Source organism: Vipera berus (genome assembly GCF_964194415.1).
Source record: "Vipera berus genome assembly, chromosome: Z".
In the NCBI taxonomy this organism is placed as follows: domain Eukaryota; kingdom Metazoa; phylum Chordata; class Lepidosauria; order Squamata; family Viperidae; genus Vipera; species Vipera berus.
In genome coordinates, this window is record NC_138205.1 from 18,299,459 (window position 1) to 18,370,916 (window position 71,458).

The 71,458-nt window shown below is 43.0% G+C and overlaps 4 protein-coding genes across 4 annotated transcripts; 2 read left to right on the forward strand and 2 right to left on the reverse strand.

Annotated features, from left to right (window-relative positions):
* Positions 1-7,349: 7,349 nt before the first annotated feature.
* LOC308677578 (uncharacterized protein) lies at positions 7,350-16,237 on the forward strand. The gene is made up of 3 exons (XM_081344114.1): positions 7,350-7,393; positions 11,655-14,433; positions 15,945-16,237. Exons 2-3 carry the CDS (start codon positions 11,660-11,662, stop codon positions 16,102-16,104), a joined length of 2,934 nt encoding a protein of 977 aa, XP_081200240.1. The 5' UTR covers positions 7,350-7,393; positions 11,655-11,659; the 3' UTR covers positions 16,105-16,237.
* A 2,025-nt stretch (positions 16,238-18,262) lies between these two features.
* LOC308677580 (neuronal pentraxin-2-like) lies at positions 18,263-24,924 on the forward strand. The gene is made up of 5 exons (XM_081344119.1): positions 18,263-19,798; positions 21,303-21,483; positions 22,991-23,232; positions 23,368-23,547; positions 23,626-24,924. The coding sequence occupies exons 1-5, from the start codon at positions 19,088-19,090 to the stop codon at positions 23,833-23,835; spliced, it is 1,524 nt and encodes a 507-aa protein (XP_081200245.1). The 5' UTR covers positions 18,263-19,087; the 3' UTR covers positions 23,836-24,924.
* Positions 24,925-27,941: 3,017 nt separating this feature from the next.
* On the reverse strand, positions 27,942-53,103 carry LOC308677582 (cytohesin-2). The gene is made up of 12 exons (XM_081344121.1): positions 52,971-53,103; positions 48,844-48,991; positions 46,038-46,104; positions 45,400-45,518; positions 44,984-45,064; positions 42,363-42,475; positions 41,669-41,817; positions 40,607-40,718; positions 35,937-36,013; positions 33,641-33,712; positions 32,893-33,047; positions 27,942-31,520 (listed from the first exon to the last, which is right to left on the reverse strand). Exons 1-12 carry the CDS (start codon positions 52,987-52,989, stop codon positions 31,433-31,435), a joined length of 1,200 nt encoding a protein of 399 aa, XP_081200247.1. The 5' UTR covers positions 52,990-53,103; the 3' UTR covers positions 27,942-31,432.
* A 13,470-nt stretch (positions 53,104-66,573) lies between these two features.
* On the reverse strand, positions 66,574-68,575 carry LOC308678674 (ATP-sensitive inward rectifier potassium channel 14-like; the record flags this gene model as incomplete). Its single annotated transcript, XM_081345904.1, has 2 exons — positions 66,574-67,128; positions 67,877-68,575. The coding sequence occupies 2 exons, from the start codon at positions 68,573-68,575 to the stop codon at positions 66,574-66,576; spliced, it is 1,254 nt and encodes a 417-aa protein (XP_081202030.1).
* Positions 68,576-71,458: the final 2,883 nt, after the last annotated feature.

Below are 71,458 nucleotides of genomic sequence, written 5' to 3' on the forward strand. Positions count from 1 at the left end.
GCATCTATAATTATTCCCAACAAAAAAAGTTGCGGACAAAACTTTATCCTCTGTTTAAAAATCTTCTGCATGTTCCACCAGACTTTTATCCAAAAGGCCTTAACCTTTTTACAAGTCCACCATATATGAAAATATGTTGCGTCTTCATCACCGCACCTCCAACATTTAGGCTGATAATTCGGATACATACTTGCAAGCTTTTTAGGATCTAAATGCCATCTATAAAACATTTTGTAAAAATTCTCTCTTAGATTTTGAGCTTGTGTAAATTTTACATTCCTCACCCAGATCTTTTCCCACGTGTCCATTGTGATAACTTCCTGGATATTTTGGGCCCATTTTATCATACAATCCTTAACAAGTTCTGTTTCTGAATCAATCTCTATCAACGCAAGATATATCCGTTTAATATGTGCTTGTCCCTGATTTCTGATTTGCTTTATCAAATTTTCATCAGTCATTGTAAAACCATTTTTCTGGTCTTCTTTCCACCTGGCCCGTAACTGAGTATATTGAAACCAATTTTGAACAACCTTCTCTTCTCGCAAGAGGCTGTATGATTTCAAACACCAAACATTTCTTTCCAAGCTTAGGATCTCCTTGTACGTAGTCACATCATGTTTGAAACCAGCATGTATATTTTCTATTGCGTGTTTTGGAATTGCCCACAGTGGTATCTTGCAATCTAACTTATGTCTATACTTCTTCCAAACTCTCAACAATGCCTGTCTTAAAATATGCACTTTAAACACATTGTCTACCTTCTTGTCATACAACAGATATGCATGCCAGCCAAACAACAAATCGTGGCCCTCAAGATTTAATAATCTCTCTTGTGTCAAATTAATCCAATCACTTATTCCTGCTAATGCAGCAGCTTCATAATATAGTTTAAAATTAGGCATTTTAAGACCACCTCTCTCACGAGTATCCTGCATAATCTTAAGTTTAACTCGTGGCCTTTTCCCTGCCCAGACAAATTTATTGATACCTCGCTGCCATTCCTCCAAATTAGAATCTTTCTTAAGAATCGGTATCATTTGAAATAAAAATAAAAATTTAGGCAGGACATTCATTTTCACTGCTGCAATCCGTCCCAACAAAGACAATTGCAATTTTTCCCAACTCTCCAATTCTTTTTGAATTTTCCCCCATAATTTTTCATAATTATTTTTATATAACTTTGTATTAGAGGGCGACAAAAGCACCCCCAAATATTTAACCCTTTTAACAATCTCAAATCCAGTTAATCCTTCTAAGAGAGCCTTTTGCGAAACTGTCATATTTTTGGCCAAAATTTTGGTTTTCTGTATATTAACTTTAAATCCAGAAACCTTCCCATATTGTGTTATTATCTCCATCAGGTCCACAACAGAGTTCTCTGGCTGGGTCACTGTAACAACCAGATCATCTGCAAATGCTCTCAATCTATAATCCTGATCTCTAATTTGTATCCCCTTAATTTTTTCCGAATTCCGTATTTTAGCCAATAATATCTCTAATGTTAACACAAATAACAAGGGCGATAACGGACACCCTTGCCTTGTGCCCTTCTCAATATTACATGCTTCTGTCAGACTATTATTAACTATAATTCGGGCAGTTTGTTTTTGATATAATGCCCTAATCGGTTGTAAAAAATTTTCCCCAAAATCCATTTTATCTAAAACTTTCATCAAAAATTGCCAATTCAATTGATCAAAAGCTTTTTCAGCATCTAAAAAAATTAGCACCGCAGGGATCTGGTTGTTCCTTTCCAAAAACTCTAACACATAGAGTTTAGAGATAAACTACATTTAAACACCATTCAAAAGAGGTAATAAATACCTTAGGTCAGGAAGAAAATAAAAAGACACTAGACGCATCTCCTCCAGCAATCCACATTCAGAGAAGCAGGGGTTAAGAGCAGACAGTCAGGCAGCAAATAATACAGTACAGGTAGTCCTCAGTTTACAATGGTTCCTTTAGTGACTCTTCAAAGTTACGACGGCACTGAAAAAAGTGACTTATGACCGTTTTTCACACTTACGGCCGTTGCAGCATCCCCATGATCACTTGATCAAAATTGAAATGCTTGACAATTGGTTCATATTTATGACGGTTGCAGTGTCCCGGGATCGTGTGATCACCGTTTGCAACCTTCTGACAAGCAAAGTCGATGGGGAAACCAGATTCACTTTACAACCGTGTTGCTAACTTAACAACTGCAATGATTCACTTAACAGCTGTTGCAAGAAAGGTCGTAAAATGGAGCAAAACTCACTTAACAAATGTTTCACGTAGAAACATACATTTTGGGCTCAGTTGTGGTCATAACTCAAAGACTACCTGTACTCTAATCCCGAAGGAAACCATGCCTCCACGAAAACAACTGAGCAAACTACTGGATATAAAACCAGCAGCAAATCCCACACTCCCTCACACTGATGAGGTTACTTAGTGGGGTAATTAAATGTCTGCAAACAAACAACTAAGCTCAGAGAGCACCAAGGACTCCACAAATCCCAGCTGGGTCAGAAGAACAGGCAGAGAGGCAAATGTGGTGGCCCCACAATACAGGCAGCCAACCAAAATTGGGAGCAAAATTTCTGTTGCTAAGCAAGGTGGTTGTTACAACCCGATTTTACAACCGTTTTTGCCATGGTTGTTAAACTAATCCCTGCAGTTGTTAAATGAATCACGTGAATGTTAAGCAAATTCAGCTTCCCTCCCCCTCTCCCCCCAGGCTTTGCTTGTCAGAAGCCAGCAAGGAAGGTTGCAAACGTGACAGAGACACTGCAACCATTGCAGACCCATGCCAGTTGCCAAACACCTGGATTTTAACCATATGTCCGTGGGAATGCTATGACAGTCTTAAGTGAAAGGATCTTTCACTTAAAAGTCATTTTTTCAGTGCCATTGTAACTTCAAATGGTTACTAAATGAATGGTTGTAAAGTTGAGGATTACTTACACTGCTTCCAGATTAAAAAAAAACAACACCACTCAATGGTTATATTCCGACAACAAGCTACATTCACGTCCCAAAGATGCTTGTTCACAAGGCAACTGGACTTTTATTTTCCTTTGAAGACGTTTCACTTCTCATCCATTCATCTCTGACTGGATGGTGGGGAATGGAAAGATTTATACTCCTTGTAGACAGACAGCTGGTCATTTGCATTCTTTGAGGACACAGCTAAACCTTCCAAGTGGCCTCAACGACTCTCTAAATGTCACCTGAGTGGTGCAAATGGGTGTGGAGCCTTCTTGAAGCTGCTGAAAGGACTGTGTTGTAGACTGGAGATAGATGATGTTGTATCCCTCCCCCTCTGTTGACTCTCTAAAACACAGGTGTCAAACCTGATTGTGTCACGTGACTTGTCATGACGTATTGTGACTTTTTTTTGTCTTTGCAAAGCTGGGGTGGGCGTGGCCTGAAAGTGACGCATCCGGCCCGTGCGCCACCAGTTTGACAATCCTGCTCTAAAAGAATGCAAATGACCAGCTGTCTGCCAGGATTATAAATCCTTCCATTCCCCACCATCCAGTCAGAGCTGAAGAAGCTTCTTGGATGAGAACCGAAATGTCTTCAAACAAAAACAAGAAAGTACAGTTGCCTCGTGAACAAGCATCTCTGGGACAACCATGACCTGAATGATTGAGAATCTCCATAGACATCGAGCTACATCTGAACCTGCTGGCCTGGATTCTCACTGTATGCTGAATCCCAAATGCCCAATCTTTTTTAGCCAAGCTGAACATGTTGTGTGAATGGAACACGCCAGTTTCCTCAAACCTGCTGAAGGGAATCGCTTTCCACTTCTGTGAGCTGTCTGTTGCTTTCCTACATTTTCCTTCCCTGCCTCCAGCATTGATTTAAGAGCCAAAGAAGGTTGCTTGTATTCCTCATTCAATCTGAGAAACTGTGACTTTCCCACACCGTCGCCCTTCCTCTCAATAGAGGAACTGAGGGAGTTTGTCATGTTTTCGCAAGACCTCACTTTCCATGATCTTTTGCAAGACCTCGCTTTGTAAGATCGAAAGTCCAGTGGCCTTGCAACTTCTGAGATGTTTGGATAGCTGGGAGATAGTTACCATACTTGACGGTGAAGATGCTGCAATGGTTGTAAGGGCAAGGAGCGGCAATAGGTCACTTTTCTCAGTGCTGTTAGAATTTAAAATGTTCACTAAACAAATGCTTGAATTTGAGGACTGTCTGTGCAGAGAGCTTTCTTCTGCCACTAAACTACATTTGGATTTTTCACCCAAACCCTTTCCCCTTTTGTCTCTCCCACATATGCACTAAACGCATTCTAAAAAACCAACAGATTGCCATCAATTTTCCCCCCAAAGAGTACTTATCAATGTTAGAAATAAAAGCATTGTTAGAAGAAAATTCTGGTCTGTTCCATGGCCAGGTAAATGAGCAGAGGATGCCTGCTTGAAGTGGAGGCAAATTTATTTGACAGCAAAAATGAAAACACAATTCAGCTGTGAAAGGTAGGCTAGAAGGTTAGGAAGCGAAGGAGGCTACTAAAGGTAATCCTTGACTTGCAACAATTTATTTAGTGACCATTCAAAGTTGCAACGGCATTGGAAAAAGTGACTTATGACCGTTTTTCACATTTACAACCATTTCAGCATCCGGGTGGTCATGTGATCAAAATTCAGATGCTTGACAACTAACTCATATTTATGACGGTTGCAGGCTCCCAGGGTCATGTGATCACCTTTTTCTACCTTCTGACAAGCAAACCCAAAGGGGAACCACATTCACTTAACAATCGTGTTGCCAACAACTGCAGTGATTCACTTAATAAGAAAGTGTCCAGAAAGGTCGTAAAATGGGGCAAAACTCACTTAACAAATGTCTTACTTAGCAGCAGAAAGTTTGGGCTCAATTGTGGTCGTAAGTCGAAGACTGCCTGTACTTATAGGAACAATGGGCTTTGATCATGGAGTAAGATCCGTTCCTTGTCCTGGGTGTTTGACCTTAGATATATAAATCTCTTCCTTGGTGTGGAATTTTAAGAGGGATCTTAAAATTCAGGGTGCAGTCTTAAGTTCTCTTATCTTGAGTGGAATTCTCTTTTAGTTATGTTTGCTGGGGTTGGCTGATTCCTAGAGAGATGCATTTGATCAATTGCAGCCCGAGGGTCAAATGGAGGCAGAAAGAGCTTAAAGGTTTCTCATATCTTTTATTTGTAGTTTGTCAGTGAATCAGATGACTGGGGCTGATGTGTGACATTGCTGGGGAGGAGTGTCATTGGGGTTCTTATCTTCCAACAGCATAAAGAAATAAAGTGGGGGGGGGGCCCTGATGTAGAACAGATACAACATTAATGTAATAAAGTTTATTTGTTTATTTATTCATCATATTTGTACAGCTGGCCATCTCACTGTTGGTGACTTACATTATGATCAGTCTGGCTTTCTGCATCTAGAGCATGCCATTCTATTTTTTAGTTTATTTATAAAAGCACAAAATTTGCATTAATGAACATATATTTTCTGCTCAGAAAGTTGACTTTTAGAAACTCTGGTGAGATCAACTTTTAATCCTAAAGAATAGCAGCAAATCCAGTGGTTTACAGTAAGAAAGAATTCTTAAAAGATCAAAAATATGAACAAAGTACCATTGGAGACTGGGGATCTAAAAAAAAATAAGACTGTCCCTGGTTGAAGTTTTTTTTTTTAAACAACAAACTGTAAAAACATTTTACGGTAAAAAGCCACATAAGTTGGGAAAATTGGAGCGTTTGACATGCAAAGAAATAATTTGTAGTATATTCTTAAGAGTTTGTATTATGTCGTGGGCTCTGATGAGCAGGAATGAAGACGTGCAGCTGAGTACAGAGAAACTCATTCTTTTATTAAGCTGGAACTGTACTGAGAACTTGGGTGCACCCCGCCACAATATATAGCCAGACCCTCTGGTAGCAACCAATCAGATTAAACCCATGCTTGCCGCCCAAAGTTGACCAATTGCAGGACCGGAGACGTCATGTCTGGGTTGCTGGAGAACTGTTAGTTCTCCAGCAACGCACGTGGTGGGATACCACAAGCCCAGTACATAACAGTTTGAGTGGCAATGTAGAGAGAAGCCCCATGCTTAACAGGATCTCTAAACAAGCTAGGAAATTTTGGGTTCAAATACATACAAAAATAAAGAAATTTAAAGGCTGATATTCAGCTGAAACCAGAACTTTTCTTGTTGGGATTAATGGACAGACAGTTTAGAAAAGAGACATGGAAGATTATTTTTTATAAATGATCTCTGCCGTGAGATTGCTGTGTGCACCAAAATGGGAAGATTTTGAAATAACCACAGTATAGAAATGGTTGGTGAAGATGACGGAACTAGCAGAGATGGCAAAATTAGAGAAGGGTCAGTTCCTGAATTTATTAGTGACTGGAAACTCCTCCTGGAATTTTTTATTAAAATAAAGAAAGAACAAGCCAAACTTGCGATTTATGGATTTGATTATCAGGGTAGATTATGGAAAGAAGGAAGTTATGATGCAATTTCAGAGAGAGAGAGAGAGAGAGAGAGAGAGAGAGAGAGAGAGAGAGAGAGAGAGAGAGAGAGAGAGAGAGAGAGAGAGAGAGAGAGAGAGTAATAAGTATGCAAATAAGTATGATTTTCAAGATCAGCTTTATTATTCGGGCATTCTAGCAAGATGTGCAGCTTGGCTGTAAGTCACCAAATAATCAGTAACTTGGATTATCTGGGAGGAACTAGAGAAGGAGAAAAAAGAAAGAAAAGAAAGCAACTCAGGGGTATTCCCGACAATAAGAAAAAAAGTATGTGCCATTTCCTTCTACCCCGATCAACAACAGAACGGTACTTTTTTGTGCGTGATTGTGCTTTCACTTTCCAAGGGCACTCAACCGAAACTATTTCTGAGGCTGAAAGACCTTCACCCTGAATGACAGGAGACATACAGAAGAGGAGAGGAGAAAATGTTTTACTACCACGGCAAAAAAAGATCAAAGAAGATCTGGGTCTAAGGATTGACAGATCCAGTTTGCCAATCATTCTGCAGAGCCTGACTTACACCCAAGGTTTGGTGTTACACAGGCTGTTGGTTAGGAGGAAGTGGGGAGACGAAATCAATTTTTTTTTGGGTTGCTTTTTGTTTTCATCCTGCCTGCAGTTTGTACAGCCGCTACTGGAAAAGCCCAACAAAGACAGGGTTGCTATCAGAGAATCCTTACCAGGCTGTTATTTCCGGAATCTATGGGATAAATCAACAATCTGCAGACCGTTCGTTCTGAGTTGGCTGAAGGCACCAACTGCAGGCCTTATGTCAGTCGCTGGTATGTGCCTCTTCTGAATTCACCCAACCACAGTGCCTGGAAGTCCTCTTCTAGTCCTGCTTATCAATCAATGGGGCGATTGCCCTGCTAAGGTGAGGTTCTACATTCTCCAAAGCAATGCCTTGTAGAGCAGAGAAGCGAATGCCCTTAAAAGGGATGGTTATTTAGTTATGTATTGCTTCTACCTTTCTTTTAAGTTGAAAGAAAGGGGAGGGGAGGGACTGTACCAGGGCTGCTGTCTCCAGAGAGACTTACATGCCATCTACATTACTCTATAGTGAGTCCTTTCAGCACAAGCAGTAACCCTGATTATGCATCCAGCTGTTTTGAAAACAATGTTAGTGTTTTTAGAACTTCACTTTTATTCTGGTTTTTTTTAAATCGAACGGAATTTTGCACTTTTTTTTGTTCCTGCTTCTGGTTTTTGCTTTGGCTGATGTTGTGGGGTCTTTCCCCCCCCACCCTTGGTTTCTATTATTAAGGTTGGTTGCTTAGTCACTTAGAGATTTAGACTGGATTTGGCATTTTTATCCACCTAGCGAGTCTTTCCCAAGGACCTGGGATAAGCAGATGTTGTTTGATGGGGTTAAAGGTCACAGGATGTAAGCTGTTCCAAGGAAAGCTGCCTTTTTGCAATTGACTGTTAATGATTTTGTCAATGCCAGTGATGTTCAAGTGATGCTTCAGATGTTTTGGGATTGCACCCAAGGTGCCTATTATTATTGATGGTACCTTTGCTTTCTTTTGCCACAGTCATTCTAACCTCCAATTGTAGGTATTATTATTTTAAATTTAAAACATAAATTTTCAGTGATTTGTATACAGGTAATCCTTGACTAACCATTCGTTTAGTGAGTGTTCAAAGTGACAACTTATGACCATTTTTTACCCTTATGACCATTACATCTCCATGGCCCTATGGTCAAAATTCAGACACTTGGCAAACTGGTGTGTATTTACGACACTTGCAGTGTCGCGGGGATCATATGATCACCATTTGTAACCTTTCCAGCCAGCTTCCGACAATTAAAATCAGTGTGGGGTGGGGGTGGATTTTCTTAACGACCACATGGTTCACTTAACTGCAGTAATCTGTTTAACAATTGTGGTGAAAAAGATCGTAAAATGAAACTAATTCACTTAACAACTGCCTTGTTTAGCAACAAATGTTTGGGGCTCAATTGTGTTCGTAAGTCAAGGACTATCTGTACTGCCCCTGAGGCGCCGCAGTGATACTTAAACAAAAGGTGGAGAACCATTTAGCGAACAACGATCCGAGGCAAGTATGGCAGGGACTGCAGCACTTAACCAACTATAAGGGCAGCGCGAGGAGCATGGCAAACACCGATGCCTCGTTGGCTGAGGAGCTGAATATCTTCTTCGCCTGCTACGAGGTTAAAAGACCAGACCCCGTAGCCTCTGCTGGCCGGCCTTCTGACTCTCAGCCACTCACCCTGTGTGAACACCAAGTGAGAGCTGTATTGAAGGCTGTGAATCCCAGCAAAGCCGCAGGCCCAGATGGGGTGCTGGGGATAGTGGTCAGGAATTGTGCCGATCAATTAGCAGGGGTCCTGACAAGGATTTTTAACATCTCCTTGCAAACGGCATGTGTACCATCATGCTTGAAGGCAGCTACCATTGTCCCAGTCCCCAAGAAAACTGCAGTTGAGTGCCTGAATGACTACAGACCTATCGCATTAACGTCTGTAGTCATGAAATGCTTCGAAAGATTGGTTCTCCAACATCTTAGGACATGCCTCCCACTGGACTTTGATAAACATCAATTTGCCTACAGGGGAAATAGGTCGACAGACGATGCCATAGCTACTGCTTTACACTCTGTAGCAAGTCATCTCGAGAAACCTGGAAGTTACGTCAGAATGCTTTTTGTTGACTACAGCTCGGCTTTCAACACCATTTTGCCGAGCATTCTCATCGAGAAGCTGACTGACTTGAAATTCTCCCCCGCTATCTGCGATTGGATTCAAGACTTTCTTAGGGATCGGGTACAAACAGTGAGGGTTGGGTCTGCTTTGTCCACCCCCCTGAAGCTTTGCACCGGCACGCCACAGGGCTGTGTGCTTAGCCCCTACCTGTACTCTTTATACACTTATGATTGTGTATCATCTGACCCATCCACTGCGATAATCAAGTTCGCAGATGATACAACTGTGGTGGGTCTTATTACAGGTGGGGATGAGACAGCATATAGGGCGGAGGTACAAAAACTATCCATATGGTGTAGTAACAACAACTTGCACCTAAACATCGGCAACACGAAAGAGATGGTGAGGAACCTGCCTCACTTTACATCGGGGAGGACTGTGTAGAGAGAGTTTCCTCCTTTAAATTTCTGGGAGTCTACCTCTGTGAAGATCTGACCTGGAAAGTTAACACAACCCAGGTGGCTAGAAAGGCCCAACAGAGGCTTCACTTTCTTAGGATCTTGCGGAAGAACAGGGTAGAACAACAGCTAATGACCCTCTTTTACCGGTCTACCATAGAGAGCGTCCTCTCGTATGGTATTGTGGTTTGGTATGCTGGTCTGACAGCCGCGGATAGGAAAGTATTACAGAGGGTAGTGAGCACAGCACAAGACATTGTGGGCTGTTCCCTGACACCACTGGATGACATCGCCAGGGCTCGTTGCCTTGGAAGAGTGAGGAAAATTCTCAGGAATGACTCACACCCTGGACGGTATCTCTTTACTCTCCTACCATCCGGTAGGAGATATAGGAATATAGCCAGCCGTACCAACAGGCTGAAAAATAGCTTTTATCCGTGGGCTGTTAGGCTTTTAAATGGGACATAATCTTATGCAGAATTGACTTGGGAGGCCGGTGTGTGGTGTAGTTGGTTCACATAGTGTGGTGGGATGGAGGGTTTGTTGTCACTGTGTGTTGGGGGGAGAGAGCACGGGGGGGGGGAGGCTCAGCTAATCTCAATGTACACATGTTGTACTTTGACAATAAAGGTTTATTATTATTTATTATTATTTATAGCTGTGATGATCAGATGGCTGTACAATTAGACATACTAGAAAAATACATCATTTAAGCAGAGGCCAAGAATGACGTTTCTGAAGAAGGCTAAACTTTTTGTGCCTAGCTGGTAAGAAGTATCTGGAGTGACATTTCCCAGGCTTAGCCCTTAATGTAAAAGATTATCAGATTATCAGACATTTTTTCCCCAATTTGAACGTCCTTTAGAAATGTACTACTACTGTCCTTGACTTACATCCACAACTGAACCCCAAATTTCTGTTGCTAAGTGAGACTGTTAGGTGAGTTTGCCCCATTTTACGACTTACCTTGCCACAGTTGCTAAGTGAATGGATGCATTTGTTAAGTTAGTAAAATGGTGGTTAAGTGAATCTGGATTCCCCATTGACTTTGCTTATCAGAAGGTCGCAGAAGCTGATCAGTTGAACCCGGGACACTGCAACTGTCATAAATATGAGCCAGTTGCCAAGTGTCTGAATTTTGATCACGTGACCATGGAGATGCTGCAATGGATGTAAGTATGAAAAACAGTCATAGGTCACTATTTTCAGTGCTGTTGTAACTTTGAATGGTCACTCAACGAACTGTTATTAAGTCAAGGGCAACTTAGAAAGAGCTAGGATTCTAAGAAGTTATCTGTTCTACAATCTCCTATCAGACACTTAGGCTAGAATGACTATAATATTTCCTGTGTCTTTATCTAACTCTTTTCCACTTCCAATATGCAATCGGGTATTTTCCACAATGCAAGTTTCCATCAGGTCACCTTCTTTAGTTGGTTAAGTCTCTAATCCCTGCAGTCCCTAATCACAAGACATCAATCAGCCAAACATCAGGAACTATTACTTAAGCAAATAATATTTGGCCAGAAAGTGACTTATTTTGGAAATGCAGCAAAAAAAAAAAAAGATTTCCCAGTGACTGCGACGTCGGTATGAATGGCACACGACTTTTTATGACACTGTTGCACTCAGATTCAGTCATACTTAGGCAGCCATTGAAATCAATGAGAGTTAAATCAACCTTGACTTAGTTTTAAGTCCCATTGACTTCAGTGGGACAATAGGGATCTAGCTGGTTTTAAAGAAGAGATTAGACAGCCATTGGTCTGAAATGGTGTAGGATTCCCTGCTTGAGCAAGGGGCTGGACTAGAAGGCCTCCAAGGTCCCTTCCAACTCTGTTATTCTGTTACTCTGCTGGAACAATCATCTGGAAGAAAGTGGGAGTTAAACTGTATCTAATAAAAGTTATACCTAAAGTGGTTGAATTCGGATCACCGATTAAGCACCAGCATGTCCATGCTCCACTTTCTTTTTAGCTAACCGGAAGTATTTTATGTTCTAATTTTAGGACCTATGAAGTTGTTTTGTGATCAAGAGATGAAGCCCACAGTAAACCTAGAGGCACCACATAAGCCAAATGCTTTTACCATTATGCCTGCTTTGAACCAGATTCCCTTGAAACTTTGCATGCTGCTATTCCTCTTCCCATGGACACACTGGGGCGCGGATTGCTTTGGTTTCAAGAGTTGTGTCCTTTCCCCTAACAGACCTGGCCTCGCTGTTTGTACTGGCCATGCCATCGTTAATCTGAACTCTGCCATTGCTCCTCTGCCAAATGTGACGTACTGGCTCAATGCCTCCCACAACTTAGTGGAAATGCTGAATTCTAACACCTTTTCCCACCTCCCTGGTTTATTGGGACTTTACCTGGACCATAACAACATATCACACGTTGAACCCAACACCTTTCAAAGTCTGGAAGACCTTGAAGTTCTAGATTTGAGTTGGAACCAACTGACTGCTCTAGGCCCCGCTTGGCTAGCCAACTTGACACGTCTCCGTGTGTTGCACTTGGAGAATAACAAAATTGCCACCGTGCACCCGAGTTCCTTCATGTTCCAGTTGGCTCTTCAGGAACTTATTCTTTCCTCGAATAAACTCTCTAGTTTTCAAGAGATGGCTATAGCTGTAAAACACTTGTCCCAACTTACCATTCTGGATCTGAGCAACAACAGCATCTCTGCCCCATGCGTTGGTCCTTCCTTGCACAGTTTCCCCTCCCTGAGGAATCTCAGTTTGAATAGAAATGTCATTCACAGACTGGACCTGTCCAATTGTTCCTTCCCTAACTTGCGACAACTGGACTTAAGTATTAACAACATGTCAGAACTGGAAGCTGGAGTCTTTCAAGCCACTCCTGCTTTGATGGAGCTCTCGTTAGACTCAAATCTTCTAAAGGTCTCTGAGCTTATCAACATATCCCTTCCGAACCTGACTATGTTGCATTTATCCAGTATGCATCCATCATTAAGCACAAATTTATCAGTAGCTTGCTCTGTCTTCCAAAATCTGCCATCCTTAATTTCTTTGGACGTCAAACGTTCCAAGTTTACTAATGCTCAGTTGAGACAGTTGGGTTCTTGCACTAACCTCACCTGGTTGACTCTGGATACCTCACAGTTTAGGTATCTAGAAAATAAGACATTCGAAACATTTCAGAACTTGAAGTATCTCTCTATGGATAAATGCAAGATATTGAAACTCCGTTCTAATATTTGGGGGAAAGGGTTACCATTGCAAACCCTGATCCTGAGTAGAAATGACATCGATGTATTATATGATGCTGTTTTCTCTGCTTTGAAGAATCTAAGCTATTTGGACTTATCAAGGAACCGCCTGACCAATCTACGAAAAAACTCTTTTTTGGGCATGGCAGCGTTAAAGACACTTATTCTTCAGAACTGCCAGATCACAGCTGTCACCCGTGACACTTTCACCTTTGCTCGTAAAATGGACTTTTTGGATTTGAGTTTTAACAGCATTACACGAATCAAGGATTATGCCTTTACACGCCTGCGTCTGAAGACTCTCCTGCTTTCAGGAAACAGAATTTTGACGGTTCAGAGATCTGCTTTTCGGAACCTCAATTCTTTAAAATACCTTGCCTTGGATCAAAATCTCATATATAAGTTTACTGAGTCAGTCTTTAAACCCCTGAAGCAGCTGCAAACATTAGATCTCAGTTACAACCGTCTCTTTACTTACAACAAATACGATACTCCAAGCCCTTTTCAGGGTCTCCACTCCCTTGTGAAACTGGATATTAGCTTTCAGACACCTAAATTACCAATCCAACCTCCAGACAAGCTTTTCCAAGGGCTGGAGAATCTAAAGTTCCTGTCTTTGAAAGGAAACCCAAGCAGTCTGTTTTCCCGCCTTTCCTTTATCAATCTCACCGCTCTTGAATCCCTAGACCTCTCTGAAATTGAGCCAGGGAAACGTGGCTCTTGGGAACTCCATCCGTTTTTTTTTCAAGGACTAAGTAACCTACATAATCTCTCTTTAGAAGGTAGTGCCATTCCAGATCTACCCAAAGAAATCTTTTCTGGTTTCACCTCTTTGGAACAGCTGGACCTAAGCAACAATGATTTGAAGAACATCAGTAAAGAACTGCTTAGTGGACTTTCCTCCTTGAACTATTTGGATGTTTCTGAAAATCCACTGATATGCTCTTGTGAGAATGCATGGTTCCAAAACTGGTCCATATCTGTGCCAAACGTTCAAGTGGCCTTGCTAAATAGCTATTATTGCTTTAGTCCTGGATTGGCGAATCGTCTTTTTGCTGATGAAGACTTATCCTTCTGCTTTGAGAACTGGGAGATGTATTTATTTATTGCCACCACAGTTACCACCCTCTTGTTCCTGCTTCCATCTTTGGTTTATGCCAAGTTAGGCTGGACTTTCCGACATGCTTTTTATCTCCTCAGAGGTTGGGGCTACAACCAGCTGCGCCCCAAAGGACAGGACTACCAATATGATGCTTACATCTCCTGCTGTAGTCATGACTACAAATGGGTGATTGATAATATTCTGGAAAAGCTGGAAAAACAACATGAACCCTGCTTCCGGTTTTGTTTTGGGCCTAGAGATTTTGCCCCTGGACAATACTATATAGATAACGTGCAGAATGGAATAAGCCAAAGCCGTAAGACCTTGTGTGTGGTGAGCAGAAATTACTTGGAGAGTGAATGGTGTGCTTTAGAAATTCAACTTGCCTGTTCCAATATCTACTATCATGGACGTGACCCTTTGGTGGTGGTCTTTAAGGAAGAAATCCCGAACTACAGGTGAGTAGGGACAGTTGATCCACATGAAGGCGGTCTTAAAAAGATTGTCATATAAAGCATGAGTTTCATTTGCTTATATTTTAGTGGGAAGAAAAGATTTGTGATAGGAGGAGTGCTGTTAGGATGCAGAAGGTTGGAATAAGGAAGAATGAACAGGAAATATCTTAACTCTTTCCATAATGATACAAAAGAGAGCCACATGGCTCCTGCCTCGGGCAGGAAGTTGGACTAGAAAACCTCCAAGTACCGTTCTAGCCTTATGCCTCTATGATAAAGCTTTCCCCAACCACCTGTCCTGCTGGGCCATCTGGAGGGCATCTGGTGTAGCCCTCATTGTTTTGCCTAAAGATGGAAAGAGGATATAGCAGAGAAACTAGAGATTTCCTCTTACTTCATGCTAGGTCAGATTTTTCACCTGGTACTCTCCAGGTACATAGTGTCTAAGGAGTTTGTCAGTTGTCCAGGTTATGGCTGTCCCAAAGGTCTTTTTTCAAAAGGTAACTAGACTTTGTTTTTCCTTGAAGATGTTTCACTTCTCATCCAAGAAGCTTCTTCAGTTCTGACTGATGGTGGAGGATGAAAGGATTTATATTCCTTGCAGTCATCTGGTCATTAGCACTCTTTCTCTCTGAGGCTACTTGGAGGTTTACCTGTGCCCTCAGGGTCCCCTGAATAGTACAAAGGGGTGTGGAGCTTTCTTGCAACGGCTGAAAGGACAATCCATTCAGTGCTAACGATCAGATGAAACGTCTTCAAGGAAAAATAAAGTCAGTTGCTTTTTGAAAAAGCATCTTTGGGACAAGAATTCTGGGAATTACAGCCCAAGTTCCTCGGGAAAGTGTTTACTTGAGAGACTAGGCTACAACTTGAGGTCACCCAGTGACTGGACATGAATGATGACAACAATAAAAATCTTTACCCAAGTGATCATTAATTTATGGAATTTTTTCCCCTGCCACCTGATGTGGGGATTATAATAACCAGCTTAGATATGGTTTTAGAAGAGAGAGAAATGTGCCTATTTGTGGTGGAGGAAAAAATCTATTCGATGTTTTTCAAACTCTACAACTTTAAGAAAAGTGGACTTCAATTCCCAGAATACTCTAGCCTAGGGGTAGGCAACCTCGGCTCTTTTATGACTCGTGGACTTCAACTGCCATGGCTGGCTCCGGAATTCTGGGAGTTGAAGTCCATGAGTCATAAAAGAGCCAAGGTTGCCTACTCCTGCCCTAGCCAGCATGCTGGCTGGGGTATTCTGGGAGTTGAAGTCCACATTTCTTAAAGTTGCAGTTTGAGAAATACTGGTTTACAATATCTATTCAAGATGGCATCCCACTCATTACCAGAACAGCAGAAGAGAGCAGTTGCTTTCCTGTTAAGTTTAGAAGTCTCCCCCACAGTTGGCTTGGGTGTGGACCAGGATGTCTTTTCCTTACACATTTCTTTGTGTCTGTTCTTGTGACTGAGATGGGGAAAATAAAAGAAATCCCAATCCTTTGGTTATTTTCTAGGTTGTCTCCATATCATCGCCTAAGGAAACTAATTAAACAAGAGAGCTACCTTACTTGGCCCGAAGATCCTGAGGCTGAAGATATGTTTTGGACCAAACTATGTGGAGCCTTAGGATCTGAGAGACAAGAAAATGTCAAACCATTCGCTGTAATTGAGTAGGCAAAACCAAGAAGAACATGACTATAATTATTTTTTAGCATTATTTTTTTTACCTAGAATAATTTGAAGACAATAAGTTGATAGGTAACTGCTGAGGTTGGATGCTGTATTTTCCAAACCTGGATGTCTAGATTATATATATATATATATCACCATATATATATATGGTGATTTGTGAGATGCATATTAATTGTCTCAACTGGAGGCAAAAATACATTGAGGGAACAAAATATAAAAGATTACACCAGGGGTGTCAAACTCAATTTCATTGAGGGCCGCATCAGCATTGTGGTTGCCCTCAGGGGGCCGGGTGGGTATGGCCTGGGTGGGAGCAGCCTACTGGGTGGGCGTGGCTAGAGTGCGTATGGCCTACTGGGTGGGCATGGCCAACTCTACATCGTTCGCATCAAGGGTGCCTATGGGGGCCTGGGCAGGAGTGGGACAGATCTGAGGGTCTCTGGCAGAAGGAGGGTCTCTGGGCCAGGGCCAAGGCAGTGGGGGCTGTTCCCTCACTGTTTCCAGGATGGCTTTGTGGGCCACATGAAACCACTTTGCTGGCCGGATCTGGCCCCCGGGCCTTGTGTTTGACATGTCTGGATTACACTTTTCATGAAAAAGCATTAGGTTTCTTTTAAAAAGTCCCTCAAAAGTAAATTTGTATTCATAGTAATACAATAAGGTCATGGCTTGTCACAAGTTCAAAATTCTGAATAGTTGTTGGATTTCACTAAAAGATTCCACTTTAAATGGCCTGGTAGCATGCATTTTAAAAGAGAAATATCTCTGCACTTCATGATTCCTGTTTCTGGACTATATTTAATCTTAGATGTTAAATTGATCCTAAGAGGGTACTTGTATGTTAAAAGTGGATTATGATTAAACCCGGATTAGGTTAGTGACAATTGAATCACATTACATTCAATGAAAACAAATTACTATGATTTAATTTACGCTGCTCTGCTGGGCGCAGGTCCCAGAAAGAGACAATTAAGATTCCTAGATATTCCTTCATACCATTATACTCTTCAGTCATTTCTTTGCAGTCAAAACAAAGATTAAACTAAAGAACCACACATTAAGTGTTGTCCCATTCCAATCTGTATTTTTCATTTTCTTTATTATAAATGCCCAATGGCCTAATCTAGATTGGGAGTCTTTTCATTTTAAATTGGGAGGCTGGTTGAAGGACTATATTTTCCATCGCTCATGGATGGGGATTCCACATTGGATTACTTTGCTCTACAATCAGATAAGTAACATTGCAAACAAGCCAGCATATGGCCTAGCTTACATCTAGATTTAGAATGGATGAAACTCGGGGTTTAATAGTCCTTCAACCTTAAATTAATTCTAGCGTTCAATGGTTTAATCTACCAGTTAGGAAATGTAGAGGGGAAAATGCAGTGCTTTTTTTGTAAAAGAAAAAGGTGCCAGAACTCACACATGTCATACAACCCGCCTTGCCTACACTACAAGGTTCCATCCAAAAAAGGTGCCGGAACTCCGTTCTGAGCGTTCTATGACAAAAAAAGCCCTGGGAAAATGCAAACTATCAATATGGGTGAATAAATTGTCTCTTATAGGAGAAATCAAAACTTGGTAGAAGAGCTTCTAAGACATGGGGGTCAATACGTGTTGTGACATAGTGTGACTTTTTTTGCATTGCCGTAACTGGGGCAGGTGCAGTCTCTGTATGATGCAACCGGCCCACGGGCCGGCACTTTGGCACCCCTGTTCTAAGACCTACAGTTTCTAAGCCTACATTGAAATGGTCATCAGGACTATTGTCAAGCACAGACTCACCTGTGGGCCAGGTTCCCTATTCTCAGACTGCTGAAATATAGATTTCCCCCCCTCCTTTTTAACAAAAACACTATAAAAACTCTTGCTTTCAAAGGAAATACCATGTTGTAGGTGTCCTGAACTTCCCAAGGCTTGGGACACTGGAATACATTGTGATAAATGTACCACTAATTTAATATTGGGAATGTAATGTTTATATTTTGGCTCAGATTGCTTTGCGTTTTTCATATAGTTAAAATTATCTGATGGAAAGGCACGGTCTATCTGTAGATCATCTAGCTATGCATTACAAGTGTGTGTGTGTGTGTGTGTGTGTGTGTGTGTGTGTGTGTGTGTTTTACCTACTTGGCACAATTGTCCTTCCTATTATTGTTGAAGTTCTATGTACTCTAAATCCAGCTGGAAATGATACCCTCTGGATAAATAATTGCCATAAGAAGAGAAAAATAGGAATAACTTCATAGCTTGGATTTAGCTTATTTCTTCTTGGCTGATACCTTAATTCTTTTGAGTGAAGCTTTAGCTTCTCAGGAGGGGTTATATATAGGCTGCCAGGCTAGAAGCCTTAGCAACAGAGAGGAGAGGGAGGCAGTGGTGAAGGCAAAAGCTTTGCTGTAACACTTTAAGCCCATTAATTTCTCAGTCGCCAAGGGAAACGACGCTTTGCTCCTCATCACCAGTGGATTTGGCAAATTAGACAGGAAGGAAAGGCAGGAAAAGTACAAAACCCACCTGATCATAGTGCCTGGATGTCTGCTGGCAGTTTGGCTCTGCTGAGAAGGAAGAAATTGATATTTGGGAAGGAGGAAAAGCTTCAGTTTCTGAGACAATGGAACCAACCATTCTGGGTATTGAAGGCTTGGTGACCTGGTGAACCAAACATGACTTGAAGAGCGTCATCTAGAGTATCTTCTCTCCTGTCAAAGACCTTTCCTTTGTGATAGAGGGTTGGATTTCTTCTGGTGGAATTTTATTGGCTATCTAAGAGAAGATCTGGATGATGGATGCAGGATTGAAATCTGTTGTACAATAGGATTCTTCAAGCTCTCAAGACTTTGCCTTTCTGGAAGTTATCATCTGCTTCTGTGGCTATCTAATCTATCCTGAATTGCCCAGCCCATTTCCATCTCCACTCCTACCCTTTTCCCATCCACTAAACATCCCACCTTTGGTGATCGCAATGCACTGGACCTGGCTGTGTCTCGTCTTTCCCCCACTACTGATAGCCTCTGAACATGGCTTACCTAAATTTATCTGCAGTCCTATGCCATTGGATATGGATAGTGGTTGCCAGTCAAATGGCCATCAACGACATGGAGGCGCAGCTAATGGTGCAGGCAACGGCCATTGGGTGGGGACTCTAGAAGAAGCTAAGGAAACCATCCTGCATCTGAGGGAGACAGTGGTACATCAAAAGGAAATGATCCTTGACCAGAGAGAGACCATGAGAGAACTGACAGCCAAGCTGAGCCGCTGTGAAACTCATTCCCGGAGGCATAGTGAACATCATGGAAATCATCAGGAAGAGAATCATAACCATAAGCACGGCCATCATGAAGGTGGACATCGGGGCCATCATGATAATGGCCAAAGGGGACATCATGAGGATGCCCACCAGTCTCACCATGAAGATGGCCATAGGGGACACCGTGATGCTGGCCATCGAGCTCTCCATGAAGGCCACCATGCCCAAGAGAATGAGCATCATCAGACTGCAGAACCAGGGAATCATGAGCCACAGATCGAGCACAACACTCATGATTCTTCTCACAAGGGATCTACATCTATTCAGGCTAATGCTATGGAAGATCCACCCAATGAGGCATCTGCTGCCATACATCAGATGGAGAGAATGTTGAAATCCCTGAGGGAGAGACTGGAGCACTTACAGGTATTAGCTTTTAACTTATCCTTCTCAATGCGTCTATCTTCTCAGATCTATCTATTCTTTAATTACTTGTTCATTATCCGTCAATCCTAATACTCATCTTCACGTTTACAACCCTTATCCCCTTTATTTCAAAATTTGTCCAAAGTGCTGATCAGCCAGCAATTATTGTAAGCATTTTTATTCTTGCTCCATCAATTTTCATCTATGATCCTTCATTTCATCATCTCTTCTCCCTTGTTCTGCTTTATATGATCAAAGCAAATAACTCTAAGGAATGCTGTTACCTTCCCTTTAAAAGCTAAATACCTCCCCAGACACTCAGATTTCTACCAGAGTTAACTCCTCACAACCAATCATCCTGCTTCTTCTAATCTTTTCAATGTGTCTACCTACCACAGTGTTAGTCTGGAAAATGTATGGGGTGAAGGGGATATTTTAAACATAATTACTTAAGCTCTCTTGCACAACTGATAGCAACATTTGGACAAGAAAATCACCATCCAAAGAATGAAAGGCAGCGACGAAGAAAATGGCGGGAGTTGCTTTGCAGAGGGAGATGGGCAGCAGAGGAATAAAATGAAATAAAATTAAAATTAATTAAACAAAAATAAAATACAGATGTGGGGTGGGGTGGAAGGAGGGATAGCTTTCAAGAAGAAAAGGTACCGAGAAGTATAGTGAATGGTGTTTGTATAAACTAGGCTTTACTATATTTCCTTTCTTTTCCTTAAGTCATCTAGTTTTTTTAATTATTATTATTTTAATTCTTTGCTTTGCAATTGGCATAACTATGCTTAGCCAAAAATGAAGGAACATGATGGATGCACACACACACACACACACACACACACACACACACAAGGACACACACATTCTTTCTCTCTCACACATACCTACTGTATGCACACCCACAGAGAAAGTATAAGGAGCCCGGGTTCAATTCTGATTCCGTTGAAGCTTCAGATGGAGCAAAGTTATTCAAGGCGATCTTTTTGCGCGTGGAGTGGCTATTGCAAAACTAGCAAAAGCCCTTCCTTTTAGCAGAGCTTGTTTCTGGAGCTCCAGGAGTTTCTTTGCTGTGTGACAGGGTTAGTGCAGGAAGGCGGCTCAATTTAGCATCCTCTGTATACATGCAATGGAAGGAAGACCCATTGGGCTGAAGAAGACTAAACAGACCCGCATAGGGTTGCATTGCAAATGGGTTAAATGGGGGGTAATAGCGAGGCACAGAACAGGAAGAGATGATGTATATGGTACCATTAGTGGGAATCTCATTTCAGGCAAGAAGAAAACATGCCATTATTTGCAAATGCAATCTAAAATTCGGCTTGGCCAACATATAGGCAGGAACTCGGGAATTGGACCAAATGCTTAATACCGATAATGGCTTTCAGGTGGACTTTTAAGGAAGGGAGAGAGGCAGCACAATAGAGGTGGTCTAGGAGAAAGGTCCAGAGAAATGGCAGAATATTGTTAACATGAGCACTTGCCCTGACTTCTCCAGCACAATTGGAATAGCTCAACCTTCCCCACTTCCATGTGGGATACTCTTCAGGAAAAGATCAGCATGTTGGAGCATCAGATCCATGAGAAATCCAACACTTCAGAACATCAGACGCACAGTGTACCGAAAGCAACGGGGATGAGACAAAGGCATGCTCCACATGGACGCACGGTGGAGAAAGGTGAGTGACTAAACGTGAGTTTTCAGGTGGGTAGTGTTGCAACTCTCTTGTGAGTCAAAACAGTCTTGGGATAATTTCCAAAGCTCTGTAGCAATAAAAATTAATTTTTAAGATATCAAAAAAAGAAATTGTGGTGTTGCCAAAAGGAGAAAGGAGAGTTTGGTCCACATTCATGGGGTAAAAATGGATGGATAAGCTGCTACGTAAAAAGAATTAATAATAAAAGGTGGGTTTAATGACAAGTAAATGGACAATTAAGAAGCCAAATGTTTAGGTGGCTGTTGCCACGTTTGTAGAGAAATGGAGAAATGAGAAATATTTTTTTTCCTAGTGATGCCCTCCTGATATCAGAGACTATAATTCCCAAATATTAGATTTTGGATCATACTGCCTGATTAGTAGGATAGAGTGCTGGGTTGGAGAAGGCTGACAGGAGGGTATAATTAGATCTGAGACAAATGGAGAAGTTCAGTGATTTAACATTTGCATACTGCTTTTTCTATCTCATTTTCTCTCAAAAAGCTCTCCTTGTCTTCACAACTGGTTTTATGAGATAGCTAAAGCTGAGAGACAGTGACTGGCTCAAAGCATTTTCCTAGTCATGCTGAAATTTGAATATGAATAGTCCCACTCTAACCCATTTTAGATTTTAATTCTCCTCAGACCCAATTATCATTAACAGTGACAAAGGATTACGATAAATGTTAAGCCCAGAACTTCAAGAGGTATGATGGTTATATTCATTTAACCCTGATTTTTTTTTAAAAAAGCCCTATTAAATAAGTTTAGGTAACTATGTTAATGAACATTTCAGGGGATGAGAAACATAGGTTTAAATACTTGGTGGATTATTTTATTTATTTTATTTACTTCTGCATCTCTGGAGAATCTGACTAGCATACAATCATATAATCAGCAGGAATAGAGATGGACCCCAAGATGTATAAAAGAGAATGGTAGTTTGAGAAATATTTCAAATATCTCATTATTCTACAGGAGAGAAAGAGACGAATAGACAGAATGAAAAAAAGGGGGGGAATGAACATTGTCTGAAAATATATCTCATAAAACCAGCTATGTGTGATTGATGTGGAGCAGAGATGATCTTGAATAGTGATAGAAATTGTATGACAGTGTTTTGACAGCTCAAAATGAGATGAGTGAATGTTACCATTTTTTATGTAGTGTCAATAGTGTTTTATAGAGAATAAGACAGGAGACCGCTCCTTTAAGATCCTTACATCACCAAATCTAAGTCAAGAAAGGTGTCAGAGAAAATGAAAAGGAGGCAAGGTAACCAAAGTAAGAAAATTTTGGTAAAGTTCATGAACTTTGGCCTGGTTGACAGTGGTCATAGGATTCCATTAATGGAAAGAGCGTGGCAATCCTGGAGAATCAATTCTTAATAGGTCAGCAGATCAGTTGGCAGTATATGGCTAATCCACTTCCCCTCCATTTCCCTGTGTTGCAGCACACTGCCATGTTTCTGCTTTCTTCTGTCCTCCAGGGAACGATAAGCATTCCGAACATTTTCATGTGGATTTCCCCCTTCGCACCAACTACATGTATATCAAGATCAAGCGCACTCTGCAACGTGAAATCTTTGCCTTTTCCATCTGTCTCTGGCTCAAGTCAACGTTATCACCAGGGATAGGCACACCTTTCTCCTACTCAGTGCCCAACCAAGCCAATGAAGTGGTGCTTATTCAATGGGGAAATAACCCCATGGAGTTGCTCATCAATGATAAGGTAGGAGAAATATCTCTAGTTGTTCATTTATGCAGCGTATTTGAAGGTGTTAGGTTTGGTACCTTGCCATGTTCATAACTCCCAGGTTTGCTCATTCCCATTTTTAATTGAATTTTTCTGTCCTTTGCTTTGCAGGTGGCCGCTTTGCCATTGGCCGTTAATGATGCCAAATGGCACCATATCTGTGTGACGTGGTCAACTCGGCATGGCATCTGGAAAACGTACCAGGACGGTGTCCAAAGAGGGAGCGGGGAGAACCTGGCTCCTTGGCATCCTGTGAAACCTGGAGGTGTTTTCATACTAGGCCAGGAGCAGGTAAATAGCCTTCGCACGTTCCGTCACTGTCGTGGGTGGTTCTTCTGAACACATATTTATTGCACTCTTCTTCCACAGGACACTCTTGGTGGGCGCTTTGATGCCACTCAAGCTTTCATTGGGGAAATGTCAGATTTCAACATGTGGAGCTATGTTGTGACACCTGCTGAAATTTACAAGATGGCAACTTGCAGTAGCTCCATTGGTGGTGATCTTATCAACTGGACTGAAAACTCTATAGAACTTCATAGAGGAGTGATCAAACTACCGTATAATGCCTGCCACTAAAAATCAACCAAAGAAACACGGACATAATATTCTCTGGAAGAGAAAGATACCAAATGGTTAAAGGCAAAGCATGGGAGGACCTCAAGATTTATTTCATACAGTGGTGGAAAGGGTTGGGAAGTCAAAATTTCCGGGTTCCTTGACAAAAGAATGGGGGCCTTTATGTTCGGGATGCATGCAACAAAAAGAAAACGGATATGTATGCAGCATCTTACGGCAGGAAAACCTTAAGATCCAGAAATACAGTAAAGTATAATTTGGAATGTCTGTTTTATGAACTTGAGCAATTTTCAAAATAAGAAACGTTCCCACCCATGATAAACCTATACTGCGTATTGGGATCTTCTTAATGTAGGAGCAGGAACAAAACGACAATATGGCTAATAGGACACTTCATTCTCAAGGCCTTGATGTGTAACATTGGTCCATTAGGAAGATATTTATGATAGGTCAAAATCCTATTTTTGACTAGTAGTTTTCTACAGTAACATTTGAAAATATGCAAGGGAGGAATGGGAAGAAGAATTTGCTGTTTTTTTCCCCCCAGAATCTTTAGAGAAGCAGACGAACACCTTACCAGGTAAACTGGTTGGATGATGCCCGACTGTTATGTTTTATTTTTTATATTGTGTATTTTATTTCTTGTAGGCTTCCTAGAGTCATGTAGATGAGATGAGCGCTATATCAATCAATCCATCAAATTCTCAAAGACTCATTCATTAATTAGAATTAAGGTCTACACACCAAAATGGCTCACGAAGACAATAAAAATGTCAAAGGATGTTGTATGGCTTTCTTACAGATTAGAGATATGACCAAACAAATCTCAACATTTCTGTTCAGACATTTTCTACCAGCTTAGTGGAGCTTTACCTTCTTCTCAGGAAATCATTGCCAAAACCCGTCAGGTCTAGAGGAAGAGTTGTATAGTGTATGAAAGACATATTTCTATATTAATCTTAGTATTTAACTTTTTCTGAATTCACCATTTTTCTGCCTCTCTTTCCATTCCCCTCATCCTCCATTAATTTAAATAGTATTTATGTACTGTACATATCTCTTCTAAACTTGAATAAAGCTATGCTTGAAAAAAAATGTTCCAACTGTGACTGAACTAATATAACCTGGATGTAGATCTGGACATGGACTGAACCAAAATTAGAGGCCGTGTTAACCAGCTCTAGAAGGCCTATGTCAGACTTTGCGAATATCATAAAATACTGTTATGCTTCACTGCAAAAACCATGACCGGCATTTTGCTATATCACAGCAAAAACAGTTGTATACCATTGTGTTAGATGTTTAACCCAATCTATCTTAAAGGTGACTGGAGGTCTGTGAAAATGGAAAGGTTGGCTTGGGGTCAATATAGCATAATTCATATTTATTTATTTTATTTTAATTCCATTTATATCCCGCCCTTCTCCGAAGACTCAGGGCGGCTTATGTAACATCATTCGTGCAAATTGATGGCAAGGCTCAAGATTTTTGGAAAAGTCATCACCCAGTAGAAATCTGTCCTAAATACATAGAGCATGCTTGATATGCAAGGAGAAATTTCTGTGTTGTTCTGTTTTCAGCAATATAGAGAGGAGACAAAGACAAAGGTTCATTGAGGACTATCTAAACCACAGGTCTGCAACCTGCGGCTCCGGAGCCACATGCGGCTCTTTCAGCCGTCTCCTGCGGCTCCCTGTCCTCTGCCATGTGCAGTCCAAAAAATAAAAATAAAGTGGGACTAAAAAAGTTCAACCAATCAATTCAAATATGCAGGGTAGGTGCATATCTCGCCTTGGCTCCACTCTTCAGTCAAACCCTGTTCTGCGCATGTGCGCATGTACGCGCATGCGCACACATTTTTTGCGGCTCCCAGTTTTTCCTTTTGTGAGGGAACCGGTTCCGAGTGGCTCTTTCACTGTTTCAGGTTGCTGACCCGTGATCTAAACCCTCAAAAAGAAAAACAAATATATCCAGTGTTCAGTGTGGATAGTCATAAGTGATGTCTGAATTCTCCTTGTACTGCAATTTTGATCAGTACTGCTATGCCTGAACCTGCTTAGAAAAATGCTCTAAAATTTTACTGTTATACGATTATCTGTTAGTTTTACAGCAGCAACAGTAAGGATGCCAGAGCACAATTTTAGTTTTAAAAATAAAAGCAATAAAGCATCCAAATGTTACAGAACTAGCTTCTCTTGAGGCAGGTTATTTTAATAAAGATGACCATTTAAGGTAGGGGAAATGAAGAATGTAAACCATTAAATCCAAAGTCTAAATTAATTGCACTGCTGAGCAACTGATCATAGCAATCCTCCATATTACATCTGTTTTGGCTCAAAAGGGAGGAGACCTAAAAAAGCTTGGTTTTAGGGAGGAGCAGACAAAAACTAGACACTGCTTTCTGAATACAACACTAATTTTCTTCTATTGCGTATGCATACAGATGTGCAGAAGCAAACAATCTTTTTAGCCTAGAACTCCAGTGTAGATTTTGCTTACAAATAACAGGTGCCCTGCCTCACTTTGAGAGAATGTAGTTATTTTATTCAAGGACAGGGATGCATAATTTTAATTGTCTTGAATTTTCTTATAGCAACCAGATGCAATAAACTTGCCAAACAAACTACAATACTTCTCCATGTGTCTTTGTTCTATTTATAACTACCCTAGTATTCCTTCAAAAGCACATTCCACATGCCCGCAAAACAGAGCCTATTTTTAGGAGAATAAGCTCATGGTCTAGTAGTTAAAGATGATGTGGATTTACGATTGTGATCCTCAGAGCATTGTCTACTTGGAATTCTGGGAGTTGTAGTTCCATTCCCAGGTTTTCTGGAGGGCACCAAATTGGAGATTGGATAGTGAGAAACCTAAGATGCCACCTTTCCTTAATGATCCACTGTGAATTTAGAACAAAAGCAGTAATAAAAAAAATTAACCATTTTACCATACACATTTTTAATCTTGATCTGGAGACCATTCTTTTAGATTTCAGATATGAAGTCTGATTTAATCAATGGCTGGATTGTGTAAACTTTTATATGTAACTTCATGCTATTGACTGCTAACAAATAAATCAATTAAATATGTTTAATTTACATTCAACTAAGTAGGAGATAGGTTTAAGTTTTTAAATCCTTTTAAAAAAAACCCTCCAAGTATCATTTTAAAAGGAACTTGTTCTAACATGATTTATCTCAGCTACGCAGATGTCTCTTACAGCACATGGGTGTCTCATCTAGAAATAGTTTTTACTTAAGAAAGTCTGTTTCTTCCCTATGCAAGATCAATAAAACCACAGCCGTAATCTCATCAGAGCTACTGATATTAAATAACATGCTTTATCTCCCATCAGGTGAGACCACTGAACGAAGGTGAATATACCCAATGAAATATTTGCTGACACAACGCATAAAACTTCAGATTTCCTGTAATCAAGTCTCCCGGGCATAGAGCAGAGTAAGATATAGGCTATTAATAGTATTAACTGCTATTAATAGGAAAATTGGAGGAGGGAAGAGTATATTCGCCACCTGGAGTTATTTATAAAAATAATAAAGGTGGGGTATAAATAAAAGTAAAATAAATTAGCAGCCCTCATAGCCGCATTTGCCGAATGCCAGGAAATGTTCAATGTCAGAAGAAGAAAAGTCAGCATTTATTTAGGGAGAAAAGGGGGTTTGTTCCTCAGGTAGGTCACTCGCCTGTTTAAATCTTATTAGCAATGGTATTTACTGTATTACATCTGGTCCCTTGGCAGTGAGACGGATGTGCAAGATCAGCACTGCATTAATAGCCTCAAGAAGGATTCCTTGGTGACCCCGAATCCAATGCTGAGATCTAACCTGGCTTCTGGTAAGCCTCTGGTAGACGAAACACCTCACCCACACCCCTGCTTGCCTGAAAGGTTGTATTTTATACATTCCTATCCATCTCTGGTATTTTTCAGATGCTGGGTCTTAAGCGGAGTTGCTTTTTCCCCTTTCCTAAGTAAAAAAGGATGTCTAAGAGAAGGCAAACGTTCGTGAGTTCAAAACTCGTTTCTCCCCTTTGGCCATCTTAGGTCCTCAATAAAATATAACAACAGAACGACGAATCAGCCGAGACATAGGTAAGTTCGTGGTGTTTACATATCATCCAGAGATGTATACATTAATTTTTTAAATAACAGCTAACATTTCCTTTAAAAACAAATAAGTCAAAAACATCACCATCAAAGGAAATATCATAATAGTTTCTTGAAACGAAAAATGCCCGTCTTTCTCTTTTTGTCTTCGGGAGCAAGGAGGGAGGGGGGATTGTTATATCTCCTTCCTACAAGACATTTAAATCCGCAGTGAAGAGTAATGGAGAAGAGGACTATTTGTATTGCTGAAGAACAAGTAATAATCAGTCCCAATGTACAAAGATGCTTTTCCAGAGATATAAAATCAGAAGGCAGGTCAAAAAACCAAGGGCAATATTGAGGGTGGAAAGTGTGTCCAGGAAGGGGGGTGGGAGGGAATTGATCATTATTAAGTAAGTAAACAGTGTCTTGGTAAAAACTGATCCTTCAAACAAATAAAGGGAGATTTCCCCTGCCTCCCATTTCTACACAAATCATAGCTCAGGAGAAATAGTTTTGGTCATGACACACAGCTGGAAAAAAGGCAATCTCTTCCCTCCTTGCCAGCTACAAGATTAACAATTTTAACCTTCCTCTTCTGAAACTCTCGCATGTATAAAAATATGTATGTTACACATTTGGATCTGAAATAGAATTTAACCTTAGTTAAAAAGGGGAAAGGATAGCCACTTTGGGAAGGCAAATTAAATTTAAGATTGAAAAGGAGGCAAGGGTTAGGGCTGGGCTGTCCAACCTTGGCAACTTTATAACATCTGTGGACTTCCAACTCCCAGAATCCCCCAGCCAGCCTTTAGGATTAGGGATTTAAGGGGTTTCCCAGGATAGGTTTTAGCAGGCATAAAGCAGATGGGTCAGCTTTGAGAGAACTGCTTAAAGGGTTGTGATGGAAAATGCTGCATTAGGAGTATCCTGGATTTTCTGGTATTTATTTTCACCTGTCCGTATAGAGATTGAGAAATAATATCAATCCCTTTCTTTTCACTGGCTGCCTTTAACTTTTTTTCCCCCTCATGCTTTTCTTCTAAACGGAATAAAGCACAACCCCTTATTCTGATCACAGTCTTTCTAACTTGGGGGAAGATGCTTTGTGTTTAAATCCAAGAGGATTTGAACCGGCTGCAGTTGGTCTGGCTCTTTTGAGAGGCAGGGGATGCCGATCAGGCTGAAATGCAGGAGGACGAAGGTATTACAATATTGAGCCAGAGACTTTTGTGGCTCCTGAGGACTTTGCTCTACTCCTTCGCAAAGGCCTGAGAGGTGCCACAAAGTGCTTTGGCGACTTAGAAAGCTCAACTCGGGGTTTGAAAAAGCCTTCAGACCCCAAGGGGTGATACACTCAAGGGACGACCTGAGGAAAAGCAGTGGTGGAAGACTAGATTTGTAGCTCTGAGCTGCAAGGTGAGGAGGTACAATATCTCACTGCCTGGAGTAGGAGACGGCCTCGGGAGGCTTGGCCAGTGAGGTGAGGCCATCACTGGGAAGAGCAAACTTCTTAAAATCTTAAAAGAGGGTGGGAAAAGGGAAAGGTGTTAACACAAGAACTACAGGTAGCCTTGACCATAACTGAGCCTGGAATTAAGGTCATACATTTTGCCACCTGAATTCATGACATTTTTGGTGGCCTCTGCAATGGGCATTTTTTTTCTTTTGCCAGAAATCAGAAATGCCAGTTTCTGGGGGGGGGGGGGGGAGGGGAGAAACCACCTTGATAAATTTCAGTCACGTAACCACGAGAAGCTGAAAATGGCCATAAATGCAAGATGGCTGCCAAACACCCAAAATGTAATCACATGACTGCAGGGTGAGGTGGGGTTCCCCAGCTGTTGGAACTTCAAATCTGGGGGAGGGATCTGTCAGAATTTTGGTTGCTAAGACTGGTCATAAATTGAGGACTACCTTTTCTTTGCACTTCTTAACACCCAACCCAAAAAGGGAGTTACAGAGGCTAATTCTTCTTCCAATTCGTAAGGTCATTCTCTCTTCCTTCTTTACTGTTCTCTGATCTTATAACCTGAATGTGCAAGTATCAATGAGTTCTGGAAAAATGGGAGAGAGTCTTTTAACCATCCTGATAGCATAATGACTTATTGGCATCTGAAGAAAACGGTTTCCAGAATTGTTTTTTTAAAAAAAAACTGATTCTGGACAAGACAATGCAGAAAGGAGAGGCAATTCTTGTTGCAGTTCTACTGGAAACAGAACTGTCATCGCCCAGTTAGGGAGTGTCCTAATGATCACGTTATAACATGACAGTGGCAGTGTTCTCATTTGAATTCCTTTGTAAGCCACTAAAAATGTATTGAATTAACTACAGAAGGAAGCCTCACATATGTTGCTGCTACACTTGAGGCAGGAAAGGGCAGGGAGAATTAGTGGTACAGGCAATGATCTAATGACTTCATAAGTAGCTGAGGGGAAAGAATCAGTTGTTGCTTGGCAGTCAAGGAAGTTTGTAAACCACGATTTCTGGGCCTAACAATGAAGAATTATGAGCTGTCAGTTACAAACGTGTGTCAGTTATTCCTGCTGGAGGCAACAATTAGTGTTCAAAATTATGTCAGTGTGTATACTTTAGTTGTCTGGCTCTCTGGCCCCCAGCTGGCTGTTGGTGTGTTTACTTCCATTCGTGAAGCCCAGATAATGGAGAGTACATAATAAACATTTAACTGTGCCAGACCCAGGATAATGCTTTCAGCGGCTGGTTTGGCAACAAACTCGAAGGGACATCCTATAGAGAAAAGCATGTCAGAAATGCTCCTGTGATTTATCGGCATCAGGAAGCAGTTTGGGGAGATTAAATGACTTGAGTGATCCTGAAACACAGAAAACTAGCAGTTCAAAAGACATGCTAGCTTATTCCCTGACGTGCTTGGCCTAGGTGCGGTTTTTCTGTAGCCGATGAGGGAAAACAAGGGCTTCCCCATGTTCTAAATTGCCAATAGTCTGAAGGTTTTTTTCCCCCCATTTCTTCTTCTTCTTCTCAGACATGCAGACCAGCTGTTATGTTGGGAAGCAGAACGAAGAAGTCCAGTCAAAGTAGGAAATGCTCCTTTATACCATGACCAAAGTTGGTTGCCCCCCTAGTCAAGGTGGGGTGGGGTTAACCGAGAGGCTTCGAAGCCATCTGATTCTGTCTGACGAAGGCTGAAGGTTAATTCAGTCTGGAGGAGAAGCTGCCTCAAAACACAAAAGGATGCATCCATTCCCTGAAGTTGCCGCACTTTGGCAGTTCCCAAGCTCAAGTCCCACTGGCAAACCCCCACAGGGCTAGAGGAAGCTCTGGGGAGATGAGTGAGTGGAGGCAGTGGGATGCTGGCATGCCATTAAGAGTGGCCAAGTAGCGTGGTGGACCCACGATAGGAATGGTTGGTTTCATGGAGTTCAACCCAGGTGGGCTTGTCAGAAGATCCGAGAGATGATACAGGAGGATGTACAGAGAGGGGAAAGGATGGGAACTAGTTAATCCCCACCTCATGCCTGCTCCTGTTTCTGCTTCACTGAGATCCGTTTCTTGCGGGCAGCCAACATCTCGTAAAAAGGATCCACGCTTACAGCAGCCCTGCGGGAAAAAAAGTGTGATATGGAGCATTAAGGAGCCAGGTACAAAAGAGGGAAAGGGGCTGTGTTCCCCTCCATCCCCACTTAAACCTCGAGCAGCGTAGCTGGTGGGTAGATCTGGAAGTACAAACTCCAAATCCTGCTTAGCCATTAATATAATGGTCGCTTTTATATAACACACCACATTCCAAGATTAGTTTGATGTCAAGAGAACTTCTGTGTTCACAGGGCAAGCTATGATCTGAAATTATGCCATATTATGCCTTTGCTTTGCAGAACAGGTTAAGATAGTGGTTGGGCTCCCATAACATATTTTTTTTAGCTCAATTTAACTCTATGAGCTCCACCCATTGTGTTATACACCTACGCCGACTAACCCTTCAACTAAACTGGACCAAATAAGTGGCCTAAACATGCTCTTAACAAGGAAATGAAGAAGGGAGAGGAAGGAAAGGAAGTAAAGTATATAGTTATACATATTTGTTGACATGTTAAGTCACAACAAACAGTGTGCTCTTTAGGGAAGCTTGCTATATGCACTGCAATGAGGAAATGCAGCCTCAGATCAACAGATTAAGGTGAGAGAGTTTTGACTAAGGATTACAATAGGTAACTTACTAAGTTATTTTTAAAGGAAGCAAACCGGACATATCTAAGCTTCATGGGCTATAATATTTTGATTGCAGACGTTGCATTACCCACCTACCCACCTCTCTATGCTACAGCAGAGAAGCCGTACTTCTACGACATTAAATTTTTGCCTTATTAGCTCTAGTTTTTCCAAGAATTCTACTATGAATTTATGTGCTATTCAGAATGTTGAATGAAACATTTTGCCTTTATTAAAATGCATAAAAGCCTCTTTGGACTGTTCCTATTCTTAATGCCTGTGGAAAGATTAGAACTTCCCCCACAATACTTTACATAATTGAACCACTTCTAGCATTACCAAATCAGGTTTTTCTTCCTCTTTTTCTAGCTCCAAAATCTCTAAGGACTATATTAAGAATATTCTATTAGTTTCTTCATTTCTGAATTATGTAACCAAAGGTTTCCCGGAAAGAAGAAATCTTTCTAATTTAATAGTATCTTTGCATGACGCAGTGGCTCAGTGGGTTAGGACACTGAGTTTCCCCTTTTAAGTTGCATTACTGAAATAAATGAAATTTTGCACGATATTCTAATTTTTCGAGTTTCACCTGTACATAGAATGAAGGCTACTGCTAAGCTTGTAAGCCGCCCTGAGTCTTCGGAGAAGGGCGGGATATAAATGGAATTTAAAAAAAAAAAAGTCTTGAAATTCAAAGTGGAATATCAGGAGCTAGAGCTGGGAATCAAGAATCCTGAAAAAGAAATAATGTCTTAATTCTCACTTGATGGATTTAATCCACTCGTCTTTTTCTTCCTGTGTAGGCGCCGAGATGCGGTAGACCATATGATTCCCCTCAACCACACGTCCATCTGCCTCAGTCTTACAGGCTTTGATGAGCTGGCCCTTGTTATTGGGAATGTAGAGTTCAAAACAATTCTACAAAAATGAAACAAAAGAGTGATGAAAGGAAGAGAAGAAAGCCTTTAAAAGGCCAGTCATTTGCAAACGGTTTGTGAAAATGCCTTCTAGCTGATTTGGGGGTACAGAGATGTCTTGAGCAGGAAGACAAGTACTTGTACTTCAGGGCTGAACTGCGGAGACCTCGATGCTCTCTGAGCTTGGTTGTGAACCCTCTGAACCACATGGAACAGAGGTAAATGAAGAGATCTCTCCTAGAACTTTTTAAAAAAGGTTTTGCTAACTCTCTGCCCATCCAGTGTCTTCAAGGTTTGCTTTATTTGCTTGCCTGCCCAAGCTTTACTTGTGGAGTGTTGGTCCGAGGCCGGCAAACAGAAGAAAAGTGAAATATACAATTTTTTCTGCAAAGTCTAGCCAGCCAAAAATCTCATTCAGCAAGCTGCCACTTTAGCAATGCTGTAAGCCAGAGGTCCTCAACCTTGACAACTTTTAAGGCTTGTGGACTTCAACTCCCAGAATTCCTCAGCCAGCTGGAGTTGAAGTCCACAAGTCTTAAAGTTGCCAAGGTTGGGGACCCCTGCTGTAAGCAATCATAACGCAGCACCACTTACTGGTTTCCGTGGGTCTTCTACTTCCCGAATGCTTAGGTTTTCCAATGGGATGATGCCTCTTGGCTCTTTATCCTAAAAATGGATTTTAAAAATATGAATGAAACAGAATAGGCCCAATAATCTGGGTAGGTAAGACTTAGGACTCTCAAAAGCACCTGTTCCAAGAAAATCTTTTCGAGGGCAAAGCTTAATTAGCCTCCCCAATTTGGGATTACAGCTCCAAGAATTTTTAACCATCAGCTAATATCTAACTGGAGATTCTCAGAGCTGTATTCCCAGTGTGTCTGGAACACACACATTTGAGGAAGGCTGTGCTTCCCCATGAAACTCACTAGATGATTCATTATTTCTCAGCTGGAACTCCCTCACAAGGCAGTTGCGAAAGTAAAAAACCAGGGCGAAAATAATCATTATCTCACAAATGAAGGCAAATATACGTGTCCCAAGATAAGGTTGCAAGATCGAATCCGAGTTGATCACCGGAGCCAGAGATTTACTTTTCTGAGCTTTCAGATTCACGCTGGAGCCCATCCTCCGGGAACTCCTGTCTACTGGAATATGTCTTTTGGCCTATTTTGCAAATCATATTTATGTGATGTGTTCCTATGACTGGCGGGTTAGCCAGGGAAGTGACTGAAGCCTGGGAAACGGGCCCCTTGTCAGTTAACAGGAGTGCTGATTTACCACCAGCTTATCAAGTACTTAGGAGCCGAGGGTTTCGCAGCACAAGGAAACGACAGCCAATTGCCAGCCATCAACACACCAATCAGCCAGTAGGAAGGCACCACATAAATACGACTCACAAAACAGCCCAAAGCACATATTTCAGAAGAGAGAAACTTCCGGAAGATGGGCTCCAGTGCAAGTCCAAAAGCTCGGAAGAATAAATCGCTGGTCCTGGTGACCGACCCAGATTTGATCTCGCCAGAATTATCTAATGGCTTCAGATGATACAGATTTCATAAAGCAGATTAGACCAGTGATGGCGAACCTTTCAGAGATTAAGTGCCCAAACTGCAATCCAAAACCCATTTATGTATTGTCGGGTGTCGGGTGGGCGTGACCCATTGGGTGGGCGTGGCTGTGGTGGTAACGGTAGACTGGGTGGGACTAAAAAGTTCAATCAATTCCAACTTTGTGAGATTTTTTTTCTGTGAGAAGTTGAAATGGATTGATTGATTGAACCTTTTTTTTGCACACGGCAGCAGAGGCCTAAAGCGAAAAGGTTTTATAAAACCCAGCTGAAGGCCTAGGACTGGGGCGATGGCGCACGTGCCCAGAAAGAGAGGGCTCTGTGTGCCACCGTTGGGCACACGTGCCATAGGTTCGCCACCACAGGATTAGAGTCTTAACCCAAAGAAACCAGTTCTTCACCAGTTATGACAGACTAGGTGGCCGTCTCTGCCTAGCTTCTCATCACGTACTCATCATCTATTATAGCACTAGGCTGCAGGACTTGGAATAGCACTGGTGCTCTGCAGTTGAGTCACAGGTGATTTTGGTTGCAGCCATAAAAAAACCATGGCGGGAGCAGTTGTATCCTGCCCTCTCTCTGCCTACATACTTCTTGCAAAAAGTTAACATTTTGTTGTGATTCAGGGTCAGCCTGTGGGTTCGGCAGTTGGGTCGGACGATTCAGAGGAGGAGGAGGAGGAGGAGGGGTTTGGAGAGCCTGCAGAAGACAGTTCTGAGGCTTCGCAGAGCCCTCAGCCAGGCCCCTCCCATCTGGTTACTATGCAGACCCAGCTGTGTGAGCCTGACAGCGTGGATGAAGATGACCCACAGCTGGCCCTGTTCAAGGACGCCCGACGCAGGAGGCAGTCAATCAGGAGTAAACAGAGGAAGGCAATGGGGCACCTCGGAAGGAGGCAGAGAGAAGCCACGCCTTGAACTGTTTAAAAGGGGAATGTGTGGGAGGGCTGGTTTGCTGAAGGCAACCGTTTGAATAGCTCCTGTTTTATTGGTTCGTATTTTGTTTTGCTCAGTTTGCTCTGTTTTGGATCTATTTTGTGTAAATAAATTTGGCGGGCTTACTTCCAGCCTTTTGCCTTTTGTAAAGGGGTTGTCCCTGCCTTTTCTGCAGGGCCGGTAGTAGGCTGGAACAGAACACATTTCTTGAGCAGCTTCTCTGCTCCGAGTGGGACACTGTTTCTGGACTACCATCCTGTGGTCACAATCCTTCCTGCCCAACTGGGCCATTTGATTCCCTGAATTGCAAACCCTAGGACTCTTTTTAAGATTCCCACTTGCTAATAGGGGGAGTGCAGGTTGGGTGGGAGAGGGAAACTGTACTAACTGTGGTGTATTCAAAGTAATAGAGGCAGTTGTCAGTCAAGATGAACCAGCGTCGCTTCCAGGTCTTCACCCGTCCTCCTGGAAAAAAAAGAAGGGGAATCCGTTCACATTTTACATCTATGTTTGTTTCACTCGCAAAACTTTCTCTACCTTCATATTTTGGGGCAGGAAGCCATGCTTATGAACAAAGCCAATGCAACAAAGATTTCAGAAAACAACATAAGACACATGAGGGGAAAATAAAAGGAGGAAGAACAAGACAAAAAGAACATAAAACTGAGTCAAAGTAATGAAACACAGCTGGATAGGATTCTGGGAGTTCTCAAAATAGTACCTTTTCCAACAATGGATTTATTATATGAGCATTGAGGGCTTCCAATTTAATGTCTCCTTTTTTGTTTTTAAATGTAAACGTGAGAATGGATAAAATTCAAGATCCTTCTTATGCCGAGATTTGTAAGGCTGTCCTGAAGCTTATAATAGTGGGAGTAGATTTAATTTATTGTCAATTTTGACAAGTGTTTTAGCAACTAAATATCAGGGTTATAACTGAGCATAAATTGAAACTTTAAAAAGCAAATATACTGCTGCTGACTTGAGACAAGCTGGTCCAGCAAAGCATAGCTGTGTCTTGCAAGCAAATCTGCTTTAAACGAGGCCCCTGTGGAGGAGTCTGGGAGAAACGTCTAGCCTCTCTGAACAAAGTTCTCAACTTCAGAGAGAAAACAGCTTTTGCATAAGCACTTGCTTCTTCTGAACTCAACCTACATTTTCAGAAAAAGCAGGGTTTTGAGCAAGCAATTGCTCTAGGCTTGAAGCAAGATATAAGTAGTTCAGATTGGTTGCAAAGCCAACAGCCATTCCCAGCTTGAGGCAAAGCTAATCTGTCCATATGCATGGGTGCAAATCTGGCTTATCACTGGATAAGGATTTTAACTTTTTTTTTTTTGCATTCCCCAATTAAGTTCAATTCAAAGAGCATATGGTTTCTTGTGCGGAAATGGACAAAGCTGAGATGTCAAAATGCTCTTTTGAGGAACTTCAGAACACCCCAAAAATCCATGTAACTGCTGCTTCCGACAATTGCCAGGCAGATACTTCTGGGAAAATAAGGACAACTTGAAGGCTGACATTCATAACGTGTTGCCTCTCAACAGAAGTTGCATCCTCGACGTCTGCACGAATATTATAAAATACAAGAATCTGTGCTCGGTGGCAGCCACATTCTCTCTCTCTCTCTCTCCCCCCATCACATTAAGACAGATGGGACTATTTATGACATGTAGATTGTGGACAATTCACAGCCTACCTACATGCCTCACGAAAACACCTACATCGCCTTGGGGAGATGACATTTTCTCACCCGCCCCACAAAACTTGCTCAGCCTCTCGATCCATTAATGTTATTTTTTTTGTCCTTCCCTTCCAGTGGCACCACAGCCTCATTGTATGCAGCCCTGTCCTAAAGCTGTAAGCATCATCAATTCAGACCTGTGTCAACAGCTGTGTCTATTACCTGGTAGCTTGCTGCAATGGGGGTGGGGGGTGGGATGGAGGGACAGAACAGATTGAGAGAGAAGGGAAAGTGTCAGAAAGGGAAGGGTGATGGGTATGTCAAAAAAGAGAGAACGGGTGCCCCCACCCACTGCTTTTGGGCTACAGTCCCACCCTCCAGTTAGCAAAGGGTCCCAAACAGATGAATGATCACTGAGGGGAATGATAGAACTCTCAACACAAAATGGATGCTTGCCCCTGCGTCAAGACATGTCCCATTCCAGGGGTGAAGAGAACGCCAGTTCCTTGCATCTCCTCCACGTTCATGTCACAACCGATATCACAACATGTCCCACCCCCTCCGTGCCCCAGAGCCCAACCGCAGACCTGCTTCCAGTCCAAAATGCATCAGGCAAAACAGCTCTCAAGGCCCCCTCCTCTCACCTACCTCCTGGTTTGGGGGCAGTATTCAGACAGTAGAACAAATGTAGTCCGCGCCGTGGGATGGTGGAGGAGAGTGGGGGGCAGGGTAGCAGTGGTGGGGAAAGAAGGGAGCAAAAGAGAGAGAAGGCAGGGACCAGGGGAGTCAGGATAGAGAGAATGGGGGTGAGAAAGAGAGAGAGAGAGAGAGAGAGGAAGAGAAAAAGAGAGGAAGAGAGAGAAAGGAGAACAAGTTACATCAACATAAGGTAAAAGTACATGGTCAAATCAAAAATCCTCCAACACAGACATAGGCATTTGGGAGCAATGGGATGGGAAAATGGGACAGGCACGAGGGAGGGAGGTTTTAAACTTTATGGGGATGGGTATAAATGGGACAGGCACAACTTTGCTAAATGACAAGGCCTTTCCAACAGGAAACCCTCTCTCTAGAACAGGAGAGTCCAATCTTGGCAACTTTTTAAGACTTGTGGACTTTCAGCTCCCACTTCAGCTCTGGCCGGCGAATTCTGGGAGCTGAAGTGCACACAGGTCTTAAGATTGCTAAGGATGGACACCCCTGTTCTAGAAGTTTAGGCAACATTTGCAAACCACAATGCAATCAGCTTTGCCACATTAACGGCCTCTACAGGGAGGCAAAAAATGATTGCAACCATAGTTTGCTAATCGCTCATTTGTATAGACAGATGTACTAAGTCACCCAGGGCTGTCCAGCAAGTTGCGTCTTGGTCAAGCCAGGAATTTGGATTCCAAGCACAGCTCTTCAAAATTAATTCGCTTTGTCCATTTAACTCCTCTGAGGAAAGTGACTAGGCTAGCTTCTATTCCCGCCCCCCCCCCCGTTGCCTAAATATTGCTTCTTTTCTCGTTTCCTCCACCTTGAACATACAATGTTTGGGCCGCACAATCCTTCCTCTCCTCTTTACTGTCCATCTGTCCTGCTATGTCAGTTTGACAGCAGAAGGCCTGCAATAATACTTTACCTACAGCAAACACTACATTCTACTGATGCTCTATCAAACACCAAAGCACAGGAAAAGGTGATGCGATAGGAAACAGCCACATCCTTGGTGGTAGAACTTAAAAGTGGTTTCTCTCGACCAGCAATTGTGAAAGAGCCTCCGGTTGTTATGCTTTTAATCCCTTAACTTGTTCTCTGCTCCGAGCAAAATAAAACACTGCTACAGATAAGTCCTCGACTTACAACCACAATTGGATCTGGAACTTCTGTCGTTAAGTGATACAGTCATTAAGTCAGTTGTGACTAGGTTGATGACCATTTTGTTGTTAAGTGAATCATGAAGTGAATCTGGCTTCCCCCTTGACTTTGCTTGTCAGAAGCTGGCTGGGAAGGTCAGAAATGGCGATCACATGAACTTGGGATGCTGCAACCGTCATAAATGCATGTGGGTTGCCAAGCACCCAAAATTGGATCACATGATCTTGGGCACACATGACCATGGGGACACAATAGTCATAAATGCAAGAACTCTCTGTAAGTCACTTTTTATAGTGCCGTTGTAACGTCAAATGATTGTTAAAACAAACAAGTTGTAAGTCAAGGAGTACCTGTACTATTCTACCTCAATCTCCTGGTAGGGAATCAGGACTCAAGTGTCCAGAGTCCCATCTTGTCATCATGTGTTTCCAAGGAAGACTGAAAGTTGAGTTTCCCAAGGACCTCTTAGACCACATTACCAGCTTAGCCAATCACTTAAAATAGCTGATCCCAAGGATTATAACATTTTTGACTCTATGATGCTGCTTTGGATTTCTTCTGGCTGGATCTGAGTTTACATTTGTGGCCTTGTCTGCTTTGGACCTTATACTGCACCTGGCCTACTTTGGATGGATAGGAAGCTTCCCTCAGGGTCCTGAAGCTTACCTATTTTGTGCCCCACTCTGGTCAAGAGTACTATTCCATTTTGCTTCAAGCTAGCAATGACATCATAAAGCTCCTTATCCAAGGAGGAATTCTTTGTCTACAAAGTAGTCCGAGAGTAGAGAATTATTCTACAATGTGGGTTGTTATCTACACTAATGAAATTGTTTTACGACAGAAGTTAAACTGATAGTAAGTAGTTTTGCTAATTGCCCTAAATAATGTGGAGAAGTAAAGACTGCATGATCTGACTATGAATCCCAATTTAAGCCTGGAATATTCCATTGTTTTAACTTCCTTGTCTCTCTCTCCCTCCCTCTCTCTCTCTCTCTCTCTCTCTCTCTCTCTCTCTCTCTCTTCCCCCCCCCCCAACTTATAGATGCATCCAATAGGTTTGAAAAGGTACCAGCAATAACGGTGAAACATCAGACGCCAGAGATACGGCTTTCGGTGGCCTGACGCTGTGTTTTCAATTAACTTGCCTGCTTTTAAAAGGCAATTCACAAAAAAATCCCAGCAGACCCCTCTCATCATCTGTCAGAGAAGATCCACCTCAAGTGGGAGGTGGGGAGAAAAAGGGAGATCTCTGCAATTGAATGGATCCCCATGGGTTTTATCTCTGGTTTATGGGAAAGGGAGGGACATCAGGGTGGATTTCAGGAGGATCCCTTTGATCTGATGAAGAGAGAGGTCATGCTTTAAATGACACAACAGGTGGGAGGGAAGAGAGGAGAGTGCAGAGACGTGCAAAGATCATGGGGTGGGGTGGTGGGGGAGGGCAGGGGGAAGGGTAGCGGGGAAGGGGAGAAAAGGCCATAGTGTTTAAGGGGAAACAGGGGGCGCGCGCCTCTCACCCAGCTTGAGGAGCCAGCCCTCGCGATCGGGGTTAAAAAATGTGTGGGTCAAGTCGTTCCCATCATCCTCTGGGATCTTGAAAGGCTCATTACGGATGCTGTCGTACAGATTCTAGCGGGAGGGGAGGAAGGAGAGGAATTATAGGCAGGAATTATATTCCTTTCCAACTTGGCAAGAAAAAAAAGGTACGCCTGTTTGAATTTCCAGGGCACAGTGACCATGCTTGGTGGACTATGCAATGGAGTGGATTAAAAAAATACAGGTAGTCCTCGACACTGACAAACACTCGCAGATTGAGCCCAACATTTACGTTGCTAACGAAAACGTTTGTTAAGTGAAGTTTGCCCCATTTTATGGCCTTTCTTGCCGCTGTTGTTTTAAGTGAATTATTGCAGACGGTAAGTTAGTAATGTTAAGTGCATCTGGCTTCCCCATTGCCTTTGCTTGTCAGGAGGTCGCAAAAGCGGATCACATGACCCCGAGACACTGCAACCGTCATAAATATGAACCGGCTGCCCCAGTATCTGAATTTTGATCATGTGACCAAGGGGATGCTTCAATGGTCGTGTGAAAAACAGTCATTTCCCCCCTCCACTCCAATGCTGTTGTAACTTTGAATGGTCACTAAATGAACGTTTGTAAGTTGAGGACTACCTGTAATAGAGAAAACGCACTTACAAACAAGAGCAAAACATTTAAAATGAACATAGGAGTATCTGCAGTTGCAGTAACAGCATTACGTTAAAACAAAGTATGAGAAAAGGGGAGCCCCAACCTTGGCAACTTTTAAGATGTGTGGACTTCAACCCCTACAATTCCCCAACCAGTATGGCTAGCTGGGGAATTCTGGGAATTGAAGTCCACGGGTCTTAAAAAGTTGTGAAGCCTGGGAAACCCTACGTAAAAGCATCTCAGAACTGCGCAAAGAACGTTTACAATGGTAAAAAAAAAAGCACAACGGAAAAAGGTGGTTTCTTTCCTCCCTCCCACTAGCCTTCAAACGAGAATCACGTAGGCAAAAAAAAAAAGGGCCTTGAATTCACTTTGCTAGAACTCCTCACCCGCAGCAACTCCTCTGGCAAGTCGCCCCCGTCATTGATGCCGCGGTTCATGGTGATGAACCTCTCGACGGTGGGCTTGTCTCGGACGTTGGGGTTGTGAAGGCTGGTGTTTAGCATGATGACCGCGAAGGAGAGGACGTAACACGTATCTGGGGAAGGAAGGGGAAACCAAACGGAAGAACTCAAATCAGCGTTTCAGAGCTTGCTTCTGCGCATCGGAGTAGATGTAACGCACAGGATTTTCTGCTTGTTCAGTTCTCGTTAGAGAATTAAATCACTGCTAGAGGAAAAATGATGGAGGGAACGTTAAGTTACAGAAGCGCAGCTCGTCGTTTTGCGACTCTTGCGTCTTTGGGGTGGCTCTGAACGTCGTGGGTACCTTATTACAGAAGAGGTCAGAGTCTTTAGACGGGACCATTTCAGGCTACTCTAGATTACAATGCGGCCATGGGGAGACAGAAAGAAGAGCCGCAGCCTAGACAACCGCCTTGTAAAAGTCGTCTCAGCCCATCGGAGGAAGAATATGCTCCGCACGCAAATACCAGTGAACTCACAGGGAAATAAAATGGCAGGAACGTCCTGCTACTCGGTATTCAGAGTCTGATTCAAATACTGCCCACGTTCTTCGTTAACCGAGAGAATGTGGTTCACAACTTAAAGAGCCCCCCCTTCTCTTTCTCAAGAAATGCTGTACCTGTAGACTGAAAGACCCCTGGGTTGCAAAGACAGTACCGCTGAGCAAAGGCTTCCATCATACGATCAATTTTCTGGGCTTCTCCTGGTAACCGAAAACTCCACAGGAACTGCCTGCAGAGGAACGGGAGGCCATGAATGCAGACACAGGGGAAGTTTTCATTTGCCTACTCTGAAATACAGGTAGTCCTCAATTTACAGCCATTCATTTAGTGAGCACTGAAAGTTACAACAGCTCTGGAAAAAAAAAAATGACTTATGACCATTCCTGACAACTGCGATCTTTGTAGCATCCCCCTGGTCACATGATTGAAATTTGGAGGCTTGGCAACTGGCTTGTATTTATGACGGTTGTAGCGTCCCGGGGTCGTGCGATCACCTTTTGCAAAGTCAATGGGAAAATTAGATTCACTTAATGACCGCGTTACTAATTTAACAGCTGCAGTGATTCACTTCACCAAGTGTGGCAAGAAAGGTCATAAAATGGGGCAAACTCACTTAACAACTGTCTTACACAAGAGGTTTTGGGCTTAATTGTGGTTGTAAGTCGAGGACTACCTGTATTATATGTATTCTTTATTTTGAAAAACTAGGGATCCTACAGATCTCGTTATACAAATTGATTCCGTACCTGGGATATTTTGCATCCTGTGTCTTTCTATCCTCTTTCATTACTTTGCATTTGATTTCCAGCACTCCCTATATCTAGCAAAGACTGACGTGCTCCTCAATGTGAGAGACCACTCTAATTTTCCCCCAGTATCTCTAAATTCATCTAGAAGCACAAATATTGCATGTTTAAAAAACAAATTCAAATTTAGGCAATGCATTCTTCATTCAGAGAGGTTGACTCCTTCCTTCCTTCGCTGTTTTTGTATGTTTGGTTTTCTATTGTCCTTCGTTTTTATATATTTTAACAACCATAAGCTTTTTATATGTTGGGTGACGCATGCATTTAATAAATTGTTATGATTCGTTGCAGTTAGCCAGATGTTCAGACTGGATTTGACATTTTTATCCACCTATCGAATCCTTCCCAAGGATCTGGGAGAGGCAGATGCTATTGTCTGATGATATCAAAGCTACTGTTCAGATGTTTTCGGATTGCACCCAGGCACCCTATCACTACGGGTGCTAGCTTGATTTTCTTTTGCCACAGTTGTTCTAATTCTAATTGCAAGTCTTAGAATTTTAAGATTTTCTCCAGTTCTTTCTCTTCTGTTGTTTTCAGCTGTTTCAAATGTCCATTACCTAGACTTCTTTCTTTTCTCAACAATTGTTAGGTTTGGGGGATTACAATTGTTAAGTTTGTGGCAGATGGTTGTTTGTTTGAACTCCAAAGTAATTATTATTATTATTATTATTATTATTATTATTATTATTATTATTATTATTATTATTATTATTATTAATAATAATAATAATAATAATAATAATAATAATAATAATAATAATAATAATAAAGTTGGAAGGGACCTTGGAGGTCATCTAGCCCAACCCCCTGCTCGGGCAGGAGCAGAGCACTTTAGCTTCTTCATTTTCTATTACTTTGTATGTTTTGTGGTCCCATCAATTCTTGCTTATAGGCAAGTGGTATTTCTTGCAGAAATTCCCATGCATCACCGTTGCTACACTGTCGTGCTGCTGTCTGTAGTTAGTCTGTGTGATGCTCTTGCTGCAGCTAATTAGATGTTCCACTATTTCTTCAGCTTCTTTGCAGAGACGGCATGTTGCTGTCTTCTCAGTTCTAGCTTTCTATGCATTTATAGAGCTTGGCCTTATGCATTATCATCATCATCCTTTTTACCTAGGACACATAACCTACAACTGGTCCACGTATAACAAACACAGCACTATGCAGCTGACAGTTTAAGAAAATATGGAAGGCCAAAGATCCCCACCCATCTATACAGGAACACATCATGAGATAGTTAAGAAATGGGGTATAGTGATGTAGAGAAACCAAGAACAAATCTTGATTCAGTAGAATAAATGAGACAAATGGCAAAGGATGGCATTTTTCCTCTTACAAAATTAAAGGAAGGACTGTGGGAATTGATGCTCTTTCATCTAGATCAGGGGTGTGTCCAACTGCTGGCCTGCAGGCCGGTTTCATCATACCGAAGCCGGGCCCACCCCATTGCCGGCAATGTAAAAAGAGTCGTGATACATCGCAACACGTCATGTGATGTGGCACGTTTTGACACCCGTGATCTAGAACAGGGATCCCCCAACTCCAAGTCTATGGACCGGTACTGATCTGCGGCCCATTGGGAACTGGGCCGCTCAACTGGCAGGTGAGCGTGTGAAGCTCCATTTGCACAAGCAAACGGGCGTACGCACAAAACCATCTCCTGCCCCTGCTGCCGCCGGCGTCAGTCCACGGAGCCAGAAAGGTTGGGGACCACTGATCCAGAGGGCTCCGAGTTGGGTAAGGCAACAACAGAAGAGGTGGCTTCAGGCAAGCTCTGCTTTCTCTTTAGCAGGAAAAACGGTAAATTCTTGCTCTTAACTTTCACCCCTCAGCACAGGAACGAGAAGTACTGCAGCCAATTGGTTGGAAAACTACTGGAGCTAATGAGGACTCTAATATAGTAGATGGCTGAAGATTTCCAGACTCACCTGAGCGCTTGCACTAGGTTGAGGTCAGTAAATTCATGCAAATCAACAAAGGCATGGAGGACACCAATATTAAACTCCTCCCTGAATAAAAAGATTAAGAGAGCTTGGGTTAATCCTGCCCCTTTGAAGGCAGTTATTCTTACCATCCCAATCACTGAAATGTTTACCCTCTTTTCTTCCCTCATGACCTCTTCAATCTGCTTAGAATTCACTCTAAAACACTCAAGATTTGGTCTTTCCTCACTGGCAAGACCCCTCCTTTCTGAATAAATTTAATCTATCGCACTTCAGTATCTGTGCTCTTTCCCAGTGTCCCAGGAAGCTCTCTACTGTAGTTTAATCTGCACTGTGTTATCAACGGCGGCATCTTTCTCACGCTCTCATTTGCTCCTTGCATCTTTCCCATTCTTGCTCACCTCTCGCCAAGGTAGTCCCCAATGGCTGTCTTGTTGAGGCCTTCCCCTTTGTAGAGGAAGCGAGCAATATCCTCAGGTGTGGAGCGCAGAAGTTCATTTTCCACCAGGAATTGTATTCCCTGGAAAAGGCAATTAAGTCAACAACTGTACAGCAGACACACGTACGTTCCCACCCTCAAAATATTTTTAATTCAGAAATCTCAGCTAGGTTAGTCAGTCAGTTTATTTATCTATTCATCCATCCATCCCACCTTCATGAGTTGTACAAAAATAACTCAAGGTGGCAAACACATCCAACAGACCTTCATTCTCCTATTTTCACAACAACCCTGTGGGGTGGTTCATCTGAGAGAGAATGACTGGCCCAAAGTCATTTAGCTAGCTTTCACGGCTAAGGCAAGACTTGAACTCAGTCTCCTGCTTTCTAGCCCGATGCCTAAGCATTAGACCAAACTAGCTCTCTAGGTACTTCAAATGGGTTTCCCACCCTTCAATCATGTAATTCTGTCCCAAGGAGGCCTGGGGAAAAAAAACTAATCATGATTTCTCATTCCAAGCAATTGTGTCATCAGGAAACATTTGTTTTCCCTTGGACAAATCTTTAGATGTCATAACATGCAAACCCTTCACTCACTCACTTTTTTGGGATCCATGTTGAATTTCTTACGGCCCATCCCCATCTTCCGATTTCTCTGCAGAGTTTTACTGTCCAAGACAAAGAATCACATCTTTGACTCTTAACAGAAAGGGACTGCAACATTTAAAGCTCATTTAGGCTTTTGAATACACACACAGTCCTCGGTTAATGATAGTAATTGGGAACAGAATTTCCATCACTAAGTGATGCTGTCATAAAGCATGACATCATATGACCGGCAGGCTCTGTTGTCACCTTTAACCAAATCCGGCTGGTTGTTAAGACGAGGACCCGTTTGATTCAAACCATTCCCAGATCAGTTGCCCCCCCACCCAGCCCCAAGTCTTGGAAGGTATGGGGCCACCTCCTCTATAAGTCTCCCCACCTGCATATCTTCTATTGGCCACCCTGCACAATGACACCCCTCAAGAGGTGGTGGAAGTGGTGGTGCAGCAGCAGCCTCAGCCAGCCACTCCTGGGCCTCTATTTCAGCCCCCCAACTCCGGCCTTCTGAAGAAACTGCAAGACGGACACACAAAATTTAGAGAAAGGTGTGCTTGGCCTTGGAAAGAAGGCCTGGCATGGCCAGAAGCTGCCTCGCATAAATCAAGGCTGGGCACAACTCGTCAGCAGCGGAAGGAAGAAGATAATGTAGGTCACGACAGGGCTGATGGGAGGGCTTTGCGCTGTAGTGCCTGGCCGTAGCGTGGAGCTTAAGGTAGCATTCCTTGGTGGTGGTGGCGATGGCGGCAGCAGTGCTGGAACTGACCTAGAGGTGGCTGCTGGGTGAGACTGCCGAAGGCCGAGGAACGCTACTGTGCAGGGCATCCAAAAGGGCAGAAATAAGGAGGAGGTAGGCAGGTAGAAAGTTAAGGTACCCCTGTGGTCATAAGTATGCTAAGCTGCCAAATGCCCAAATTTCGATGTGTGACCACAGGGGGCGCTTCAACAGCCATAATTTCAGGAACCGTAGACACACTGCCACCACCGTAACTTCAAACACTGAATGAGTGGTGGTAAAAACCCAGGACTACCTGTGAACGCTACCGGCTTCAGTGGATGCTAAGCATGCTCTCGCTATCTTTCTTTATATAGCATTTTGTCTTTTGTTCATTTAAAATATACACTTTACCGTGCGTAGCAGCTGGAAAGATAATATAAATGGGAAGGACATACTTAAAAGGTAGATTTTAAACGGTAATGGGCATAGGCAACCAAATCCTAACTTGTTCAGATGCAAATAAAAACACATTATTTGAAAGGAAAAGGCTGGATCTGCACGATACAAGGATATACCCTCTCCATATGATATAGATTCTGGGGTCCTGCTGTTTGAAAGAAATAGATCCTTTCTGGCAACCGTTTATTTATTTTTTTCCTCTTTCTCAAGAATGATGCTACCTCACAATACCCCTTTGTTCTCATAATATCCTATAAGTAGCTATGAAGAATATACTTAATTCAGCTCCCCAATCCACAACAGAGGAAAAATATGGTTTCCCCAAAGGCAAGGGAAGAGGTTCAGCCTAGTATTTCCTTCAATTAAGGCCGCAACCCAATAAAATAACGTTTTTGCCATTGACATGTGGATTTTGATAAGACTGACCAACTTTCATCAGTTAAAACTGTGCATGAGTACACACTATATAGCTGAAGCAAGCAGTATTTTCACTGAGTTTCAACTGTGCTCGCACAAATACTAACAGGCACCCTCTTTACAGAGGCATTCCTTCTATCTCCAAAATAAGAGCAGAACACCTCTTCAGATACAGATAGTCCTCATTTAGCAACAGCCTCATACAGTGACTATTCCCAGTTACAAAAGTGATTAAAAAGTAAGTTTTATGACCAATCCTCATATTTGCGACCTTTGCAGGTCTGTAAAGGAAAGGCAAGTTGAAGTAAGATTGCAAGCACAGTTGTGTTTCATTCTGCAACCACTTCACTTAACAAGTGAGTTGCTGGTCCCAGTTGTGGTTGCTAAGAAAAAAATACCTGTAGTGATAAGTTATAGAAAACTGTTGCTCAATAATGAGGGGTATCTTTAAAAAAAAAATTAAAGGCACCCAAATTTTAGAGATTTCAAAAACACTTTTAGTGCCAATGGAAGCCGCATTATTTGTATCACACATTGAATGAAAATCTCAAGAAGTCAAGGAAACAGCGGATAATTAGAACTGGCATATCTTGAGATGACTAAGTGACTCATATGTTCAGAGAAGACTAGAACAGTCTTGGAAAAACCCCTCTTGAAATCATGGTGTCTTGCTAGGAAAGCAGTCCTTAGACCAAGGAATCCCAATCTTGGCAATGGGTGGACTTTAACATTCAGAATTCTAGTATGGATGGCTGGGGAATTCTGGGAGTTGAGGTCCATGTGCCTTAAAGTTCCCAAGGCCGAGAACCTGTGCCTTAGACCAGACATGTCAAACAAAAGGCCCGGGGGCCGGATCCGGCCCACGAAGTGGTTTCATGTGGCCCGTGAAGCCATCCTGGAAACAGTGAGGGAATGGCCTCCACTGCCTTGGCCCTGGCCCAGAGACCCTCCTTCTGCCAGAGACCCTCAGATCTGTCCCACTCCTGCCCAGGCCCCCATAGGCACCCTTGATGCCAATGATGTAGAGCTGGCCACGCCCACCCAGTAGGCCATACGCACTCTAGCCACGCCCACCCAGTAGGCCACGCCCACCCTGGCCATACCCACCCGGCCCCCTGAGGGCAACCGTAATGCTGATGCGGCCCTCAATGAAATTGAGTTTGACACCCCTGCCTTAGACAATCTTCTCTAGAGAGAAGGAATCCCTCACCTTCCCTCATTGGCCTCCAGCCCCTCCACCTCATTCATGGCTTCGCTGAGTTCATCTCTCAAGCGTTGGATTTCCACCAGGAGCTCCTGCTTCCGTCGCCGGATGTTCTCCAACTCTAGCCTCTCCTCTGGTGTCAGATCTGGAGGCACTGCAATGGAAGGAAGGAAGCAGACTTGAAGAAAACATACTCCTCTTTGTCACTTTGAACCATCAGAGAAAGCCAGAGGTGTCTTTTCCAATCATGCCTCCATTTCAGGAACTTGTGACAGTGTCACATAATCAGGAGGAGACATAGACAAACAGCAGCTGCTTAGCAATTGCTCAAAGTTCCAACAGACCTCCCCAGAAAAGGTACTTATGATTCCGTTCCAATGGCTGGTTCTCTCCCACCCCCAGTCACATGATTCCGATTTATGATGTTTTGCTGAAAATCGGCATTTACTTCTCATTTTCACACACACACACACACACACACACACACACACAAAACAGTTGTAAAATTGGGCCGGTCGCATGATGACTGGTTTATGACTGTCGTCACAACTTGAGACCACAATGGGCAGGATCCATTATGGTTGTAAATCTAGGACTACCAATATGTGTATTAAGTCCAACTTCCTACTCAGATAATATCAGCTCTTCAAGGTAGACCAGATCTGTTTCAGATTCCACAGGGCTTCTTCAGTCATGGTTGACTGTGGAGGGGGTGTAGATTGGTTCTTCGAATCTCACTGAAGGAGAGCTTCAGAGTTTGGCCACAACAGCTCTTTATGAGAAGACCATAAAATAGGGGTCTCTCGTGGGTTTGAGCACCAGGAGCCGAAAGAGATGACATCTTTGCTCTCAGTAGCAGCAGAATTTTTCCTAAAGACATTAAGCCAATCAAACTCACTTTGTAATCACATTCAGAAACTTTCATTTCACCATTTCATGGATATTGGAGACCTTCAAAATGGCAGCCTTAATTTGACCACCTGGTGAGTTTCACTTTCGTCTTTGGATTTAAGAAATTTTAAGCAGAGAATTTAAAATAATATACAATTGGCAAAAAACAAAAAAAAAGAAAAGTTTTAAATGGATTGGGAGACCAGAGTGTTTATTTTTGCTATAAGAAATGAAAAACTCTATAAATATACTCATAGGAAATGACTTAAACAAAACTAATGAACACTACAGGGAGTTTGTTGTAAGCTGGCCAGAGTCACTTTTGTGAGATGAGAGGCCATATAAATGTTAATAAATAAAAAGTCCAGGCAGAAAAGGCTTTAAATGGGTAAGCCGGGTATAACCTTATCTTAAAAGAGCTTTTTGAAGCATGAACTGAAATATTAATAACTAATACCTCAGAAAAGATAGGTTTTAATGGAGAAACCTTTAGAAGATGAGAAACTTTTTTTAAAAAAAAACCTTTACTTGACATACACATTATAGAGTTTGAAGGCATGGAAAACAAGAAAACTGATATTAACAAAGTGGGAATATGTAAGACTATTTTTTTTTGGATCTGAAACAGCTGTGGCAAAAAATCCTGGACAATGCCTCTTTATGGTATTTTCAGAGTAGGTTAATGGAAGATTTGAAAACTCCATTTACATATTAAAAAGTGATGATCAAATCCAATATGCCACAGGAATGATTAAAGGTCAAGATTGCAGAGCAAAGAAGGAATATAAAGTTGGACTATTTGACCAGGGATAAATAAGCTGCTTGTTTGATATTTCTATTAAGTCCTAATGGACTTTTTTTGTTGAACTTGGATTGAAAAGATGATTTCTTGATTACATATTAATAAAAGTTAGGCTATGAGTTTTTGTTTTTATTTTTAAGTTTAAAAGAAGATGAATAGCCAGTATATTAGCATATGCCTGACGTGACGGCTGGAAGCTACTTTTTAATTATTGTCTTTGTTGCCTTCTTTTTTTTCTTTTTCTTGCATCTTCTGAACTTTTATTTTCCCTTTTCTTCTAGCTTGGTTTGTATTGATTTTTACTATGCTTATTAAAACCCTGAATTAAATTATTAACAAAAAAGACATAGATTTCACAGGAAGTCTAAAACTACATTTTATTGGGATAGGCTGTAACAACAGAATCTTGCAAGTTTTGCTGTGTTTTACTTCTCCTCCCTCTTATATTCCAGTGAAATTTTTATTTACTTATTTTTATTATTAGACTTATATACCGCCCTTCTCCCGTAGGACTCAGGGCGGTTCACAAGGTTTTTAAAAAACAATACAACAAATTACAAAAATTAAAAACAATTAAAATGATTACACTAACCTTGAACTAAAAACCCAATTACAATTAAAATACAGTGAAATCAGTGAAGAACTTGCCTGAGTCTCTTGCCAATACCATCTTGCTTCCCAGAGCTTAAGGAATGTTTCAACCTTATTAGCTTATATAATAAGCTTGCCTGTATCCTTAAAGTTATCTCTTCAGCTTTCTATGTTAGTGTTTCTCAATCTCAGCAACTTTAAGATATGAGGAGTTTATCTCCCAGAATGGGGAGGTGAAGTCCACACATCTTATATGGTAGCTGCTGAGGTTGACAAATACTGGTCTATAACCCGATCCAAATGAAAGCATCTGCAACAGGTGGTGGTTAAGCCATTGTATGAACTCATGCACCAATGGGAAGCTCCTTGCACTGGTTTCACTGTCCAATCACTCTTGCTACGAGGAATTTTTCCTAGCATCCACTTGTATCTCTCTGCTTTGGGCTAGACAAGTCCATGCAATGCCAATCTTCAATGTTGTATACTTTATTCATCATCCATGTTGTTTACATCAAAGTCCTCCTTCCAGCTAGGACTTATGACCAATTTAAAACAATTCCAATCTTGTTTAGCAGATGCAAGCTTTAAAGTGGTTATTCAAGATTCATTTACAACGTGTGCGTAAGAGGAACCAAGCTGTCAAGAAACTGAAGTTCACAGGTCCAAATGTTGATCTCTGGACATTGCCTTTGAGTCATTAACACTCACATACTCTACTTCACAGGGTTGTTAAAAGCAGGAAATGAGATGAGAAGAGAATCAGGTATGCCCTTCAAGAGATATAAAATAATAAAAAAACTATGCAAAAGCCACTTCCTTTAGTCTAGCATGTCCAGCTGTCAGCTCAGAGGCGCACCCAGAACAAGAACTTATAATGAAGACAGCCTTGCATATGCACATACAGTCCTCTGAGTAATTCTTATTTTATTGAAAATGTAAGGAACCCAGAGGCAATGAAAATCTGAAATATTCCAACACATAAATAATATAAATTTTTATTATTTATTAAGTTTATATGCCACTCATCCCACAGTTCAAGGCAATTCTGGACAGCCAATTCACCTTAATAAAAATAATTATTATAACGAGTTATGCCCGAGAGCGTTTTTAACCAAGACTTTTTAAAGCAACCCTTGGCAGCTGACACACATTTGAATTAAATAATATTAATAACTTGTAATATTGTTAGCAGGGGTAACGTTAAAAATAAACAGAACGAGTGTCTATGATGTACAGTATTAAGAGACAATTCTCTACCCCTTCCCCTCGCAGCATGGTTGGATCCAATCAAAAATTGCCCCTTCCCTCCGAGGAATGGTACAGCTTCCCATTTAAATTATAACGGTGCTTTTTAGAGCAGTCTCATCAATTTCCTCAATAGGTTGCCAATTCTCACCCTTCTCCATCTCTTTCGGTAGCCGCTTAAACAGACCCATCCCATTTTATCTAATTGGAAGTCACAAACAATGGTACATTCCACCCTCCCTCCTGTCATGGTATAGCCTAAAAATCCCACCACCACCCCTTGCCCGATTCACGTAATGGTATATCTTAGTGGATGGAATGCGTCGGATACCTATCATTAAATTAATAAAATGCCGATTTCCCCCTTTCTGTACTATGGAATGGCCTAACCCGGCATTCCCCTTCTATTTTCCCATGGTTTACTCCAGCCTCACCCCTCTTTGTAAGGATCAGCCCCGCCCCCTACGCAACTGGTACTGAATGGCTCAGTCCACCCACTCTGTTTTTCCTATTGTAGTTATTGGGCGGGTCTCGTAATGGCACTATCTGCCCATTTATCTCCCCTCTTTAAGCTTCCCAATGGAAGAGTCTTAGGGAGCCTTACCATAGATACCGTCCTCCATGACGACCAGAGTGCCCCCAAACAGGGCCAAGGGGAACCCCAATTTCTTCTTGTCTCCTTTCTTCGGGGCTTCAACAAGCAATGCCCTCCTTCAGCAGCCGGGTTCTAAACTGAAAGGAACGCCTCTAACGAAAAGCGTAGCCAATAGGAAAGAAAAAGCTCGCGAACTGCCACCTAACAGCCAGGAGAAGGAACCAATAGAAAGGAAGTTCTCGTAAATTACATGTACACTCGTAGCAACCAATAGGCATCCTCGGCATGATATTGACAGGACAGTTGTTCAATGAAATCTTACACTAGCCCACCTGATCCTTTTTTTGTGGCCTTGTACTCGACGTACTTTGAGCCGGTCTATCCTGGGCACGTTTCAACGAAGATATAGGAATTATATAGAGTCATTAGAGCAGGGGTCTTCAAACTTGGCCCTTTTATGACTTGTGGACTTCAACTCCCAGAATTCCTCAGCCAGGCATGCTGGCTGAGGAATTCTGGGAGTTGAAGTCCACAAGTCATAAAAGGGCCAAGTTTGAAGACCCCTGCATTAGAGCCTTTATTCAATTGATTGTGAACGGATATTTCTTTTCTCTGATGCCCAAAGGAGGACTCCGTGATTTCGATCCAAACAGCAGCAACTCCTACTTTTTGCTCCTGAATTTCATTTCCAGTTATTCTAACTTGCAGTTTTCATAAATGGGCGGCTTTTGTCTCTGTCCAAGTAAAGACAGATGATATTCATCTAGAGGTCGGCCTCTTTTGTACGTTTATGCACACCGAACGACTAACATGAGTCCTGTCCTCATTGCATAACTGTCAATCAAGATGAGTGAAGCGTAAGCAACCCAATCGAGACTGACTACTGTATATGGGCTGCAAAAATAAAAATAAAAATAAATAAATAAATCCTGCTCATCAGGAGATGCGGCACAGGACAGGGATTTTCAGCCTGAGCAACTGAGACGGGTGCGCTTCGGCTCCCAGAATATGCTGGCTAGGGAATTCTGGGACTTGAAGTCCACAAGTCTTCAAGTGGCTCGGGTTGAAAAAACATTTTGAGTTTTGTGCTGTCACTTTGCTGCCATCCTGTGGTCAGCTGGAGTTTAGCAGCCCAAATTCCATAGGCCTGCCAGAATCATAGGGCTCATATCTCACCAGGTAACTTACTTTTAGATTTTATTTATTTATTTATTTATTTTATTTAATTTGTATACCGCCCTTCTCCCGAAGGACTCAGGGCGGTGAACAGGGCCATAAATACCAAAATACAAAATTAAAAACAAATTAAACCCTAGTGCCCAAATGTAAAAATAAATTATATTAAAACAATAATTAAAACCCAAACCCATCAGACCAGGCCGGCTTGTTCAAACAAATTGGTTTTTAGATCACGTCGGAAGGAGCAAAGGTCGGGAGCCATCCGGAGCTCAACCAGTAAACGGTTCCAAAGGTCAGGCGCACCCAGAGAGAACGCCCTCCCCCTGGGAGCCACCAGACGGCATTCTCCGACTGGTGGCACCCTAAGGAGGCCCTCTCTGTGGGAGCGCACTGGGCAGAGGGAAGTTGATGCCGGCCGCAGGTGCTCCCTAAGGTATTCCGGACCCATGCCATGTAGGGCTTTGTAGGTCATTACCAGTATCTTGAATCTCACCCGGAAGGTAACCGGAAGCCAATGCAGTTCACGGAGCAGAGGTGTAATATGGGAGTATCGGGAGACCCCCAACACAACTCGCACGGCTGCATTCTGCACCAGTTGGAGCCTCCAAGTGGTCCTCAAGGGCAGCCCCATGTAGAGAGCGTTGCAGTAGTCTAACCGAGAGGTCACGAACGCATGAGTGACTGTACGCAAGGCATCCGGGTCTAGATAGGGCCGCAACTGGCGCACCAGGCGAACCTGGGCGAAGGCCCCCCTAGTCACAGTTACTATATGATCTTCTAAAGAAAGCTGTGAATGTAGGAGAACTCCCAAGTTGCGAGCCTTATTTACGGGGGGGTAATAACTCACCACCCATAGTGAGAGATGGAATGATCCGAATTTCCGGAGATGCTGGCACGTACAGCCACTCAGTCTTGTCAGGGTTGAGCTGAAGCCTGTTCCTCCCCATCCAGACCCGGACCGCCTGCAGGCAACGGGACATCATGTCGAGGGCATCACTGGGGTGGTTTGGGGTCGAAATGAAAAGCTGGGTATCATCAGCATACTGATGATACCCAACTCCAGCATACTGATGATACCCAACTCCAAAGCCACGAATGATCTCACCCAGAGGCTTCATATAGATGTTGAACAGGAGAGGCGAGAGGACCGACCCCTGAGGAACTCCACAAACGAGAGGCCTCGAGGTCGATCTCTGTCCCCCTGCGAACGTCCCAGGAGGTAGGAGGAAAACCACTGAAGAACCGTGCCTCCCACTCCCAATCCCCTGAGACGCTGCAGCAGGATACCATGGTCGATGGTATCAAAAGCCGCTGAGAGGTCTAATAGGACTAGGACAGAGGAATAACCCCTGTCCCGAGCCCTCCAGAGATCATTCACCAGAGCGACCAATGCCGTCTCCGTGCTGTGCCCAGGCCTGAAACCTGATTGGTACGGGTTCAGATAGTCAGTTTCCTCCAGAACCAAAGGGAGCTGATGCGCCACCACACTCTCAACAACCTTCGCAAGAAAACGAAGGTTGGAGACCGGACGAAAGTTGTTTAATACAGCTGGGTCCAAGGTAGGCTTCTTGAGGAGAGGTCTCACCACCGCCTCCTTCAAGACGGAGGGGAAACAACCTTCACTCAAGGAAGCAGATATCACCACCTGGAGCCAGCCTCGTGTTCCCTCCCGAGCCGCATAAACCAGCCAGGAAGGGCACGGGTCCAATAAACAAGTGGTGGAGCTCAGCTTCCTCATAATCCTGTCCACTTCCTTTGGAGTCACAGGATCAAACTCCTCCCAGATAACATCTACAAGACCACCCATGTCCTGATCGTCAGACTCTGCCCAGTCGGAGTCCAAACCAGATGCCACATCAATTGAGACTTTTCCCTTTATCTCATCCCCATCCTGCAACTGAGATGCCTTAAATCATCTTTAGCTATTCTGGTGTTAAAATCACGCTTTTCCTTTTCTCTTGACGCATGTTTTGCTGTGGACACTTATCAAGCACAAGTCACCACTTGGAAACCCAGGTTGAGTGCTAACACTAGACCTGCGTTTACCAAACTGAACCCAAAGCACAAAGATGAGTTTCAACTGGGAGAGAGAGACAGGCACCTCCAGCTAAGGCTGATTTTATCCCCAAGGAGTGCACTACAGCTACTGTAACTTTTCAACCTTTTCACAGATTGTACCACTTTTAGGACATGATAATATTCGAGTACCACCAGTGCTTAGCAAGGTCTCAAAAACCTGATGACTTTCCTCTCTCCCTTTCCTCTCTCTTTCACAGCCTCTACGCCTTCGTTGATCCCTCTGCTTCTCTCACAGAAGCCTCTCCTCCCTCTCTCTTTCTCCGTCCCCTTCTCTTTCCCTGTTTTCTTTTTTCTCTCTCCCTCTCCTGCCAAAATCTCCTCATTTTATATCCTCTCCTCTCCTCTCTCTCCCCTCCTCCTCCTCTTTTCCTCTCCTGGATGCGCCACTCTCTGGGGCTCAGGGAGAGCTCCAGCGTCAGTCGCTACCCCGGTCTCACTCCCCAATGCAGTCACCCACACCTCGACTGGCCATTGCACACAATGCTGATCAGCTGGAGCTGTGCGCACTGATCCTGGGGCCTCTGCCCCAGGCCTGTGCGGTGCTGCCGCCACTTCAGCACATCAGCACTGCCACCATTTCAGCTCATCCCCCCCGCTACACTTGTCTAGGTCGCGTACCACCTCCCAGGTGCCGAAGTACCACCAGTGGTACGCGTACCGCTGGTTGAAAAGCCCTGCTGTAGTCCTCCTTCAGTGACCATTTGTTCAGCGATCGTTTGAAATTATGATAATGTGGAGACTTGAAACTGTTCCTTGAAAATGTGGCCTTCGCAGCATCCCGGCAGTTATGTAAGAACGATTCAGGCACTTGGCAACAAGCTTGCAATTAGGACATTGCAGTGTGCCATGTTCATGTGATCACTATTTGCGACCTTCACGGCTAGTTTCTGACAAGTCAAGTTAATGGTGAAACCAGCAGGAAGTTGCAAACGGGTATCACATGACCACGGGACACTGCAATTGCATGGGATTTGGCTAACAACGATAGTCACAACTGCCATCATAAGTCAGTGTGGTCATATGACATTGTGCTTTACGACTGTCATGCAGTGACAGAATTGGTGGCCCTAATTACCATAGTTTATTTTATTTATTTTATTTTATTAAATTTATATACCGCCCTATTCCCGTAGGGCTCAGGGCGGTTTACAGGGAAAATTAAAAGCATAACATACAAAAATTAAAATCAGTTAAAACAATTAATTAATTCAAGTCCCCGAAATTTAAAACTAAAACCCAATTAAAAATTAAAACCCCTCAGTCTGGGCCAGACAGCTCGAAGAGCCAAGTTTTCAGGTCCCAGCGAAATGAACGAAGGTCGGGGGCAGTCCTAAGTTCCGTGGGAAGTTGGTTCCATAGGGCCGGCGTGCCCACAGAGAACGCTTTTCCCCTGGGAATAACCTGCCGGCATTCCTTAACCGGCGGTACCCTGAGAAGGCCCTCCCTGTGGGAGCACACAGGACGATGGGAAGTTGATGCCGGCAGCAGGTGTTCCCTTAGATAATCCGGACCCAAGCCATTTAGGGCTTTATAGGTCATTACCAGCACCTTGAATCTCACCCGGAGGGCAACCGGAAGCTAATGCAGCTCGCGGAGAAGAGGTGTTACACAGGAGTATTGGGAAACTCCCATCACAACTCGCGCAGCTGCATTCTGCACCAGTTGAAGCCTCTGAGTGGTCCTCAAGGGCAGCCCCATGTAGAGAGCGTTGCAGTAGTCTAGCCGGGAGGTCACGAGCGCATGGGTTACTGTGCGTAGGGCATCTTGGTCCAGATAGGGCCGCAGCTGGCGCACCAGGCGAACCTGGGCAAAAGCCCCCCTGGTCACAGCTCCTATATGGTCTTCAAAGCTGAGCCATGAATCCAAGAGGACGCCCAAGTTGCGAGCCCTATCGACGGGGGGGGTAACACCTCACCCCCCATCATTAATGATGGAACAGCCTGGCTAACCCGAGATGCCGGTATGCACAGCCACTCAGTCTTGGCAGGATTGAGACGAAGCCTGTTTCTCCCCATCCAAACCCGGACCGCCTCCAGGCAACGGGACATCACGTCGAGTGCATCACTGGGTTGGTTTCGGGTGGAAAGAAAAAGTTGGGTATCATCAGCGTACTGATGATACCCCACCCCGAAACCATGAATGAGCTCACCCAGCGGTTTCATGTAGATGTTGAACAGGAGGGGAGAGAGGACTGACCCCTGAGGGACTCCACAAATGAGAGACCTCGGGGTGGACCTCTGCCCTCCCGTCAACACCGACTGCGAGCGGCCCAGGAGATAGGAGGAGAACCACTGTAAAACAGTGCCTCCCACTCCCAACCCCCTGAGACGCCGCATTAGGATACCATGGTCGATGGTATCGAAAGCCGCTGAGAGGTCTAATAGGACTAGGACAGAGGAACATCCCCTGTCCCGAGCCCACCAGAGATCATTCACCAGCGCGACCAATGCCATCTCCATGCTGTACCCGGGCCTGAAACCTGGGTACAGCCTGAAAGTTAAGCCAGGATTACCTATATAAGGTCGCTGTTGTTTCTGCGAAACAGGGCTATCGCTGTTGGGAAAAGAATGCCAGATTTTGTCTACTCCACAGGTTCTTTCTGGACGCTGCTGCTGGTTGTGGCTGTGCAGTTAGAGCTGCTATTCTCTTGCAGAATTAGTCAAGGACAGAGACTGCTCATTATCGGATGCTCCCTCCCTTGTGTTACCTTGCACTGCTCAGCAGGCTTTTTATTTGTGCCATGGGCTCTTGTGTGACATGGGTTTACCTCTATTTAAGAAGAGTGCTAGACCCGTGTTCCGAAATAGCTCATTTGACAGGTCAGAGTCACAGATGCCCCCCCCCACCCTGCCCCACATGCACATATAAGGGAGAACAATTGGAGAAGCAAAGCCAGAGATTTCTTTGTTAAAAATAAGGATGGCCTCATTTTCTGTAAGTAAAGTAGAGCAGGGTTTTCAGGGCAGAGCCTTTGCAGCTGGTATCTTTTCTGTTGCTGGAAGGCCTGCCCTTCAAATACAACCATCTGGCTGTGTTCGTAGAAAGTTATTTTTCTGGCCTCAGAAGTAGAGAAGAAAGGGAGGGGCAGTCTGTTGCTAAGAGAGATCTAGACCATTGCTTGTCTTTCTTGTATCCTTACCTGGTAATTCACTTAAGGACCCTTTACTAATTAGTAGGTGCAGTGATTTTTGTAAAGCTTTACTTACGTACTTAATTGCCACTTAGAAGAAGAAGAATGTCAGATAGGGAGCATTGTTTATTGGTTTTCAGTCTCTCCCAAATAAGGGATTTCTATACAATCCTTCTGAGCAGCCCTGTTTAGGATTACATGGCAAACAATTTGCCAGCTAAGGCTTTAGCAGTCACTCTTAATCTTACCTGTTGTGTTAGAACAGCCTTTCCCTAATTTGATGCTTCCCCCCCCCCAATTTTTTTTAAATCCCTGGGAGCTGCTGTCTAATGCACCTAGAATAGAGAACTCTACAGGACATCATATATTTCTAAGCATCCTTATATCTGTCTGCACAAATCCAGACAATCATTAGAAGGCAGCAAAATATAGAATTTTGCAATACTTTGCTATCTGATGGTGCTTTGAATGAATGTAGCACAGAAATTGGCTGTGAAAGTTGGACCATAAGAAAGGCTGAGTGCCAAAGAATTGAGGCCTTTGAACTCTGGTGCTGGAGAAGACTACTGCGAGTCCCTTGGACTGCAAGGCAGTCAAACCGGTCAGTCCTAGAGGAGATCAACCCTGACTGCTCTTTAGAAGGCCAGATCCTGAAGCTAAAACTCAAATACTTTGGCCACCTAATGAGAAGGAAGGACTCACTGGAGAAGAGCCTAATGCTGGGAAAGACTGAGGGCAATAGAAGAAGGGGACGAAAAGAGAATGAGGTGGCTGGATGGAGTCACTGAAGCAGTAGGTGTGAGCTTAAATGGACTCCAGAAGATGGTAGAGGACAGGAAGGCCTGGAGGAACGTTGTCCATGGGGTTGTGATGGGTCGGACACAACTTTGCAACTAACAACAACAACAACAAGCAGAGAAATGCATATAAAGTTCCTCATGAATTGTAAAACTTGGATGCATGAACTATAGGGGTATATGCAGCTGTAACTCAGAATAACAATTCATACATTTCTTTATTGCCTAGATAGAATGATAAATGTTAAGAACTCAAGAGATGCAGTTGCTGACTTACAGTCTGGATGAAATATCTGTTGGATCACAAATGTTGGAAATAACTGAACAACTCTACCAAAAAATTTCTCGGATGTGTAGTGCACAATGTTTCTTACTTGTTAAAAGTGACACAGGACTGAGTTAGCTTGACTCCTATATCTAAAAAAGAAACTCGAGTGCAGTGCTGTTGCAGGCTTGCAATTCCAGTGATGGCCAGTAGAGAGTGGGATTGGATCATCTCTCTGGAAGTCTCCATTTCTTCTGCTAGAATTCTCTCAAAGGAATGGATGAGGTGACAATAGACTGCAGCGGTCTGTTGTCATGGGGGCAGTGACAGCACTGAGAAAGAAAAAAAAATGACTCTCTCAGATAGCAAGGTGTATGAGTGTTGACCTTTGCGCCTGAGTCAGGGCAGGGGCCACTTCTGAATCACTTATGTCAAATAAATTACTCTGTGGATGCTGATCAGTTGGCCATTGGCCAAGCAAGTTGGCCAGTGATAGATTTAGCGCTAATGCAGAACAGAGATGGAGCATGTTTCTATAGCCCATTTCCAGTGAATCTTAAACTGTTTTCGTATGTTTATGAAGCTTGTTAAAATAATTTCTTTGGAGCTGTGATACCCTTTGCCATATCTTAAGCATCTGTATTTTTGCTCAGTTCTTTCCGCAGGCCATCCTCAAGTTCTGTTTGTATGAAAGAATGAAAAGAGGAGAAGAATAGCTCCTTTCAAAACTTTACCTTCGGGTTCCCAAGAGTATGCCAGCCATTTGAGCAAGACGAGGGCCTGATTTTGCCAGCCCACCCTATGGTTCATTTTTGCTGTTGCCAGCAAAAAATGTAGTTGATTGGAAGTGTTAATATTTTTACTTTTTTCTCTGGGTCCCCAAAGTAAGTAAAGGGCTGGGAATCCATGGAATTAACTGGCTGCTTTCTGACTGGCTTTAGTGGTTGCCATGTTCTCTTCTACTTCTTCCCATTTAACCCCTAGGGCTAAATGGGCACCTTTCTTCCTCAAATGAGCTTCATTTCTTAGTTGGCACCTTTTTTGTATCCTGACTCCATCCTTTTTTCATCCATCCATCCATCCATCCATCCACCCATCCATCCATCCATCCACCCATTCATCACATTTTTATACTACCTACCTTACCTAAGTGATTCTGGATAGCTTAACAATAAAAACATGTTGCAAAATGTAAAAGCATAAATAAGAACAAAGTTTAAAAGCAAATTAGAAGGTTACAGAATTAAAAGTTAAAATGGGGGAGAGCGCACACTCATGATACCAACCGTCCCCAGGCTTCTCTTAACACTCTTCAACCCCTGCATGTAGATGACCAGGCTGAGCCAAGGACGGGGTCAAAAGCATCATGAATTTGGAGTCCCCATGTCCCCATACGAGACCTAAGTCCAGCCCCCTTGAAGTCTGTTGACTCTTATCTGCTGCCAATTTGTCTTGACCATTAGTAGATCCAATTCTTGTGCACAGGTGGCATGAAATAAACTCATAGTGCTTTTGAACTCTATCCCGGCTGCTTATTTCTTGTGCATAACATTATGCCAATTGGCAGAACCAGGTCTTAGCACTCTTTCTGAAGTCAAGAAGAATGGGGGCCCACCTCACTTCTGGAAGTAAGGTGTCCCAAAGAGTGGGGCCACAGCAGGGAAGGCTCCCATCCTGGATCCTACCATTAAAAAGACTTTAACCAAAGGGATCTACAACAGATTCCCTCTGCTTGACTGGGTGGAATGGGATGATATAATTGGGATGAGACCGTTTCTGAGGTAACCTCCTACATGTGAACCTCAAGAAGAGGGCTCTCAGTTGTCCAATAGAAATGTCCTATTCAAAGGTTAACCTAGTCTTGTGCATTTTCATTTGTGACATTTAAGTAGTTTTTATACTGCACACTGGTTTCAGAGTTGTCAGAAATTAGAGGGGGACATGGCTTCTGTTAGGCATATGGTGTTGTGATTCAGGGTCAGCCTGTGGGTTCGGCAGTTGGGTTGGACGACTCAGAGGAGGAGGAGGGGGTGTTGAAGAGCTTGCTGATGATGGCCTTGAGGCTCCGCAGAGCCCTCAGCCAGGCCCCTCCCACCTGGTCATGACGGAGACCCAGCTGTGTGAGCCTGACAGCGTGGATGAAGATGACCCACAGCTGGCCCTGTTCAAGGACGCCTGACGCAGGAGGCAGTCAATCAGGAGTAAACAAAGGAAGGCAATGGGGCACCTTGGAAGGAGGCAGAGAGAAGCCACGCCCTGAACTGTATAAAAGGGGAATGTGTGGGAGGGCTGGTTTGCTGAAGGCAACCGCTTGTATAGTTCCTGTTTCATAGCTCGTTTCATGGTTGGTGTCTGTTTTATGTTAATAAATTTGGCAGGCTTTATTCCAGCCTCTTGCCGTTTGTAAAGGGGTTGTCCCTGCTTTTTCTGCAGGGCCGGTAGCAGGCTGGTAGAGAACATATGGTTATAGCCTACCTGGTTGGGTTGGAAATATTTTGCCTGTGAAGGTTCCTGATAACTCAAGAAGCACTTTGCTAACAGCTTCAATCAAAAAATAAACCAAGACCCTTCTTGTATCATGAAGGACAAAGATCTGGAACCAAATTTTCCCCAAGAAACTATATGGATCAAATCACAATAGGTTTAAGAAGACCTTTGTTCAAATCTCTATTTTTTTTTAAAGTTTCCTTACAGAGCCACTTGCTTTCTTTCAGCCAATCTTCAGCCAAGGTTGATGCGATAATAAAATGTGTGGTGGAATGAGGGAAGATATTCGTATATCTATGAGCCTTGAACTTTTTAAAGAAAAGACAATAATTCATATGTTGTGATTCAGGGTCAGCCTGTGGGTTCGGCAGTTGGGTCGGACGACTCAGAGGAGGAGGGGGGTGTTGAAGAGCTTGCTGAGAGGGTTGAAGATCTTGCTGATGAGAGCCCTCAGCCAGGCCCCTCCCACCTGGTCACGACGGAGACCCAGCTGTGTGAGCCTGACAGCGTGGATGAAGATGACCCACAGCTGGCCCTGTTCAAGGACGCCCGACGCAGGAGGCAGTCAATCAGGAGTAAACAGAGGAAGGCAATGGGGCACCTCGGAAGGAGGCAGAGAGAAGCCACGCCCTGAATTGTATAAAAGGGGAATGCGTGGGAGGGCTGGTTTGCTGAAGGCAACTGCTTGATTAGTTCCTGTTTCATAGCTCCTATTTCATGGTTGGTGTCTGTTTCATGGTTTGCTCTGTTTTATGTTAATAAATTTGGCAGGCTTAATTCCATCCTCTTGCCGTTTGTAAAGGGGTTGTCCCTGCCTTTTCTGCAGGGCCGGTAGCAGGCTGGTACAGAACATCATAGCCAGTTATTGGTTTAAGAGGTAGCCCAAATCTGAATAATCAGTAAACAAATACAGGTAGGATTCTTCCTCACATACACATATAGAAAAATGTGATATGATGATGATGATGATGATGACTGAAAACTTATATTTGTATAATTGTATCTCAAAAATTGCCTGTCAAGGTATACCAAATATTCCTACCCAGTGCTTTTTTTGTAAAAGAAAAAGGTGCCGGAACTCACACATGTCATACAACCCGCCTTGCCTACCCTACAAGGTTCCATCCAAAAAAGGTGCCGGAACTCCGTTCTGAGCGTTCTATGAGAAAAAAGCCCTGTTCCTACCCATGGAAGAAGAAAGGGAATAAGCTGTGATGTTAAAGGTGAATGAAGTACAGATAGTTATTATTTTCTTTCTAGACACACCAGAAGCAACATTGGGATGAGATCTTAGACCAAGGTTGGCTGGTCAAGGTAGAGAACATCAACAATATGGAAGTAGCCGTAGGCAGACACAGGTCACTCAGTAAAGAAGCATGACAAAACAGTGGGTATTTGACCTCTGCCCCAATCTGGAGGTAACCTTCACATGCCAATCTAAAATATGCCCTTGGCCTAGAGATTAGAGGCCCACGAGAAGATATTTTAAGTTTAAGGACAATGCTTTATCACTTGAATTTGTCATCTGCTTATGTTGGTGGCGAGGAGTTCTTGACATTCTGTCACATTATTGGCACCCAAATGAACACCGGGTGCCAGTGCTTTGGGGTCCAGGGTGATAGGAATGAATACTGTGAAGAGGGTACAGCTCAATGTGTTTGCCTCTACCCGCCCGTGTCGCTGGCATAAAACAAGATTAATGACGGAACTGTGTCATATTAATCTGAGCTCCCAGCGGCAAATCCAATCTCAGCTATCACCTCTTTGACCTTCAGCCTATGTTGCTACCATCCACCAGCTTGGGTAGCAGCTGTTTGGGTCAGGATTTTTCATAGCTCTGATATGCATCAAGCGTTGGGGAGCAGATGATTGGACTGAGATTTTTAATGTGATGCTAGGATAATCTTTCTTTCCTTCCTCCCCAATCCATCCTTCTTTTCCAGACATTCCTCAGTTAGCCATAGAGCAAGTGGGCGGAGGAGAGGCACTGAGCTCAGCAAAATACAAGTTTAAAAGTTCTGATCCAGGTGCCACAACTATTTAACAAGCTTCCATCTGTGTCACTGAAATCAATGGGAGCACATTAGCAGAAGACAAAATATTGACCGTGTTTGTTATCACTCATGGTATGACATGGGGAAAAGAGCAGAACAGAACAGATTTAACTCTAAATCTATAGTTCTCTTTGTTTGCCTTTCAAAAATTAATTTTAGAGTGGGCAGCCTTTCATATCCCTGTTAATATGAAAGTTTATATGTATGTATTCCCAGGATGAAAAAAATGATATTATTATTATTATTATTATTAATTTTATTTATATACTATATATAAACTTTAAAGGGACGCGGTGGCTCAGTGGGTTAGGACGCTGAGCTTGTCGATCAGAAGGTCGGCAGTTTGGCGGGTCGAATCCCGAGTGCCGCGTAGCAGAGTGAGCGCCTGTTACTCGTCCCAGCTTCTGCCAACCTAGCAGTTCGAAAGCACATAAAAATGCAAGTAGAAAAATAGGGACCACTGCGGTGGGAAGGTAACAGCGTTCCGTGCGCCTTTGGCGTCTAGTCATGCCGGCCACATGACCACGGAGATGTCCTCGGACAAGCGCTGGCTCTTCGGCTTTGAAACGGAGATGAGCACCGGCCCCTAGAGTCGGAAACGACTAGCACGCATGTGCGGGGGAACCTTTACCTTTTACTTATATATAAACTTTATAAATTTTATTTATATACTATAATATATATTATATATTTTTATTTATTTATATATATGGCTATCACGGGTTACGTTGCATTTTTAATGCAATCACTTGTTTTGTAGTTCCACGTGTATGTTATGCAGCACACTACATTATCCATTCTTATAAAGACTCCTTTATTCCAAGTATTATCAGACCACAATAATAAACTTCTCAGCATGTGTACTTGTTAAGAATTTCCAGTTACTTTTGCAGGACTAATTAGGAAAGGTTTCCTTATCTGGGCATGAGAAAGGGGTATTCCTGGGGTGTACGATTAGGTTATTGCCCTGTGGATATATCATTTCTATCTCTGAAAAGAAATGCACATCTTTAAACTTGGCAGAACTGCTTCATTATAGACCAGACATATTCCAGTTCTGTAGAATTTCACCTAACCATCATTTCCACTGTTCACAGAATGCTTCTCCATTTGCTTCCTGGAGCTTCATACATGAGACAGCTACGATGGGGCAGCCACTAGTAGAGCATCATCAAGCATCTTCTTACAGAGCTTTCAAGCTCCTTACAATAAACATATTGTTGATCCATCAGACTTCCATCTAACTAGTGTTATCTTAATTTGTATTACCACAAACATCAGGTTATACATGGGCTGTTTGGAAGTCCATGAAATGGGTATTCTTTCTCGCAATTTTGTCTGGGGTAAAACTTCCCCTTTCCCCTCACATAGACATAAGTGTAATATCTATAACCCCTTAACTCTCCTCAGAGACAAATGATCTAGAAAAGTCTTCCATTCATTCCGTGCTATTTCTTCTAGCAACGATCAAGCTGAGGTGTTTGATTTGGGGGTACAGTCAGTCAAAGTATGAAAATGTGGTCCTTTGGCCAATTGTTTTAACAGCCCAACTATGTGAAGTCTGGTACGGGTGCTACCTCTTCTTTCCTCAGCTCTCCTCAGTTGAGGGACAAGGATCCCATCACGTGGTGGTAGTGGTTGTTTCATTCTCCACACTCACCCGCTGTTTTCCCTGGCTTTCTTCCTCCTCCTCTTCCTCATGACAGGTTGTAAGTGCCACTTCATTCTCATAGCAGAAGGAAGAACGAGCAGCAGTGGTTCCAATGGGGGAGACCCTGTATCTACGTTGGCTGAGTTCCTTGGCACTGCATGCTGGGGTTCCAGGCACCTCGTATGTACGATGGAAGTGCTGGTAATCAACCTCATAGTGCCCACGCCGTTCGAAGAGTACAGGTTCAAAGCGATGTCCCCAGCGCAGTTCACTTGGCAGATAGGAACTACGGCATTGAGTGGTCATGGCAGTAGCTTCTACCATACCTTCCAAAATGACCACCAGTTCAAAGTCAGCGTTGGCCAGCTCCATAGGACCGTACTCATAAAGAGGGCTTTCTGCATCAATCTCGTGCACAATGGTCACAGGAGAGACCAGAAAAATGCGGTCAGTGCCACTATCAAAGCCCACATTAACATCACTGTGATCCAGGGGAATGTACTCGCCTTCAGGGGTCACACGAGGCTGTGTGAAAAGGAGACAAAGGAAGGAGGATAGATTATATATTAGGCTTTTTATTTAGGACAAGGTGTAAAATCCATTCTGTGGAGCCAATAGTCATTTCTGATGGTTGAAAAAAATGAGATTGAAGTTGTTGGCTCTCTCAGTGTAAAGCCTAGATCAGGGGTCCCCAACCCCTAGTCTGTGGATCAGTACCGGGCTGCAGCATGCCAACAACTGGGCCGCACAAACAAGCAAAGCCCCATCCGCGAGATGCAGGCAGCACACAAAACCACATACACTCCAGTCCATGGAAAAACCTCTCTCCACAGAACCGGTCCCTGGTGCCCGAAAGGTTGAGGACCTCTGGCCTAGATCACACCAAGGTTTCATTGCATGATTGTCACATGGTATGAAGGGCTTAAACAGCCTATTTGTGTTTGTGAACATGCTCTATATGCTACTCAGAAACCAACCTTGTATTCATCATTCCTTCCAGATCCACATAATTCAGCTTCTCTCTTCTTAAACCCATGTATCCATCCATTCATCCATCCATCCTGTATTAATATTCCTGTAGCTGCTGTTCTCAATGTTCGAGCCAGATTTGTCTCCTCCAAATTTTCTCTTGCTGTCTCACCCTCTTCCCAATCCAATTTTTTTTTCATCCTTTCCTGTACCACTTCAGTAATTGTAGAATATATCTTAAAATTTCCCCAAATGTCTGACTGCTTTTCTGTCTGTTACTGTTCCTCACCAATATCCTCCTTACCTGCAGCAGCTGGGCACGGACGTGGGCCTCTACCAGGTGGCTCTTCCGCAGGTTAGCCACACGCCACATAAGGCAGAGCTTTCCATCTCGCATGGCTACCACAGCAGTCTCGCTAAAAACAAGGGTCTCGTTGCGTTTCTTTGGCTTGGCTATCTTGGTCATAATGGCACCAATGACGAAGGCATCAATGATGCATCCCAGAATGCACTGCAAGACCACAGCCAGGACAGCTGAGGGGCATTCCTCTGTCACGCTACGGAAGCCATATCCAATGGACGTCTGGGTCTCCAAGGAGAAGAGGAAGGCAGCCATGAAACTGGTGACCTCGGAGAAGCAAGGCCTTGAGTTGGGAGGGTGCTCAGGTGCAAAATCTCCATGAAGTACAGCAATGAGCCAGAACGTGAAGCCAAAGAGAAGCCAGGAGAGCACAAAAGAAAGGCAGAAGATGAGGAACATCCAGCGCCAGCGGATATCCACACAGGTGGTGAAGATATCGGTAAGATACCGCTGACCCTTTTCACTCAAGTTGACAAACTGCACGTTGCAGTGGCCATCCTTCTTCACAAAACGGCTGCGTGGCTGGATGGTGACGAGTTTGCCGTTGTGGCAGTTTTGGGGGGATTCCACTGACTCATCTTCTTGGAGTTCTCCTGCCCCACCGGCCTCACTGAAGTGCTGGATGACTTTGGCCACCCCCATCTCTGAGGTATGGGGAGTTGTCCTGGCCAAGGTGAGGTCAACTAGAGGGAATTGATGGCCCAGCCTGGATGCTGTGCAAAACAAGCCAATCCTTGTTGGGGAGGTGTTAACAAGAGACACTCCGGTGCAGGAGCAACTTACAAGTTTTTGTCAACCTGGAATTGGAAAGAGGAGACAAAGCATATGGTCAGCTTAATATATGGCACTAATTGCAAAAAAAAGTTCAATGGCTGATTTTTTTCCAAGGAATGGTGGGAAGCTGAACTAAACTGAAAGGTAGAAATTTGTTCAACATTTTAGAGTCACTGAACATGTTCTTTAGAAATATAGGGAACGGTTGCTGGAATTGGGTAGGTGTAGTTTAACGAAGGGACGCGGTGGCTCAGTGGGATAGGACGCTGAGCTTGTCGATCAGAAGGTTGGCAGTTTGGCGGGTCGAATCCCCAGTACCGCGTAACAGAGTGAGCGCCTGTTACTCATCCCAGCTTCTGCCAACCTAGCAGTTTGAAAGCATGTAAAAATGCAAGTAGAAAAATAGGAACCACTACGGTGGGAAGGTAACAGCGTTCCGTGCACCTTTGGCATCTAGTCATGCCAGCCACATGACCATGGAGACGTCCTCGGACGTCCTTCGGCTTTGAAATGGAGATGAGCACCGGCCCCTAGATTTGGAAACGACTAGCATGCATGTGCGGGGTAACCTTTACCTTTAGTTTAACAAAGAGAAGAGTGAGGGGTGACATGATAGCAGTGTTCCAATATCTCAGGGGCTGCCACAAAGAGGAGGGACTCAAGCTATTCTCCAAAGCACCTGAAAGCAGGACATGAAGCAACGGATGGAAACTAGTCAAGGAGAGAAGCAACCTAGAACTAAGGAGAAACTTCCTGACAGTTAGAACAATTAATCAATGGAATAACCTGCCTCCAGAAGTGGTGAATGCTCCAACACTGGAAGTAGTTAAGAAGCAACTGGACAGCCATTTGTATGAAATGTATAGGGTTTCCTGCGTGAGCAGGGGGTTGGACTAGATGACCTCCAAGGTCCCTTCCAACTTCTTCTTCTTCCTGTTGTTGTTGTGTATTTTCTCAGCTTGCGAAATACTTCTAGTATTAGAAGATACTTTGCTTTCCTACAGGATCTCAAACTATAGACAGTTGTTTTTGTTTTTTTTACAGAGTAAGAACCTGCTTTCTTTGAGCGTCTCAAAATTTGCAGAATTCTTTTGGGGCTTATTGTGATTCCAAGCCTAAGTCAGAAGTCAAACCTAACTAGAAGCCTACATTACCGTGAGCCTCAGGGTAAGAATGGAACTATTAAGTGTAGAGGGCAGAATACAAAGTGCATTCAGCCGTGTGCTAGGCTGAAGCTATGGCACAAAATGAGACTGCAGTTCTGAATGGCCAAAGCTACTTTTTAACGGGCCCCAATACGATGAGCTCATATATAAATATATTTTAAACTGGCAAATGAGCCTCTGTGAAAAACCCTAATTGCTTTGTGACCTTTAAAATGCTTTGATGCAAATATTATACTGTTGTGATTTGAGGATTTCTGTCTCCATGCCCAGATATAGTACTTGCAATTTTAAATTTGTTTTAGAGAACACTCAAATTAAGTTTAAGATGCCACAGATGTTCTGGACATCATTCACCTTGTTTTAGCAATCTTTTTGAACCTGTAGGAATGGAATGCTAGTAGTCAGAAAGATGGTTTTCCAGCACTTAATGGGAGTGACTGCCTATTGGACAATCAATATGCTCTCTGCCATTTCCCATCTGGTCTTCTATCGATTCTCCTGTCAGTGTATCACTTAAAATCAATCTCTAGCTTTGCTAATATAACAACAGTCTTGTTTTTATTAATTTTCACTCTTGTTAGTCCCAGTTAGCACTAAAGACAAAAAAAAGTGTTTCCCCCCCTCCCGTCTATGGCTGTCATGGGCTGACCTCATTAAGGCTGCAATTTTCTGCATGTTGGCCTGCGGATAAACCCCACATAAATCACCCAGAGTGAATGAGATAGGATCAAAGCAAAAGTCTTCCCAACATCGTTTTCATTTGGTTTTAGAACTGTCACAAATGAGGTATTGAGGATTCATTAGGTCCAAGAATAAAATATGTTTTCCTTTCCTTGATTCCCCACCCTGAGCCCTTAGAAAACTGACAGCAAGGGGGGGGGACACCCAGTGGTCCATTTAGTCTTTTTTTAAAAAATCTCATTTATATCCTGCCCTTCTCCGAAGACTCAGGGCGGCTTACAATCTAAGAAGCACAAATCAATGTGCTTAGCAATAGCCTTCATTCTATGTATATGCCTGCTTATTAGGGCTTTCGCCCCCCCCCAAGCGGAATTATTACAAAGTCAGCTTATTGCCCCCAACAATTGCCATTTGAATTTAATTTCTTTTGTTTTCTTTTTATTTTTTTTACATTTTACATTTTTATTTTATTTTATTTTTATTTATTTATTTAGACGTTTTTATTGATCTTATTTTTAATTTTTGTTGGACGATAGACCCGTGTGTACCCCAAGCACGTTTAAACTCAGTTACTGGTGATGACCTCAATTGAAAAGTTGCTTGCAGGCTTCCATTACCAGTCACCCCGTGGTAAGCTGGGCGGCCGACAAATTTAATAAATCATAATTGCTCTTTTTGTGAAGTAATACTCTCTAACGTTACTTTTGAATTTCCTTCCTATCAGCTCCTCATCTTCTTTGCTTAACATCTATCCATGTTCTCGAATGATTTTGTGGAACTTGCAAGCTTGCTCTCCAGTTCTTCCAAATCTATTATCCTTCCATACAGTTATGTTTTCCTCTAACCAAACAGCCTGACTATCTCTAATTTATACCTTCAATTGTTTTCTATTAAGTATTGGGGG

Excerpts from the sequence above, each read along its gene's own strand:
- LOC308677578 (XM_081344114.1), top strand. The coding sequence starts at position 11,660 with ATGAAGTTGTTTTGTGATCAAGAGATGAAGCCCACAGTAAACCTAGAG. Across the intron at positions 14,434-15,944 it reads GAAGAAATCCCGAACTACAG|GTTGTCTCCATATCATCGCC; the intron begins GTGAGTAGGGAC and ends GTTATTTTCTAG.
- LOC308677582 (XM_081344121.1), bottom strand. Across the intron at positions 42,476-44,983 it reads AACCTAGTGCAAGCGCTCAG|GCAGTTCCTGTGGAGTTTTC; the intron begins GTGAGTCTGGAA and ends GTTCCTCTGCAG. Across the intron at positions 41,818-42,362 it reads AGGGGTCTTTCAGTCTACAG|ATACGTGTTACGTCCTCTCC; the intron begins GTACAGCATTTC and ends TTCCTTCCCCAG.
- LOC308677580 (XM_081344119.1), top strand. The coding sequence starts at position 19,088 with ATGCACTGGACCTGGCTGTGTCTCGTCTTTCCCCCACTACTGATAGCC. Across the intron at positions 21,484-22,990 it reads TGGACGCACGGTGGAGAAAG|GGAACGATAAGCATTCCGAA; the intron begins GTGAGTGACTAA and ends TCTGTCCTCCAG. Across the intron at positions 23,233-23,367 it reads AGTTGCTCATCAATGATAAG|GTGGCCGCTTTGCCATTGGC; the intron begins GTAGGAGAAATA and ends TTTGCTTTGCAG.